Source organism: Falco cherrug, chromosome 1 (assembly GCF_023634085.1).
Source record: "Falco cherrug isolate bFalChe1 chromosome 1, bFalChe1.pri, whole genome shotgun sequence".
NCBI classification, from domain to species: Eukaryota; Metazoa; Chordata; class Aves; order Falconiformes; family Falconidae; genus Falco; species Falco cherrug.
The window spans coordinates 7,132,822-7,204,910 of record NC_073697.1 but is presented as its reverse complement, the minus strand read 5'-3'; the positions used below and the strand labels follow the sequence as shown (position 1 = coordinate 7,204,910).

The window sequence follows — 72,089 nt, the reverse complement described above, 5'->3', positions numbered from 1 at the left end:
GGGGTTGCTGTGCACATCTTTAAACTCCTGTTTGACATTAAGCATGGAACAGTGGATGAATGCAATGCAGAAAGTAATAATAAAAAACCCCATGATTTTTACCATTATTTTATTATAAATTATTTCAAGTGGTCACTGAATTAAATACAGACATGGCATAAGAGAAACAAATCCACTTGATCTGGAATTAGCACACATTAAAATGTATTTTTTTAAATACCTAGAACTTAAAAATCCTTCACTGAATTTTTACTATTGATATCCAGATCTAAAGCTCTATTCAGCTTCAGTGAGCTCAGAGTATCCTCCATGACTTCTAAATGCTGCTTCGTGTTAGGAGGTTCATCCTATACCCTTCTGGAGATACAGCTCCTTTCTCCACTTGAAGTCTGACTTGTCACTCAGATTTTGATGTGACTTAAACACTGATATCTCACTACTGAGAAATTAAAATACAGAAAATAGATCCAATTAACTGCATTGTTCCCTGATGTTGCCACTGGACTGTTATTCCATTTTTGTCTTCTGGTACTCAAAGATGTGACTGCCTGATCAGACCGCTGAGGAAACAAACACCCACTAACTGAACATGGATCTCAGGGAAGCTTCTACTTGTATTTCTTGACGTAAAACCTTCCTCAGTGTTTAGTTTTGCTGCATTTGCTGCTGAGTGATGATCAGTCTTCTGCGGCTGCTAAAGTGAGTCTTGTATATGAGGTTTGAAAACACCTTTGAAATCTTTTGAAACAGAGAGCAGCAAGTAGGTATGAACATATTTAGGCATTTGAAAAGAAATGTGACATGGAGTTTCACCACTAATTCCATGTATTCACAAGAATAAAATGGCTAAGTTGGTAACTATTTAAGACGACTATAGCAGAAACGATGACGAAAGAAAAAAAGTTCTTTACTGTCTTATTAGATTATAAATATAGCACTTCATGTTGGACTGAAGGAGGCATGTTCTTATAGAGATTAAGGAAATATATGTCCCACTGGAGATTGCAGAAAATCAGGCATTTCATTCTGGACCTCACAAGCTTTGTAAAATTACAGATTTAGTAAACAAACCATTTTACGTCTCTGCATGGAACTTAGAGGGGATTTTGTAAGTCAAACATTGAGGACCCTTGCTTTGACTGTGGTGGTAAAAGTAACATCTGCCTCAGACATTTTAACAACAGACTGTTCAGATCATTTTTTTCAGCTATGGTAGGAGACTTGACAGACATAAGCCATCCTACCCCTCGTTTCTACACTTATATCTCTCAGCTGAATTAAACCTTACATCAAAGCACTCATATCAAGGACATTCAGATTTAATTTTACCTTTCAGATGTTCAGTTCATCACAATAACTTTTGTGGTTTCCTAATTAAAACAATAGCACAGAAATAAAAGATTGCTGGGGTGCCAAGAAATCTTTTTTTTTTTTTTTTTTTTTTTTTTTCTCCAAATCTGACACAAAAGAGCTGGCTGAAATTTCTGCTGCAGTCACATATATTTACCATACAGACTCAGGACCCTGTGCGATGTGAGTCAGACTGCTACCCACAAGTAAGTTATCCCAGTGATGCTGATGCGTGTGCTGCCTCTTCTTGAGAATAATCCCCAAATCATCAAGTACAAAAGCATTAAGCCCTGGGATGGGGAGTAGACCTGAGATCATAGACCAATCTCTTCCTTATAAAAACACATTATTGTATGTCCAGATAACATTAGCTTGGGGTAAATGCAAATACAGAGAAAAAGAAAAGGAGCCAAGGATCTTCATTGCTGGTTCCAACAGTGAGGCTCCTTCCTCTTCCATTGCTCTGTTTCTTTGTTTCCTCTTGGGTATACAGCTCTGCCCAGTGTAAACCCACCATGAGTGGGTTACCTGTTAATTCCTTCAGGTTTGCTGATATCCTTGGTGCCAGGCAATTTTAGCGATTGTATGATTCTTGTGGTTCACAAAATGTTATAGGAACATCAGCTTCATTTCGTGCTTTTGGTTTAAAATTTTGTGTAGGTGCTTGGTTAAAGATTGTGAGTTTACGGATGCAAGAGTTTTGTGAAAGCTCTACTCTACAGATTTATTTCCCTGAGGAAAGTTAAAAGGCAAGTCTCAGACAAGGCACTCCAAAAACAAAGCCAAAGAAGGAAAAGATCGAAACAGCTTGAGAGGCATTGAAAAATTTGTTTTAGTATGGAAAGATAATAAACAATAGCTTTCAGGGTCTTATCATGATGTATTGTCTGTATTTCAACACACGGTCTTTGTAAAGCGGACAAAACTGGTTTTATTGAAACATCAATGACAACGAAAAAATGTGTTTCCCCAAATCATTTCTTCTCCTGGTCAGAATTTATTTTGCCTGGCAGGTGTAGCCCGCTTACTGCACAAAAGGTGGAAGGTTTGATGTGACTGTGGAATCTCAGGGAGACAACAGTCAGCTGAGCACTCAGTCCTCTTTGGTGAAAGTTTGTGGAAGTTTTCCTTGCAATCTGTTTCCTAATAGTTTCCCAGATTTTCTACCACATCAGGAACTCTATTGAGTGTTACGGTGGATCATGACCATTTCTCATATGGAAAGTAAGTACTCCATCACAAGAGAGATGAAGTAGTTTCTTTGGTGACTGTGAGGTCCCTTGATATTTCAACATTGAAGCCTGTGCTTACAAACTTTTAAAACTCAGTTTTGATCCAGAGATACACATGCCTCTGCAATGTGTCCATTTTGATTTATTAGAGAGACAAGCAAAGACTCTGAAAAGGTCTGTAATCTTTGATGTAGTTGATGAAATATTTATTTCAGTGCCCAGAGTTGTTAGTGATATTGTATCCAAGTTCCAGGGCATATATTTAGCGAAACATCAAGAATTTGGTCCAAGAAAGTGATTGATTATGGCCCTAAAGTAGTGCATAAAATCCACCATAGGAGATACTCAAACTGGGATCACAAAACCCCCTTCACAGCCAGCAAGAGATTGCCTGCAGATGCAGAAGATAAAAGGCCAATGAGGGTGATACTTTTTAAATATTATTCCCCTCTGGAGCGTAAGTTCCCTGTAGTGGATCTTGAAAGTGTTTTCTGATATTAAACTCCCCTTTATCAAAACTCTGTAGCATATACACTCTTCCTTCTTAAGAACTTAAACTAGGTGATGCTGTGAGGACAACCTAGCAAATGGCTAGTGCATTCACCCAGGAGGCAGGAATGCAGCCTGGTGTTGGATTGCTGCCCTCTGCTCCATGTGCTCCTAAGCTGGTGCTTGTCCCTGTGCTCCTGGGTTGTTGCTCCTCACAGAAGACCTTCACGGCTCTCTGCTTCGCCGACCCAGTAGCTGCCACCATGACAGCTGTACCTTCTGTGTCCTTTTCCTCTTCCTTTTCCCATCTCTTAGTCTAAATTGGAAGTACAGGCAACTGTGGTGTTTTATTGCCATTCCTCCACACGCTTTCCGCTGACATAATTAATGTCATTTGCATTCAGTCCCCTCCAGTTTCTTGGATAGATATCTTTTGCAGCCATCCATACTTAATACATTGGAATTGTTCCCCTCGTTTTCTCATCAGGCTTATGTCCAGCCCTCGTAACGAAAGGCCGGTGATCTGTGCGCCAATATTTTACCTCATTCAGGCTCCCTACTTCCTGCTAACTGCAGACTTCTCAAGAATAAGAAGAAGCTGAGTATAAGCCATCATTGCTCATCTCCACCTGTGAGCCTGTAAACCTGTTGGTTTCTATGTCAGAGAAATTTGAAAACTTGCTTGACAAACAATACGTAAGCTTTTTTACACCAAAATGATTGAAACAGATTATAATGGGTTTTCTTGCAGAATGTAGTTCCTATAATTAGCTGGCAAATCTTGAAATATTACCCTGTTGAGAAAACAGACGATAGTCTGATTGAACAGCTGAATAGTCTCAGGATCACTTATTCTGTACATGTATGAATCCTTCCTGTCTATTGTCATCTTTTTAACTTGAACCTACTATTGTCCTGCCATTTACACCCACTGTATTTCTTGAATGTGAGAAAAGTCTTTTTCCTATCCTCTCCATACCCCCCTCACCAAATTGATTTTACGTCCATTGCATTTATTCCTAACTGCTTCCATGCCTTCTGCATACATGTAAGCAAATGATTGTACATGAAAGATGTACAGTATGAAACAGCAAGCCTAGAAAAAAATTAGTAAAAATGTTCAAAGCTGGATTCTTACTTCACCATCTGGGTAAAACGGCTTGTCTACTGGGACGGTTGAGCAAGCCTGCCTCTTGTTCACTTCAAAATGCTTTTTTTGCTCATCAGTCAGACTCATCTTTTGACTCACAGTTCAGAGAGGAGCGAAATGCATTCACAGAGTTTGCTCATTCTCATGGTATCTGAGAATCCCCGACTGGAGAAAACTAGGCATTATTTCAGACGTCTCCCAGCTTATTCTATACAGCTGGTAAAAGCCACAAAATAATTCTTTTTAGTGACTTAAGAAGGTTTGATGGTGATCTGACAAGACCTCAATGATTTTCTTCTACTGTATTGCCAGTAACGAAGCTCCGAGCTGGCCCATTTTGTTGGTAGTCTTTCTTGAGAGCCCCTTCAAGGACGGCTTTCTGGGTGGATTCAGATACCTTTGTTCTTGCTGTACTGCTGCTTCCAAAGGTGCTGACTAAAATGATGAAAGATGAACCAGACAAAAGCCTGCTGAGGGTTTTATGCTGGCCATCCAGACAGGATTTCAGTTGATACCGCAGTTCCTCACATATGTTTTGAGTGCTGGGGGGACCACATGACTCATGCAGCAGAGAGGAGAGTTCAACCTGGCAAAGGGTAAGGAGCTGTCTCTGAAAAATGCTGATGTGGCCTTTTATACTACGTCCCATGCTCTTAATTTCATGCTTCCACACTTTTTTTATTTCTGGAGCTGGAGAGGAGTATCCAGTGACCTTGGGACAATATTTTCTTTATGCAAATTTCCTTCTGTATAGAATATTAATCTCTGCCATTGGCATTGACAGACAAGAGTTAAAGTTTTGTTTTAAATACAAAGCTCTGAGAGAGCATACGTAACGTTCTGCTGCGTTTGTAAGGTAATTGTACTTATTCTTAATAATATTTAACTTCAAAAGTTGCAATCTCCAGGCATGCTAGTCCCTTCATTGGTGTCTGCTTAGGAAGAACTGCACAGGAGCAGTTGGCTTTCTTCACAAAATACTGCAGTTACAGGTATTTTGGTGCAGGGTTGTTTTACTTTATTGGATTTCAGCTTGAAACTAGTGTTTGTTATTTTCTTAAAAGAAATGCAGCTATTTGTTGTCATAACCCAAATGATTGCCCTACAAACAGTAGCTGCCAGATGGTACTGGGTTTTAAAACTCTTATAAATTGAGATTTCCAATTATTTTGGCAAAAGCCCAGGAGAGTCTTATTTTTGTTATATGCTACTCTGTTTGCGGGAATTCGTATGGATGCAGTCCATCTCCAATAAAAAGTTATATTATGCCACAGGTATACAGCACGCACAACCAATAAAATAAGAATCAAAGCTTCACGGGTTTCAGCCGTTGTCCATTTTTCATAGCTTATGGTGTTGGCAGGGAATCCGTGTTCTAAACCAGCGTTGGGCAAGGCAGCCCATTCGCTCAAACAGGAAGAAGTGAGGAGTTTTAGCTAAGGAGCACAGAATATCCCTTCTCCTGTTCCCTGCTTCCCCCTTCTTTCCCTCCGGCCCCAGGGAGGTGCTGCATCGCTGTGCACGTCAGCAGGTGGTGGGAGTCAAACCAGCATGCTGGGTGGTGGGAGTCAAACCGGCATCCTCATCCGCAGCACCAGCCAGCCAGGGCCCGCGGAGGGATAAATCTCTGCACGAGAAGCGGTTGCTGACCACCAGCCCCGGAGTTTCCTGAAAGGCCGGGGCTGCGACTGCAGCTCGCCTCACCCTGGGAAAGGTCTGAACTCAGTTTCTGTGGAAAATCACAGCTATCTGAACGCTTCCGAGCTCCCCAGTTAAGATAGTGAAAATGGGCTCTCCACTCTCAGTCTGTTGTCTTGAGAGGAAGGGCGTTGTGACTGTGAATTTTTATTTTCTGTACTCATTTCACCACTCCTCCCTCTTCTCGGTTTCCACACTGAACACTGAAAGAGAAGCTGGCATTAGCTTTTGACAACTTTATAAAAATAAGTTGTCACGTATTATTTACAGAATGTTCAGTCAGAAACTAAATTATCTGGAATTCCAAAAAGGAGATTGACAGGGTACATAGATTTAGTATTTGACTAAGTGCATAAAATTGGAATTAGAATTGCCTGCGAGTTTAAAAGAACCTTCTAACATGTGCTTGACTGCCAGCTAATTCCTATTCTGTTTGCTTTTTCCAAATTTCTTGTTTTCTTAAAGTTTCCATTTATTGCTTCATTAACATGATTCCCTTCCAATGAAATAATTTTGCTCAAAAATGCCCCGGCAAAGGCTTTTCAGGTATTTGCAGTGTTTTCTTTTTTAACGTATTTCATATTGTTTAGCAAGCCACACGGGATGGAGGCATGGCTGCTTCCTCTGGGGAAATGTCACACCAGGAACTTAAGCGGGACTGATCTGTATCAGGAGAGGGAAAGCCTGGGCTGTAAAAGGAGCTGCGTTCTGGAAAAGCAGATTTCCACCACCTTTCGCCGGAGACCCCAGGCCCCCGCACCACAGAGGCACAGTCTGAGAGTCACGGGGAGCTGCAAGGGAATTCTCCTGTTGAAAAGGTTCTCTAAGAAGTGTCCCTTTACCTCGGCAGGGTGGAGCCTGGGAACCGATAAGAGCAGCAAGGGAAAAACAGCCTCCGGAGCCTGGGGAGGAAAAGGGAAAGGAGGGGCAGGATCGGTGACTTTCACCTTCAAAAAACAGCCTGATGAGATTGCATTGGACCGGGAAAAGCAGATATCCTTTCTCCTAGGCTTATCAGCGGGGCCGGTAAGGGACAGCAGATCTCTTCCCATCCTGGATGGAGGCCTTTGGTACACCCGTGCCCAGCACGTAAAGCTGTTGTGGACACAAACCCCGTCCTTCCCAGAGCCCCGCAGCAGCATCCTCGGCTGACCTGTGGTTCCTGACACTGCGGGTGCAGACACTGTCCCAGCCAGGGCACTGCAAGCTCAGCTTTTGTCTTCAGGTGAGGACGTTCAACAGGTTTTTCTGTACTCTTCCCAGCACACCTCCTGGGGTGGGTTAGATGGCTGAGGAATAAGAGCATGGCTTCAAAGCCTGAAACTAATTTTGTCAGAGCTTCTGGCTGTTATTCTTCTGGCTGTTATTGGGTGCATGGCCTCCCTCCTTCCATGCTGCCCCCCCTCCTCCCCCTCCCTCCAAAAACAAACAAAAACAAACAAACAAAAAAAACCAAACCGAAAAAAACCCCAAACCCCCCAAAAACTAACTGGCTTCCTAGGGCAATCATGAAACAAGGGAGAACAGCGGTTGAGCACTAGCAGGCTGAGGAAGGCAATATGAACTTCCACAGTCTAATGTGGTAGTCATTCTTCTTTCAGCAAAGAGCTGAGAGCATTTGGGGTGGGCCAGATTGCAGGTTTGGAGCGAAGGTGGCCATCAAACATGGAAAGTGCTTAATGCAGTAGGGGACCTGTTTGCTAAAAAGCACGAGACATACCATTTCTTTAAAAGGTCTGAGATTTACAGTGGAAAACAACTGAGATAGCAAACAGTTGAAACATATTTAAGCCAGTGTGTTCGCCTGAAGCACTGAAGCAGCATCATGTATACTAATTTAAACAGCTTGATTTTGATCAAAGTGCAGGACCATAAAGCAACTTAGCTCAGATAAAAGAGGTGTGGCTGCATATATGTTAAGATAAGAGAAAAGAAACCACTAATTTGTATGTTGATAAAAACAAGTATAACCCCAGTCTGGTCAAACCTAGGTGCATTTTAATGACGCTCACGTTGCCATTTCTCTCTTTCTTTTCACTTCTGTTGGAAATCCACACACAAGACCTTCATTCTCTAATCCAAATTTTGCCCTTATTCGTCAGCAATGCAATGTGATTGTTGCTCAGTCTGACAGGGACACAGAGCCAAATCTGACCTTAAATAGTTTTATAGAGGTCTTCTTGTAAAATATATGATTTACCAACAGCTGCAGTGATTCTACAACAAATATGTTAGTGTATCAGAGGGCTGGGACACAAGTTTGTTTAAAGAAATCCAATAAAGTTATCATGGGAAACTGAAGGAAGCTGGTCACCAGCTTTCCTGATAATATTTACGACAATCCATAGATAAGAGAACTGGAGAGGAGGCCCCTCTTTCTTCCATAGTTTATCACATGGTTAATGCAGAAAGACAAATTGTTGTAGGATAAATTCTGATGTCATACGCTAGCTTTGTCACTCAGACCATGTGCGCAAAACCATATATAATAGTGTGGAATCTGGGGCAAACACATGATGTTTAAGATAAAGATTCTGAAGGAAAGAAGGGGGAGGATGATAGATTTCTGTAAGGCACATAGTCTGAAGGCAGAAGGGGACCTGTGAGCAAAGAGCTCTGTGCTCTAAGACCTAAGAAGTATTTCAGTGTATTTCCTCTGGCTCTGCCATGGTTTAACCCCAGCTGGCAACTAAGCACCATACAGCTGCTCGCTCCCTCCCCCCACCCCCACCCCCCGCCTTGGGATGGGGAGAAGAGTTGGGAAAAAGTTAAAACTCCTGGGTTGAGATAAGAACAATTTAATAACTGAAACAAAACAGATTTAAATATAATAATACTAATAACAATGAAAATGAAAGGGAGAGAGATGGAGGGAGGAGTAAGACCCAAAAGGTAAAAACAAGTGATGCACAATGCAGTTGCTCACCACCCGCTGACTGATGCCCAGCCAGTCACCCAGCAGCGATCGGCAGCTCCCAGCCAACTCCCCCCAGTTTATATACCGAGCATGATGTTCTATGGTATGGAACATCCCTTTGGCCAGTTCGGGTTGGCTGTCCTGGCTGTGTCCCCTCCCAACTTCTTGTGCCCCTCCAGCCCTCTCGCTGGCAGGGCCTGAGAAACTGAGAGGTCCTTGACTTAGGTATGAACATTACCCAGCAACAATTAAAAACATCAGTGTGTTATCAACATTGTTCTCTTACTAAATCCAAAACACAGTACTGCACCAGCTACTGAGAACAAAAAATAACTCTAACCCATCTGAAACCAGGACAGGCTTAAATGTAGTTATCACCCATTGGTTTCAAGGTCTGAAGCAAAGAAAAAGCTGGCCTGATGTCTCCGGGCTTTGAAATGCTTCTCTTTACTGTGGTACACAAGTAGTATGGACACCTTCAGCAGACAAATGTTAACTTTAAGGAGAAGTAGTTCTGGTGCCAACAGCAAAATAAGGCTAATGTTAACAGTGGTGATGCTCTCCTCCCTTTCGCATGCCAAGTTGTATGCAGAAGCATCAGGCCACGTGCAGGTGAGCAGCGTGCACATCCCATCATACAGCACAGCACAGCTGGGAAGCCTAGAAAAAATTTTAATGAAATGACAGTAGTGTATAAGCTCCTTAAAACACTCCTGGCAGCAAATCCTTGCTTCCAGAGTAGAAGTGAGCCATGGACTGGTAAGTGGATGGCTCTAATTCCTTCTGAGCCATCCATGGAAAGATGACATAAACTGTGCACATATCTTACTTTTGACTAGGTAAGTAACCAAGCATGGGTAATACTTAACTTCAGTGACAATCTCAGAAGCTTCTAATTTAATGATAGCAAGGTTTAATTAGGGGATAGAAAGGCCTTGCTGAAACTTAATCTACCTATTATGCTTTTGTGTTTCAATAATGCTAATTTAAAGAAAGCTAACATGAGCAGTGCCCCATGGTGAAGGCAAAGGGTTTCAAACTGCAAGACCACGTTTTTTGGTTTCTCCAAGTTGTAGGCCCCATAGCATGCCTGGCTGGAGCATGCTGAGGAACTGTTCTGGTGGGTCTTCCCTTCCCATTCACAAAATGGACGAGGTTAAGTAAGTTGGCAGCAATATCCTTCTTTCACTGAGTTTGGAAGGGGTTTATGATTCCACAGTCCTTACAGGGGGTGTATATCAGAGACCAAGGCAGCCAGCAGCAGAGCAAAATCCCCCCCTTCCCCTCCCACCCCAAAACCTCAGGCATTTCAGCCATCACTAAGCTGGGTGGTCATCTTTAAGGAAAGAGTCTCTTGGGACTCCACCTGAGTTGCATACCTCTTATATTTTTGGGGGAACCTCGCTGGTTGTTTAGGTTTTCATCTGATGTCTCTAACTGGTGCAAATTCCAGACCTAAGAAGAATAGCGGTGGCCTTTCCACGGGGAACGACACTGTTTCATTTCTAAGAAATAAATAGCGAAAAAGTATGACACGAACCTTGCTGAGATTTCCTCTTTGTTAACCCCTGTCTGCTGTATTTTTCCACAAGTCTCGACATGGCTTTGATTTCAGGTCTTCAAAATATATTTTATATTCCTTCCCTGGCCTCCTTTGCAGGACTTGGTTTTGCAAAACAGAAAATATTTCCTGGATTTATATCTTTGTCAGTAGCTTGAAGTGGGGAAAGTCCTTTTTAAAGAAGCCAGTGCTCGTAGGAAGAGGAGCTCATTTCTGCTTCTCTCCCGCTGCAGGGTGGCTCTTCTTCCCACTTGTGGCCCAGAAAGTCTCACACTTTTGCCCACGTTAATTGTTTTCCGCATCGTTGTATTTCTTCGTTTAAACCTTCAACCCGTGTTGAAGATGTGGCTCATTAGCAGTGGCTGTCCACAACCCAGGACAGACGACCTGGTGCAGACGTGGTTAGTGGGGTCACGCACCTCAGGAACGAGGAAGACCTGCTCCTGAGGGAGAGCGAGCCTTCCTCCAGCGGCTGGAAACCTCCTGGCTGCAGAGCTGAGCAGCGCCCGCCCAGTCTAGCAGGAAATTTGCTTGACAGAGAAAACTGTGTCATAAAACCGGTTTTATTTCTCTCGGCTGTCTCAGCCTTTGCGTGGTGGAGCAGGGAATGTAGTGGGAAACCAGAAATCACCTAGGGCTGCTCCATACGAGCTATTCTTGGCTGTCAGAGATGTCCCTGAGGCTGCCCTTGGTCAGGCTGAGGCATAAAGTGGTTCTTGAGTCACCAGGGGTTTAAGCAACAGCAAAGTTTGTGCAGAGCCTGCCATTTCTCTCCTTGTTCCACACCGAAAGTAGCTGGAGTGGACCAGAAATAGCAGTGCCCCGTCGTTTTTCAGTGTCTTGCTATTAGATCTCCAAGCGAGCAATCTCTAAGTCAAAGATCCTAAATTTATTGCTCTAGCGCTCCTGTGTGACAAGACATTTTGGGGTAATTTTGTGGCTCCGTTTCAGTGGTGAAGAAAGCCTGAAGGAGACTATAGTAACCTGAAAACTACCCGCGGATGTGCTGCAGGGAGGAGAGGGGAAGGTTTTGTTTGGAAGAGGAAAAAAAAAAAAAAATGATGAAAGCAGACATGAGCCAAGACATAAAGACTCATTTTGCTCCCATGTGCTAGTGCTTGAGCAGACTATTGTTCTGGACTCAGAGATTGGTTCTTAATTATGTTGAGCAGTGAATGGTTTGAATTACGGCCACATAGTTTGGTGAGCACAAGCCTGTTAAGAATTTTTGGCTGGAGAGCAGCTGCAGGGCGGCTCTGAGATCGCAGAAGGTGGCTGCCGCTGGAGGTGCTTTCAAGAGTTAAGAGGCGTGCACGCTGCCACCTGAAGTCCCATGCTTGAATGCTTTATCTAGATCTGCCCTTGCCTTTATTCTGCTATTTCAATCTAAAATAAAACATCCTGTATTTATTGTATCATCACATTTAGACACTACCATTTTGGAATCTCCTGTGGACATCATCAGATCCAGATGTTTCCAAATGTCATCATCCATACACTGAAATGATTACAAATGGAGATATATTTCTGTGAGCTGTTGCTACTTGGTGCAGATTGCCAGTTTCCACTGGCTTGGAGGAGACTTTTATTTTTAATGGGGTAGGGATGGCCCCAAGTTCAGTAATACAGATTTTTAAATTACGCATATTATTGCATGAAGCACAAGTGGTTGCTGTCTCTGTTCGCTCATAAATTTGGACTGATTTCCTAAGGGGTTACTAATTTTAACACGTGTAGGATGATTTTAATGTTAGGATAACACAATCTGATTACCTATCTCTGTCTGTAAAAAGCGTAATGTAAATTCATTATGCACTCTGATCAAGGTATTAAAAATACAATTCGTTTCCAAGGAAGACCTACTTTTCCGTCGCATGATTCCGTTTGCCTAAATTGTCTGACAACTGCACTGGCATTTATATGTACTGTACACAGCTCTGGCTTGTGAATGAATACTACTGCCCTCTACTGCAATGAATAGCTAATTCCTGCTCAAGCTTGCATACTCTCCGTTCTAAATGTGCACAAAATACGGGGAAATGAGTTATACAGACGCCCAGATACATTAGAGAGACAACCAACAGATCAGAAGTGGCAAGGTTTTATGCTGGCTTCTTTGATATTGCTCTGGATGCCAGGACAAGATTAGAGTTTCTACAGTGGGGAAAAGAAAACATGCCATACGTTGTTGTTGTGCCCTGATTAGAAAAGTCAGGCTACGTTTCAGGTTTTTCCATCTCTTTCCTGATTTGGACACAACAATGGCAAGTCAGGGATTATAAATTCATCTTTTTGGCCATCCAAATGATGAGTATCACAGTGCTAATATGTAAGGTACTTGTGTCTCCTGAAAACGGCAACTCTACATTAAGTATTGTAGCTTTCAGGCATAATTAACAAAGTTAGTTACACGCTCAAGAGTGAGACCCTTGAACCAGAATCCTGGATCAAACACTACCTGTTGTGACTCTTGGGAACACAAAAGAGATGGTGGGAAAGCTCTGTCTTTTTTAAAGCTTTGTGCTATGTGCACATTGCACTTACTATGTGAAAGCACTTGGTTTTGCTAGGGAGTTATCATCCAGTAGCTTCACCTGGATGAATGTGTCTTGCTCTTTCTCTATTTAAAAAAAAAAAATAAAAAAAAATCAGGAAATTGAAGCAGGCTCTCTCTTAAATGATCATCTTATGACAATGTACTACAAAAATCACCTCACTATCTTTCTCTCCGTTTCCTGGTAGATGATCTCGATTGGGCGAATGTGAAGAAAATGCATTTCCTAAGAAGATGAGCAAAACCCCTCGAACTGGTAAGGAAACAGGAACTGTGACTTCCAGGTGCCAGAAAGTGCTTTGACAACTAATGCATACACAGAATAACTAACATTTGTTTTTTCTCTTTTTTGTATTTTAAAAGAAAATTGGGCTTTTTGTACAAAAGTGGGCCCTTATTCTTTTGGAGCACACAGGTCATCTTCTGCAAAAGGCATCTGCATCAGGCCCTGCAGGGGAAGTAACCAGGGAAATTACATGGCTGGGCTGAATTTAAGCATGATCAAGGGGATCAAAGCTCAGAAAAGGGGATGTACCCTGATGTAAATCCAGATCCCAAAGGTGTCTACTGAAGTCTATTTTCAGAAAGGAGGTGCTGGGAAAGTCAGATGCAGCAGCTACACAGGTGTTTTGTGAATTCAGTACTGGTCTTAGGTGCCAAATCCCATTTGGTTCCTTAAGTTCTTCCTGAATCTGGTAGTGTGCTAGAGAAGCTCATTGCACACAAAAATACAGCAGGAAGTTATGATGACAACCTAGCTGTTGGTTTGGTGCTGTCACTAGCCTGAGGTTACCTTAGCTATAACACAATCCCTAGAAGCCTCTGAAAAGTATTGATCGCTCATTATTTTCAGAACTTTGTCTTACTCCAATGCAGTATGAACTGCAGCATCCTGGAACAAGCCTGGCTGATCTGTACCCTCTGAAAGAGTCGAAAGCCTGTCAGAGACCGATGCATAAACCTGGTCCTGCTGGATGTACGAAGCTGAAAACGTCACTTTATTGCTTGGGTGTGCAAGTTAGAGAAAGTTGCATCCCTTCGCTGACAGGTAGGTTTAGCCCAAATCTAATGCCTGTGTTTGGTTGGGGGTTTTTTGTTCCTTTTTTTCTTTTTATTCGATTCTGTTCATGTGCCATTAGCTAGTGATTATGGTGTCTTAAAACAAATAGCTGCAGAAGATTAAAATACAATGCTGTATGCAGTAACTGAGTGTGTCTCTTTTCCTACTACTCCCAAGTGATTAACAGGCACATTCTTTCCAGCTTCCAGCCTCCTAAACCAGAATCATACTTAGGGTTAACAGACAGTTTGCTTTATACAGAATGTTCTCGCTACAAAACCAGATTAAACAAAAGACAGAAAAACCTCATGTGCTACCAGGCACGCTTGCCATTTACTGAGACATGAGGCCACTTGATGCACACATTAGAGGAGCAGACACAAGAGCACAGCAAAGGATTGAGACTATGTGAAGACTGCACGTGTCACACGACCCATCTTGCAAAAAAATACACTCAAAACCTTTCTGAATGAGGGATATATACCCTCTTTCATTAAGTCATTTCTGTCTTTACTCAGACTTGTCAGTAGGATTTTACTAGATCCCCAAACATATTGTAGTGATTTTTCATAGAATAAATATTTGGAGATAATAAATATGCTTCAAATGTACAGTGTATGAGTTATTTGTAAATGCATGTTGCTCAGTTCCCCAAGATTTCAAAAAGGCAGTAAGATACTAATACTGACAGTATTACTAATACTATTACTAATACTAATACTACTAATAGCTACCAAACAGGGAAAAGTATCCAAGAAAATAATTGGAGAAGAATTTGAGGGAGTAGGTTAGAGACCTGCCTATGCCTCGTGGAAAATTTCAGAAATATTTAACTGTATTTGGTGATGTTTCATGTCACACAAGACTCAAAAAATTCAAGAAGCAAGGTAATGTCTGAGACAAATAAGCCCTAAATACTGAAAAAGCCTTTAAATAAACAAATAGTGGATTCTATCTCAAATGATATTACATTTTCCTTCTGTAGAGTATCTACTAACTTCATACTAGATTAGTGATAATACAGTATCAGCAAAAAGAAGAAAAACCTGAATTGACTTACATGTAAAATAATGTAAAATTAAATAAAGAAAAATACACTGTATTTAAATTCAATCTAGGTTTACAGTGATGGAAAGAAAATCACCTGTACTGCTTATTATCTTTTGATAATGTATATTAGAATTTATTTTGGAATGTAAAGGTGTTTGAATTTTATTGTGTGAAATGAAGGTTTATTTACTAGTCTGGCTAATGTTGACAATTTCAATAACTCAACATTTGAAATTTTAAAAATGGCTGAATAATGAAAGTTAAAATAGATCCAAATAAGGTTAGTTAGTACATATAATTATTCTTTTTTTTCTTTTTCCTTTTTTTTTTTTTTTTTTAGTTAGCATATATTTTGTACAATCTCCAATGTATTTTCTCATTGACCTGGTGATGATCTGTGGCAAACTTGCACATCTTCAATAACTGGAGAACTCAGCAATATGAGGAGCTTCCAGATTCTAAAAGCAACTGATCCTATTAATTTAAATAAATTGGTTGTGGGGGTAATTGTTATCACAATTACACGTGCCGTAAGGATATTGTTTTCACAAATACTTACTGCCAGGTCAGTGAAACTACACTTAGTAAACTCTAGACACAGGGGACTCATCAAATTGTTCTTCATGAAAGGTCTTCATGTTGTTATTGGACAAGGCATAAATCTCTTGAGGAGGAAGCGTTGTTGATACTGAGAAAAGTACTTCATTCAGCATCATGTATGTAACATATGGTGCTGGGAGAAGTGTCTCTGTCAATATATTATTGAAGCGATACTATAAATAGTGCTGAAAATCATATGCAAAGATTCTTGAAATTAGGAGGATAAGAATCATCCTTTGCTGAATTACAGCTGAAGTAAAAACCACCAGAGGTCTTGTGTCTCCTGTACAATTGATCAAGTGATTGGCTAACTCTTAACTAGAGTCTTTTGGGGACGATTCCTCATGTGACAAAATGAGGAACAAATGTGATACCTTATGTCTGTGCTGGAGACTGGAGACAAAGTCGCTCTTGGGTAGCAGTGAAGAAAAAGGATAAAAAGTTAGCTGAATCTCTTTGTAAACTGCCAAGCTTAAAGACTCAGGCTACAACTTGAGATGGGTTTTCTGTTAACCCAGCACATGATTTATTTACTGTAAACAATTCTGAAGCATGGGAAATGGTTTCAAGAGAACTGAACATGAGTTTTCTGGACAAATTGAAAAACCTTTTTGTAATGAAAGACCTGTGGATTGAAATTGTTGAAGGAGATTTTATTTCCAATTTAGGTATCTGGCTTGACAGGATCAGTTGACCTTTTCCGCAGTCCATTCCAAAAACATGAACCACTAAGCATATATACATTAATCAAGGCTTATGTGCTTAGTGGCTCATAAGACTGTAAAAGAAACATTTTTTTTTCCTTTTTGGATCCTGAAGCACAGAAAGCAGGCAAAGTGTGGTTTTGTCTCACCAGCCAACAGCTTTCTGTGTCCGAGTAATAGTTATCGTGAATTGGGTATAGCAAAACTGGGTAGCATCATTCTGTCTGTACAGGTCCAGGTGTCTACAGAAATATGACATATTGATCCATCATATAGTTCTTGAAGAAAGCATTGAGAACAGAAATGAAAGCTGTAGAATGTGGCACATGATTGAGGAAATGAAAGTTCAAATATCCTTGATGCCCTGCTTTCTTTAAAAAATGTCATCTGATAAAAGGACATAAAGGATGTTCTAAAAAAGTCAAGTATCACTTTTTTACAATTACGCACCCAAGTTGTGTAACTGGAGGAATAATGAATTTAACCAGTGGGCTAAATGACTAAATCAAGGAAATGAACATGGACATTTTGAAAGTGATCCGCTCAGTGACAAGCAGATTAAGAATGAGACATCGCTTCCTGTGGCACTGAAACTTGCAGTAAAGGAGTTTTTCCACAAGATACTAGGATTGCAGTCAGAAAATGATACAGTTGATTGTTAATACTGTTTGTCAGAGAATGAAACATTCATTCTTAGTCTATGCTGATGAAAGTAAGATAAAGCAATTTGCAGTTTATTATGATGGTGGTGGTGCTTTGTGTTTTTTGGTTTGTTTTGTTTGGGTTTTTTTGTTTTTTCTGGTTTGTTTTTGTTTGTTTGATTTTTTTTTAGTAAAAAGAAAATATCTTAATCCAGCAAGACTTTTTTTTTTTTTTTTTTTAATAAGAACTACAGAGGTCTGATAGTCAATCTAAATATCTAAATATCCATTATAAGAAGGCAGACACAGTGGTTTCTGAAACAGTTGATTAAAAATTTTAACATCTCTTCTGTTGGTACGACAGTCTCCTTTCTACATAGCTGAAGTATATATAAACAGGAATGTGGCTGAATATATTTCAGTATGAATCGTTTACTGTCATTATTAGGTAAAGTAGAATTTTTATTCTTCCCCTCTTTTTTCCTCTCTATTTTAAGTGCTTTCCTCTCCAGTTATTTTGTACTATATCTTGCACATAAAAACATCAACAGAAAAACTCCCAGAGCCATGTACTTGTGCACAATCTGTTCAGTGGAATAATAATTCTGTTCCTTCAATTTTCTTATCCTGCACTGCTTCATTTCTTCAAGGAAGTTTGTTCCCTAGCTCTAAAGAGAGGTTGGGAATGTATAGATAAAGCAACTTTGATGCTTGGACCTTTCTGCTTTGTCTTTAAGTAACTACTCCCTTAGAATTTTGAAAAGATTGCAGCTCAGTCTTGTTCTTAGTTTGTTTTTCTGCCTGGAAGTTCCTGCTTCTAGGTCTCACTCAGCAAAGTTATCGCAAAGAGAGGGAAGCACATTTTCTCTCAGTGATGTGCTGCCAAAATTGCTGGAGGAAATTTCCTCAAAACTTGTTTTTGTGATTCATGTGATATTTCTAAGGTACTCTTTTCTTCCATTTCCAGAGTCAACTACACACAACCAGTGTTATATACTTTGCATTATCCTGCCTAATTATTAGCAAGTGCATGTTGGTTTCTTTCTGCCTGTGGCTTTTCTAGCTGGACATTCCATGGGAGCTTTTTAGTTGTTTGGTTTGTTGTTTTTTTTCCCCAGCATTGGTAGCAGCCATAGGTAATTGTCTGACTGCATCTCCTGGCAGCAACATCTTGAAAACTGCTGAGCATTGTGAGGCGGTCAGTTATGTGAGCATGAATTTCTTCTTGGAAGTGTGCTGCATAGTTACGGACTGAGTGGATTTTATTTTATTTTTTTTAATAAATAATTTTTATTTATTTAAAATTAATTAAAAATAAATTTAAAAATATTTTATTTTCTTCCTGAGGTGAACCGGTCTTTCCTGACCTTTGGAGAACTGCTCTAGTCTAGGAACCAGATTCTCCATGGCTGGTATGCGTGGTGGGATGGGAAATAGCAGCAAAGGGGGGTGAGGGAGAGGGTGCCATAGAAATACTTGGATTAACAAGGCTGAGACCTGAGCTTGTCTTTTTAATCCTCCTTGGCTAGTCTGTCTTCTTACTGATGTATGTACGAAGGCAATTTGGTGCAAGACCTGCAGCTTAGAGGAATTACGAACCGATTTGTGAAAGGCATGGACAGGCCAAAACTAAGTGACTGGCAGGTAATCCCGAGTTTTCTTCCCAGCAAGCTCCCGAGGCTCCGAGCTGAGGACAACACACCAAAATTTGTCGGTGATGTACTTATCTGTATGGTTCAGTATATGTGATACATTTACTGGAATTTAAAGGAACAGAACTCCCTTTGTGTGTCAAATACAAGGCGTTTAGGACCTCAGGTCTACTCTAGGACTACTCTAGGAAAAATGGACCACTCCAGGAAAAATGCCTTGTAAAGTGTACACTGGCAGATGAACGTGGCTCTGAAAAAGTACCCAAACTGAAATTAAATGGAAGAGCTTGAGCTCCTCTGGCAGTGGGATGGAGCACAACCCCATGTAAGTACTGCCGTTTTGGACCTCTGTAAGACAGGCGGGTACTAACTGAGGATCAGTTCTGACTTCAGCTCCTTTGGTGATGCCAGCTGTTGCACAAATGCTAAAGCCCCGTGTAAGTATGGGGCAAAAAAGTCATAGATTCAGGTTTGAATTAAGGCTGTAATGGGATTTTAGCTGAATATAAAGATGAAGTCAAGTATTTGTACAGGAAGCTGGCCATTTACCTTCCCATGTTTATCCCTCATTACTGCCTGGTTGTATGCAGCAGACGTTGAGTTGGCAAACCATAGTTTTTCAGAAATTTTAAGTGAACTTACTTTGGCACTAAAATACCATATTGCTTCATTTTGCACGCTTGAGTTGTACAATTCCTGGCGGTAAAAATTGCACTTTGGGGTTTTTGTATTCATTCTACTTAAGACGCAGAAATCATAAGTGGTTATGTCTCTCCTGGCAAACTATAAGCCGAATGCCTGAATTTCCCCTTTCTCATACACCAACAGAAGGTCTCCACTGACCTCCTATTAATAGGATTCCCTTGATGTAAAAGTGGTGTGAAGGTGGATTGAATCTCAAGTGTCTTTGCAAGTTGAACTGAGATTCATCAGACTTGCATCTAATGAAGTACAATAATTATGTATATGTTTGGCAACATTTGTCTCCTGGTTAATATTTTTATGTTCAGATATTTTATTACTTACAGATGTTTTCTTACTGCTTATTTAGCAGATTTCCATTTTTAAGCAATTTCATGTAATTTTGCAAATATTTAGTAAACATTACGATACTGGGATTTTTCAAATGGTCCAAAATGGACTAGCTCGCTTAAGTTAAAATCTTATTGCACTGTAAAGTCTACTATTTCTTGTTTTTAATTAAAATAACATTCTTCAATTTAATGCAATTATGTATTTTCTTGTAGATACATAACACAGAAACAGTGCTGGTAAGTTCTTCGCTTACATTACAGTTTACAAAGTTATTCCTAATACCTGAGGGTAAATATTTTAGCCTTGTGTTCAGAAAAATGAAATAGTAATCAGTAAATCTTATCCAAACATTTAGATTTGTCCGTTGTAATACCCTACAAAGTTTTACTAATGTCAGTGTATAAATGCAGGTTGCTAATTTATTAAGAACTGTGGCAGCCAGGTTCTTTAGGTGGTGCTTTCTGTCAAGAAACTTATATTCTGTCTATTTGAATGATTAAACTAGCACTAAACCCACATCTTTCTCTATCAAGCCTTTCAGGTTGACTGCATTTGGGATTCATTCCCAACCCTACCTTTTTTTTTTTTTCACTTGAACATTCAAATGTCAGATAGAAAGAAAATAATTCACAGCTGTCTTGGGGCTTGATTCACCCGCCTCTGACATCAATTTTATGCCAGCATAACTCCATCAAAAAACCATGATATTACTCTGGTGCTATACTGGTTTAATAGAGTAGCAAATCGGGCCTTAGAGGGGCTTCTTGGTTACTTCTAATTTTCTGATTAAAGCAGAGTTATTGAAACTCATAAAATCCATGTAACATTGTTGCTCCACTGTGGGCTATCTGCATCAGAAACCTCACATCATTCTAGGGCTTAAGGAAGGTCCCAGCTGGCCTCAGCTCAGTGAAGGTACCTTCAGTCAAATGCTTCAGCCGGATTTTTAATTTTTGAGTTGCATATTATTTTAACTATGTTCCATAGCCTTGCAAAGACAGCGGTTCCAAATATTCCATGGATTTCGGATTCTTAGGCAAAGGTACCATGTCCAAATTCATGCTTCTCTTCCTAACCTCATCCTTCCTCTCCATGCAGCCAACAATACAGCAGATTGCTACCTAAAATATTTTCAGGATCAACTCTTTGGGCAGGAGAATGCATTATTCACCATCTATGGCCTGTCACTGGTAGTGTGGTTGTGTTGCCATAGTCTAAGGGCTTCCCCAGAGGAGTACTGGCATTCATTGGAACAAATTGGAACATCTGGAAGAAAAGAAAAAGGATATTTTTTTTTTTAATGGCACTGCTGCTATTCAGATTCTGCCCCTGAAATAGAAAAAATAAAATAAAAATCTCCCAAACTCTACTACCCTAAGCAGAACTTCCCTCTGTTAATGCATCACCTGCAGGGGTAGTCAGTCGTGCGGCATGAGCAGCGCCAGCCAGCTGACATTCCCTCCCCAGCGTGGGGCTGCAGGAGGGCATCCTGCTCTTCCCAAGCCCGGCTGAGTGCACGTAGGGCACTGGCTTTATCATCTGGGGGAATCAATGTAGCATGCACATTGCCACCATTAAGTAGTTCAGGATCATGACTCAGAAACTCCATAATAAGTTACACTGTTCAAAAATCATGCAACTGTTAAGAATTTTTTTTTTTTTTGGGGGGGGGGGGAGGGGGAATTTAGTTTGCCCCTTTGCTGTGCTATTCTAGTCTTTGTTTTATTTTTTATTTTTTTCCTCTGCAGTCCCAAGAGTTAGAAATTTATTATTTATAAATAAATGAAAACTGAGTTTCCCACATCATATACAATTCTGAAAGCTGGACCTTAACACCACCGCCGAGATACTGGGAGACTCTAGGCTGGACCAGAAAAATTGGCAGCTCTCTGACATGTTCATCTGGATTGTTTATGTTTTCCCCACTGGGAGCAAGAGCTTTCTTTGAAGGCATTGCATCACTTCTCTCCGGGAGGAACATTTGGTGATGGGCAGCTTCTTGCAAAACTAGCCGGAGAGTTTTCAACAATACGTAGCAGGGCTAAGCTTTCCAACACCGCATCCAAACCTCCTGTACGGCAAGGAAAGAAAAGAATGGATGTAAACAGAAGTGGAAAAACAATGAGAAGAATGATTGCACAAACTCTTTTCATGTCTTGAAAAAGGTCCAGTCAGGTCTGGTCTGACTCACTGTTCTTGTTTGTAATCGTGTGCGTGGCATTTGACAGAAGGAAGGGGGCTGAGGGCTCAGTTCTGTATGCGGGCAATCTGAGAAATGCTAATGACTTCAATTTCTATAGATTAGTGTAGTGAGAATAGAAATTGTTCTGTAGCCTTTGCCTGCAGGGGCATAGAGGTTGTCCGCTTCAGGAAAGTCAACCCAAAGTAACTCCTGAAGTGTGCAGTGTTTTTAGGATCAATCTTCTTATGCATAACTAAAATGGGTTTTCATTTGATTCTGCTTTATTCAATACATTCAGTCCAAGGGATAATCAGAGAGGTCTTGTATTTCCTAAGAGTCTAAAACCTAGAAGTGCGGAGACCTAGGAGATACTGAAAAAAAAAACGGTTTATGGGGTAAAAGAAAAAGAAGAAAGGAAAAAAGCTTATTTAATTTCAGAATAGTTCCTGGTATGCTTAGAGCGCTGAATGAAGATTTATGTTGGTCCCACTTGATCCAAACGAGTTGCCTCTCCTTAATAACAAAGCTTTCTTTGAGAATGTTTAATGCATATTGCTGCTGCCAGATACAACCTCCTACTTTTTCTGAGTTTTGAAATAGACTGGGCAATTCCTAAGCTTTCTTTGGCATGTGAAGATAATTCATGTGTTGGACTACAAACTGACTGCTCACCCAAAAGTGCAGGAGGCCCGGATGATATAGATTAGAAATAAACAAAAGGAACTGGAAAATTCTGTAGACGTAACATTTTAATAACATTGCTTCTGCATTGTAGGATGGAAAATATCTTGTGAAAAGGAATAGCCTGTGGAGGATTCTCTGCCCTCGACTATAAAAAGGTTAGTTTTCTTGTCCCCTTACACGTGTAGGCAGAAGATAACATAGAAAATGCTAATCCTAGTTGTAGCCTGCTGGGAGGGAATGAAAAAAGTGATACTTTAGTAATAAATCTGGGTAGTATACTCAAAGAGCAGTGGCACAGCAATGGCAGCAAATGCACAGGAGAGAGTGTTCAAGCTGCACTCTATCACACAGAAGCATCTCCAGAAAAAAACACACTCTGTCAGTTTGTTCCAAAACTCAGCATTCCTGCTGGAGTGTCAGGGGCTGCAGTGCCCCAGAAATACCCTTTAAAATCCCCAGACATAATTGCTGACCCTTGAAAACGTCATGCCAGCACTGATGTGAATGGAGGAGATTCCAGCAATATGCCTGTTTCCATGGAGTACGCCAAAGAACAATGGAACAGAAGACAAAACTTGGATGAAGATACCCCCAGGAAAGGTTTGTTTTTGTTTGAAAACTAAGACAAAATGTACATAAATGAATAAACTGAAACGGCTGTAAATAGCCTATGAAAACATGCTATAATAAAATTGTTTAGAATTCTTCTTCATTATCCCACTTCACATTTGAGAGGATGACTGAAAAGGAAGATCCCATGTTTTTTTAAGAAATCCACAGGCATTACAGCAAATGAGCGTGTTTTCCAGTTCAAATATTTTGAGTATTTTTTAATGTTTGTGCAGGCTCAAGATTTCTGAGCCCATATAATAATCTGTAAAAAATCCCACCATTTCTTGCTTTGCTGAGACTCACCACATGGCATACAGTTGAAAACACTTTGCTGTGGCATGTTTATTACATTGCAGAGTAGGCAGTACCTCTAGCCATATGTGGTTCCTTACAGCAACTGGGATGGGAGCAGATAAAATATGTCCTGCTTTCCCAAAGCAAATTGCATGGCTCTGTGGCTACCTGAAAGGAAAGACCACTTCCAGTTTAGCCACACAAACGTAATCTGCGTGTATTCTTAAATTTATGAGTGGCTACATTACTGTGCAATTAGCTTGGATTACCCGAATGTTGGATAAGAAGGGGAAAAAAAGCTTTACTTCTCATTATTTTTTCCCTCTGAGCATATGTCTCCTTTACTCAGAGTTTCCTATACCTGATTCTTCAGTGTCTGTGACCACCAACAGAGTTTCCCCCACCCCTAGCAGTCTGGTTTAAATGCGTGTGCTGTATATTCTCGTGGTCCAGAGGGTTCTGGTAAAGACATTTATCTGTTGAATGACGTGCAGACTGCCAGATTCAACAGATGACAGCTTAAGCACAGCACTAGTGACCACCAATGGTGTGGGTTTTATTTCGGGTTCCTGCTCTTACTTTAAAAAAAATAAAATGTTGTTGTTATTGACTTTTTTCTCCCCACTTTTGCAAGCTGTTTCTTGTGAGCTCGTGAATCTTTCTGCTCTGTCCCATATTAAGGGCTGATCTTGATTCCACGTGCACTAATTTCGTGCTGCTCCTCCTCTTGCCTTCAGCAGTTGCTTGCGGTTTGTGCTCACATGAAATCAAAAGCAGGAGTTTGGGAGCAGATGTGAATAAACAGGCATGGGCACAAACACATGCCTTCTTGCTCCCTCCCTCTTGCTCACCTCCTGGCCATTTGCTAACCTCTGTTGCATTTAAGACACAGGGCTGTTCAGAAAACACACTGATCATGACTCCCTGGTTTTCTCATCCTTTCTACAGGTGGAGATTTGCGGAAGGGGAAGGCAGACGCAGCAGGGGGACGCAGAAGAGGTAGGCTGGAAGGGCAGCCCTGGGTCACCCAGCCCGGACCCTCGGTAGCAGCAGCAGCCACGTCACGTAGGTGCAGTTGGTGAGTGTAACAAGCTGATAACTGCTTGGCAGCATCGTTCTCAGAAGAGTGCTGTCCTGTCCTGATGAAGTTGAATGCAGTCCAAGTTAACCTCTTTAGGGGTGGCACACTGTTCACGTGGGATGGCTTTGGAGACCCAGGAAATTAAAAAGTCAGGCGGATGCAAATGCGCATAGCGCAAATGCATCCTGCCACAATACTGCGTATCACCACAACAGTTCTTAACAGGGATTTTCTTAGCAAACAACATATGCAAAGATAATAACCTCCCTGCTGATACTGGCAGATATCCTCCTCCTTTCTGATGGACTCGGTTTCATTCACATGCACAACAGGGGGGGAAAGGATTATTTTAGCATACTTATTTTCTTTCCTGGTTCACATCATTCACTGAGTATGTACAAATAAGAGGGATGCCAAAATTGTTTACAAGAAGATCAGAGATTACTTGAGCCAAAAGTGTCAGTCCAAGTGCCCTCAAACTTTAGGGATTTCCTGATGTGGCTATGACTCCAAAAGCTGTGACTCAGCCCCATCTCTGCACTGCAGTGAACGTCAAAATTAATATTAAGGACAAAAGCCCATCCTAAGTTGTACTACGAGTTCCTGCTGAGCGCAGACATGAGGAACCACCCCGACTCCGTCAGCATAAAACTTTCAAGACACAGGTAATGTACGTCACAAATTTGAGCTGAGAATTTCACTTTTAAGTGTTTTTCCTTTGAAAATCTTACTAAGCTTCTATCTCCTTCCCCTCCCAGACCCTTCACCACCCACAAGCCAGTCACTTTGGTGGTCTTCAGAGGTCATCTGTTAGTCTTAGTATCATTCTAAAAGCGTAAGTGCTAAGCCAAAAAAATAACTTTAAACAGGTACTTAATATCAAAGATACAATTAACGTAATTAGAATGTAATTAGAATATAATTAGAAAGAATATTGACATCTATGTGTTTACTTCCCACTAGACACCTGAATCTTGACTACATATATAATAACAAAGAGATGCCTCCATAGAGATATGGAAATCTGACGTCTGAGGGAGGGAGCTCTGCCATAAAGCAATCAACAGGAGGTAGGTACATCATCAGCTCTGACACACCGGCGTGATCTAGGGATGCTTCTGTAAAACACTCAAGCCAGTGTCATCATCCAACATGAAGCGATGGATCAGGGAATATTGCAAAGACATTTCTAGTACTTCATGTTTCCCTTTTTGGTTTTTGTTTGTTTGGCTTTTTTTTTTTTTTTTTTTTTTTCCCTCAGATTATATGTTATATGTTGATTGAAACCACTGAGTAGATAGATGAGTGGTAAGGAAGAATTTTCAAATCAATCGAAGTAAAAGAAAAGGTTTTGGTGATTTCTTATTATAGTTATCCTCAGTTGCATAATGTTGTATTTTTTTAAAGTATTCTTGAGACTAATACTTTCCTGCTCATGGAGCTGAGACCTTCACCTATGCCCTTATCATCTCTGGCTTCGATGATGGTCACATTTTCTTCTCTTATCTAACGCTCATTCAAATACAGCTGCCATAGATGATCTTCCTTCCTTGCCACTACAGTTAGGATTACCCCTCCACTGAATCATCATTTGCAGTGCTAAAGGAGCTTGCTTCTTGTCCTCAGCTTCAAAAGATGAACTCACCTTCACCTTTTCTTGATTTTTTTTTTTTGTCATCTCTCAACCTGTTGCTCTTTGCTCTCATAACATCTTTGCTATGGAGATATGTCTGTAACATTTTGAGGTGTGTTTTTGTCCAACATTGTAGAGTGAGCATGCTATTGGAAACACTGTCTTTCAACAACCTGAAAATCTGCTTTGTCCTTATTTGGGTCCATTCTCAAGACTTATGTCCTATGTCTCTAGGTATCTCCCTTTAAGAAGAGAAAATGATTTGTGATTGGGAATTCGTTTTTACACTTATTTTTAAAACATGAAATATGGTGTGATGATGGTCATGATATACATGTGTCTTAGATTGATTCCACAATATTATTACTGTTTATTGCTTCTGTCATCCTCGATTTCCCCTTCTGTTGCAGCTTTCACTTGTTGAAGCTTGTCTTAATTTCAGACCCAGATCCTACAACTTACACATCTGCTTACCTTTAGTCATCTGTGTATTCCCATTGATTCCTGTGAGAATACACACATACTTTAAATTAAGCACATGTGCAAGATTTTTGGAATTAAATCATGGGAAATAAAGTCTACGTGTTGTTATTTTTCTCAGCTTCAACAGCTAGCAGCTTCTGCAGGTGGTCAAACCTGAAGAGATTTAAAAAACATTGTAACTGAAGAAAAGATGACAGCCGGCATGAAATCGGTAAGATTTGAGGAAAGGTCTTGACAATATTAAGATGAAATTTTTTTATAGCAATCACAGTGGTGTGAGCTTTCATGGCAAGGCTTGTTCCAAGACAGTAGAGCTGGAAATGGCCCAACATTTTATTCTTTTTTTTTTCTCGAGGCAATATTCAGATCATATACAGTTTTTCTCCTTTACATAAATTGGTGTTGTCAAAAGTGTGGGGCAGGAAGGATAGGGGAAATAGCACTTTCTAATTTTTGATGGGAAAAGATCCCCAGCGTAACTGGTGCTGGGTTGTTTGGCAATTGGAAAGGACTTTGTTTCCTGAAAAACAAACACCAAAAGGACAGCAGAAGTTTCTGAGAAAAAATCAGGTGGAAAATATCTGTACTGTGAAGATTGACTAAATTATTATATATTGTGTTTCTTATTTCTGTGTATTTTCTTCATATTTAAAATGTTACAACAAGGGCTGAAAACAACTCATATTTCAGTCTGCATTAAGTAGCATTATAATTGCACTTCAATTAAAAAGAAAAAAAAAGAGAATTTGCAAGTTATGGTATTTTAAATTACATGCCACATGATATTTAAGTTTTTTTAATTAATTTTAACCATTAAAATCATTACCTTTATTTGAAGAAACTCCACCCCCACCCCCACCCCTCGCCTTGGCTAATACAGGCTAGCAGTGTCAGAGTAAAATATGAGAGAAAATGAAAACTGTGGGAAGATCATGAAATGATAATTTAATTTTTATTTCACATTTCATTCTTCCAGAAGTGCCAGTTTCAAAAACATGGTCCAAGATGTGTGATAGTTAAATAAAATGTTTCATTCCTGCATACCTTAAACACCGGTCTTCAAATATTGTCATTCCCAAAAGACAGAAATTCTGGGCTACCACCGTCTGCAGGCCTGTGTCCAATGTTTGCGTTATTTACTCAGCTTGGAAAACCCCTCTGAAGGAGCAGGATCACAGGCGACTCAGATGATAGGGCCAGATGGGAGGATGGGAGGCTGAGCCCTGCACTCGGCTCATCCATCCCTTGCAGCTTTCCCCAGGTGACTGCTTGTTTGCTCAGCAGCCGGGGAAAGAGCCCCTGCAGCTCCAGGTCCCTGTTGGGAATAGAACCCCAAAAGACAGAGAGAGAGAGAGAGAGAGGAAGAGAAAAGCAGTGGGAGCAAAGAATGTAACCTAGTGTTTCCCATCATTATCTCCCGACAAGAGCCCTTCAGTCTCAGTCTTCTGGCTGCACAGAAGTGTATGAAGTGATCTCAGCCTTGGAAATCAGTAAATTAGATAAGCTAATTAATTTCTCTGCTTGCTTAGAATTATTTTTGCTGATGTGTGATTTTCTGGTTTTATTCTTATAATCTGTTGGTAACTTAAATTCTTTTATGTTTTACAAAAAATGTTTCTTCCTTGTCTACCTTCGAGCTGTTAGTATAAAGTAACTGCGTGTATGAAAGGAGCACAGAAGCCCACAGGGGTGAATGCACTGGAGACCCAGAGCCACAGTTTTTTCAAATTTCTGCCTTCTGATCTCTGACATCTTGCAGGCAGGGCAACAGTGATTAGCATGATCTATTCCCTCTTCAGAGAATATGTATATTTGCCGTACAATAGCGCACATTTTTTTCATTATTCTATGAATATGACACTATCTGCAAACCATCCTTGTTGTCTCTGACATGTGCTAAATATTGACAGAGAAACAAAAAAATATGCACGCTGAAACAAGCTGACCTATAGTACAAGAAGAGTAAATAAGTTAATGTCCTTGGAGATCTCTTTTAGTATTACTAATTGTTTTTTAAACACCACAAGTCTCTTCTCAGTTGAAAGTGACATGTGCTTGGCCCAAACGGTAAATTTCTAAGAAGGTAGAGCAGGCTGGCTGTGTTGTTAGTAGCTCTGGTTTTACTGGAGCTGATGGGTTTTGGAGTGCTTCTACCCCACAGCACTCACCTATATCATGTACCCGGGGAGAGCAGTTACTTGACCACGTACAGAGGTATTAGGTAGTACCTGAGAGTATTCAGCTGGTTTGGACCATGTCTGGAGTCTACCTCTTCATAAAACTAATCCATATCAAGGCCCAAGACTCTTCCTCTGTTGCTTATCCAGAAACAGTCCGTGAGTCAAGAAGTTGAGAACAACCAAGAGTACGACAGTGCAGGTAAAAGGGCACGTGATACACACGGAGGCTGTATGGGAAATAGTCGTGGGAATTGTAAGGCTTGACAGAAAAAAACCCGCCTTGCCCCAAGTTAGGAGTGCTTGGGAGGCTTACTTAACCTTCACCCTAGCCATTTGCACACAATTTTATGTTATTATTTCAACATTGAACTGAAATTCCAATTTGCCATAGCAACCCAGGCTTCAAATGGGGCATACGTTGCTTTCCAAAATTACAGCACCTCCTTAAAAAGGAGTGCTCTGTGTATTCTGAACTCTTGCAAAATGTTAGTAACAAAACATGACTTTAATAAACAACACATTTTTTCCCAATTTTTAGAGTACATTTAATAAGGAGAGTGCATTTGTGAAAAAAATCATATATATTTATAAATTTATAGATAAATAAAATGAGCTATTTCAGCTTAATTCATTTTTGAGAAAATAGTAAGATAGGGGACATATGTCTGGCAATGGTAAGACCAAGGCCCTGTGGGACATTTGCATGTTGTGGGTGAGGGTTTCTGTGCCGCTGCACGGTTGTTTCACTGTAAGAAAAACAAAATAGTGACAGGTCATGCATTCATTCATGCATTTTACTCTTTCCACTTAATCAGTCCTTTTGCCAGAAAAATAATGGAGCATCCAGCAGATGACATAACTGTACATAAATAAATATTTATTCAAATCCCCTACTTGCAGTCACTTCCCACTAACAAAATACCAGAGTCAGCTGGCTTTCTGGAAAGCAGAATGTATCCAAAAGTTTTGCTAGGTTATGCAGAATTATGCTCGTTTAACTGAGCCTTTGAAAGTCTTATATGGTTGTAAATGTGTATGTGTACCTGTGTGTGTATTCATATTATGTGACACAAAACAGCGGACTTGCACATCCATTTAATTTTTTTCCTGTTATTCTCAGGTAGACATTACTAACAAGACTTATCCTAAGCATAAGTACACACAGGGGTTTCTATGGTGGACATCAATTTTATGTAACTGATGGGGCTTTTTTTAAGCAGAGTTTGAAGAGATTCAGCCATGTGTATGTTTCTTTGGCATGAGAAAAGAGCTATTAGAAAAAGGACCAGCCTTCTCACCCTCTGTGCAGATTATTTCTTGTGTTTAAAGTGACAATGAAAGTAAGGCAAATCACAGCTCTTTGTTACTATCTTCAAAAGCAATTCAAGAACCCGAGCCCTGTAGAGAGCAAGTACTACAAGGGGGGGAGATAATCCATGTCCCTCCAAACGCTTGTAGAGATGTTTGGGAATCTGTTTTCAATAGGAGATAAATGGGAGCCTCTTCTGCACCTAACTGAAGAAGAAGCCCCAGGCCTCTGAATTTTGGAATTGCTACATTACCATAAGCTTTCTTTCACAATGCAGGCCAGAGTAAGGATAGAGGAAACCTGGGGCACACTGGCTGCCAGATTTACTTCTGCGCATCTCTAGTATTCGAGCTAGTAGTCTAGACTCAGGAGAAACATAGCTTCAGAGCTCAAAAGGCCAGTGGTGGGACCTATTTTGGACCTGCTTCTTGATGTGATGCAAGTTGCACCAGAAGCCTTTACTGGCAATGGGAGATGCCTGGAAACGGGGCTCAGAAGAGCTAATTCCGATTCCTTAACTGGGCACAGTTAACCTATGGTGGACACACCAGCCCTGCTGGGTATCCACAGAGTCTCAGTCTGGCTGGTTCAACTCATTAACTTTCAGAGTTTCTGTTCATTGTAAACAGAGACCTGGGAATCTGGGCACAGCATTTTTGAAGATACTCTTGTCTTTTTCCGCTTTATTGCTAGTTTTCTCTTTCAGGATGTTACAATATAGCATTAGAACATGCTTCAGCCTCAAATATCAGCTTCACATTAGCAATTCACGCTATTAACTGAAAATTTCACAGGACAAAAGCACATCCTATGGACTGGCTTAATTCCAGTATCCTTATTCTAGATTCTTGTAAGTTAATGAAAACCACAGCAGGTTTGAATTTTGTTTTCCTTTTTAATCTAAAGATATTATTTGTTTTGGCTTAAAGAGAATTGTGAGAAATACCAATATACTTAAAGAGAACACATTTAAGTGCTTTTTGAGGACAGCAAATGAACCTTAGCAGTGAGTTCCTGCTGTATGTGAGCCTCTAAAATTGCAATGTACAAGTCCTTGACTGGGATGTAAGTATAGGAGTGTAAAATTAGTTACATGTCCAAATGTGTGTAATCCAAGATGATATCCAGTCAAAAATGTCTAATGCATAAGGAAAAAATTATTCTCAAAATTTAAAGAAATCAGTTTATACTCACATCCAAGATTTCTAGTGACATCACACACCATGAAACAATACAATCTAATAAAGCTTGTTCACTTCAACAGAAGTTTTAAAGTACATTCATAAAGACCCTCCCTCATCACTGCTGCCTGACTTCAGCCTTGAAATCCTAAATCTGACAGTCATTCACTTCTTTTCTACTTCTCTTTCTAGCACACAGAACAACATCTCTGCTTTCCTTCTTAATCTGCACCCACAGCGTGCATCAGCCAAACCAACGCTCTGAAATATTTTAGGTAGAGCATTCCCCACAGTCACTGGGAAATACCAGAAACTGATGCAAGTCCTGATGTAAGTTTTCAATAAAATCATGAAATTAGATCCTAGCTAGCTAGGAACAGTGCACATTTGATTTCAGAGTTCTATAATGACATGGCTACAGGCAGTATAATTTCATAGTTCTCAGAATATGTGAAACTCAGAAGCTACTCAAAAACATAAACTGCAACTCCTGGAGGTAAAGTGAAATATCTATTAGTTGTACCTATCAAAGTCTGTCTTCTCTAAAAGAATATACATTACAGAGAGATACTTCTGATACCTGACATATGGTCTTCTTTCAGTGCTGTGTAAGTATTAAAAGAAAAGTTCCATTCCCAACCTTATGCAAAGGCAGAGTCTTTTTTGGCCTTGGTCTTTACAGAGTAAATTCATTACTTTGAATCATGGTTTTATGAATGCTAAAAGTTAGGACTGAAGCCCATAATGCCTTGTTGCACTATTTGGAAAAATTTGCTTGTCTGTACTTCAAGCTCCTTGGGACAAAGTCTGTCTTTCCAGCAGTTTCAGACTGTGTATAAGACAATAGAAACAACGCTGGAATATAATAAATGCTTAACAATATTAACAGTGCCAGTGGAGTCAGTTCTGGTCCATGTAATTGCAAAGTGTGTCCAGATGCTGCAATGATGCATACCTTGTAAATGCATATAATGACAAACAGATAATAAAGGTTGAATTAAACAAGTCAATGGCTTTGGCCTTGTTGCTGGCTGGCAGTTAGGGAGCATATGTGAAATAAACCATCGCCACACTTAACACTGATTGGCACTCTACCATCTCCAAGGAGATCCAAGATGTTGACTCTCTCACTTCTAAGAATGTTCCCTCTGGGACAGGATTCAAAGCATTGACAGGTTGGTGCAGTAAAGCCTTAATGTGTAATGCCCAAACTTTTTATGATTTGCAATTAATTTCAACTTTGGGAGCCATCAGTTCAACCCTTTTTCCAAAACATAAAGAAGAAGTGCTCTTAAAACCATTTTCCTCACAAAATAATTGCAGAAGGATGGTCACAAAACTCAGACATAGCTTTATTAGGTACCTAAAAGGAGATATAGGCCTTCCTTCTAATTCATCATCAAAGTGTTTATTTATCTCATGCTGTCCCACGTCTCGGGCACTACACAGACTATCCTCTAAGCTCCGTAGTACACCCACCTTGTAAAAAGCTGTCTAACTCTATTCAATTATATAGAATAGTTTAATCTAAAACAACAGCGAGCAGTGTAACTGTAGGGTAGCCTGGGTAAAAACAATCTTGGCTGTTCCAAAAGATTTCCCATCTGTTTCCTAACTCTCCATAATTCAATTCTCCTCTGTAAGAACATTTGTCTGTTACTTAGCCTGAAACGATAGATCACAGGGTTTTCACAAAGGTGTATCGATACCTACCTAATGTTGAAGATGAACACGGGTGCTTCATGAAAATGGGATGCACTTGATAACATACTTTATTGATGTTTCTCTGGAGGTCAAAGGGTTCTGTGATGGAAGGTAACGACAAATCAGGGTATTTGCAGTAGTAACTTGGCAGTATTCCCCATTTTCCTGTTTTCTTTGAATTACAGTACATGCAGGTCTATTTGAAATGAAAAGTAAGGGCACTCCTGGTACAGGGATGTGCCTTTCTACTAGGACTGGGCATTGATGGGTAGGGGTCTTTTGCAATGAAAGGAGTTAGAAGACAGCTGAACGAAACCTGAGACAAAAAAGCAAGTTCTTTGTGCTAAATGATTAAGACAGGCACTTTGCCAAAGCACGTGTGCATGGAAGCATGCTACTTATTTGGGTGAAGAAATCCTCAAAGTTCCACTTCTTGCACAATGACAGATCAGCTCTGAGCCATCACTTATCCCCAGTGATGTGCCCAGGACCACTGCTGTCAAACGCACAGCAAAGCCTGCTGCCCACCAGGCCCATTTGAGGATCTGGACTCTGCTTTCTCCCGGAACTACATTTTTGAACACGTGTGACACAATAGACTGCATTATAATGAGCGCAGAGTTGAAAACTTGGCACCAGTGCCTGCTCTTTTTCCAAAGTCAAGTGTAAAGTCTTAGGGCCCTATTAATGAAAAATCAATCCCATGGCTGGATCACAGAAAAAGGAGGGCCTCAAATTATGAGCAGGATCTGTTATAAAAGCCATGTGTTCATGTAAAAATATGATGGAATATGGGCACAGAAAGTTGCATGTGGATTTCACTAGATGCACAGGGATTCTTGGTATGCACGTAAATTTATATGTTATACTTAGAGACACAATGCAAAGGGTCAGGAGGCTGTAAATATGTTTCCTTGCTGCATAAAGTAGGGTGATAAACAATGACATGTCAAAATCCCTGAAAATCAAGGTGGAGGCCAAACTACAGCTTGAAGTAGGACAGCCAAAACCAACTGTCCGTGCATGGATGGTAGAGCTGAAGAACTCAGCAAATCGTGAAAGATAAACCACATGACATCTAGCTAAGATTTGCTTTTCTTTGCCCTGCCTAATATTGCTGTTTCTAAAGAATTAAACCAATTACTCTTGTTTGATATACCAACCATGCTTCCTGAGCAATCTGGGCACCTGTTAGTAGCTTATACCTATCAGACTATTTGACGTAAGCTGTGGGAGTAGTTAACACCTGTTATTTTTACAAAGACAGTTTAGCAGTTCTAAAACATAAATGCATACTAGGAGCATGTTATTGTTCTCAGCAAAAATAGCTCTTTTGCCAATGGTCTCAGCAAGTTAACATACTTTTATTTCTTTGTACTGTTTTAATCAAAAAGTTCAGAAAAGGATAAGACAGAAGAATTTTCCATCAGAAAATATTGCTGTATTAATATCTTTAGCTTTAGCCAACTTACGCAAAGCAGACTACTCTCCTTTTTGTAATATATTAAATTTCCCATACATCTCTGCTCCTTCTCTCATGGACAACCTTGATTACAATGAAGTATTTTACCTTTTTTTTTTTTTTTATAGCAAGGCAGACTGGGTTCATGGTGCTCACTTTTTGCAAGATATACTTGCAGCCTAACCTGCTTCACTCCCTTTCTCTCACAGCTGCATGTGTGCAGTCTTTGCCTACTGTTAATCCCCAGTGTGATGGGCTTTGTGAAAAAAACAATGCAGAAGTCATGAGAGGACTCTCTGGGAAGGAGATTTGAGGCTACTTTTGTAAGGCTGCTTTCAGAAGAGTCTTTTCTCCTTAGCATATGCATCGTCCTACTGTCAGGAAAGGCATGGAGAGGAGTGAGGCCAGAGCATATGGTCATTTGGCGGTTCTGGATAAGAGCTTTGTTCTTCAGACTACTTGAATTTGCCATAATTTATGCCATCTGAAAGCTTCTAAATTATGTCTAAAGCAACTCCATCCTCTTTGGTATGGATTCTCATTAAAAAGCATGAAACATGAGCCATTGTGACTGAAAACTAGTCTTTCGCATTGTCCTGGTGAGTGAGTGGCTGCATGGTACTTAAATGCTGGCTGGAGTTAAACCACAACGCTCACCAACACGAAAACCTCACTCTATACATGATATATATTCTATACATGAAACAATGTGGCAGCAGCTTTGTTTTTTGCAGTGTAAGCATGGCATGGCAACCGGAGGAAGCGTTAAGCCACCTGATTCAAGCAAGGCCATCCAGGATCTACACAGGACGTTGTTGATGCTGCCTAGATTTTACATGTGACTACAAGGATGAATTTCACCTCCAGACGCAGAGCTTCACATCACATCATGACGGAAATGCAGCCTACCTGCACTGCCAGTCAAAGACTGCTGGTAAGGACCGCTTTAATGCTACAGAATTAGTTGTGTCAAAGTGCAACGGCCTTCACCAAGAGAAGATGGGAACTCAAGAATTTTTGCTTAGATTCTACTTTCATACTACTGGGGTCTCCAGGCAGAATGTGGGCAGGGGGGTCTTGGGACCTTAAAAACGGAGGGGAGTAGAAACAGTTGTCATATGCATTGGCTTCTATATACTTTGAGAGGTCATTAAGTGGTCTATTAATTGCTGGGAGTGAAAAACTAACGGTCTGTTTGTACAGTCAACAAAGAGGAGGAAAATAAACACCACCAAAGCTGTAAATATGTCATAAAAAGTTCAAAAATGTATGTTTCCAGGGGAAGAGAAGGTTTCATTACAATTATGACTTCATCTCTGGAAAAGAATTCAGTTGGAGCACAGGTGGTTGTCATAAAAACTGTGTATATTAGGAAAAATCACAGTGTTGTCTGTTGCGAAGTAGGAATAATTCTGTCCAGTACCTTCTAAGCATCCCAACTGGCAGGTTTTATTTAATAAACTGGGGTAATAAATACACTGCATAACCACATGGTGTATGTGTAATATTACTATACATGTATAAAATGCTGTAAACATAAGGGGTTTTTTTAGTATCCTCTATGAAAAATCCCCTCCATCCTCTGAAAAAGTTTATCATTGTAAAGACAAGATATATTACAATTAATGTGCACAGACTGACATAAAGTCTGATTCTGCAAGATGTTGCAGAGCTTTCTCTCTTACTGCTATCACTAGGACTACGAATTCCTTGAAATACTTGCTTAAAGCATTTTGCAGGAGGTGAGTGTTCCTTACATCCTTAACATGAGTCTGTATTTACATGGACAGATGGCTCAGACAACATTGCTAATGCTGTTTGGGATTGATGTGGGACAGCAGGATAGACGAGTTCCCTTTATATATCACCCAGCTAGAAAAAAACATAAACTCATTAAAAGGCTCTCTCTGTCCCATCTTGCATAGGAGATAAAAGTGAGGAGGAGATGACATTTGGGTTTTCTACTAAGTGCAGTTGCAGACTGGCTGGAAAATGACTGCTCTTGCATGTGCATTAAAGAATACATGTACAGCTATGTAATTTTTTCCCTTAGCTACTAGGTAGGTGTTAACAAAACAGCTGAACAATTTATGAAATTGATTTTGTCCATTTTTAGTTTTCCCATCCACAGGGTCTGCACATTCTGTTCTGTAAGCTGTAGATGTTTTAGCTGTGACTCTCAGTACAACATACACTTCTGTTCTGAAAACCAAATATTTTGTACTATCGTTGCCAAGAGGTCTTAAGTAGAAAACAAAACAAAACAAAAACATGAACTGTGATAAAAAAACAACAACAAGAAGAAGACAAATGAGCACTCTTCTCTTGCCATCTTGCAAAACAAAATCCTTCAGGCATGACTTATTAGTAAAACCAGCTATGGACAGTTAATAGGGTACATCTGGATCTAATGAACAAATGCACAGCCAAAATCAATTATTTTTTTTCACAGGGTTTAAGTGAAGTAACTCATCTGTACTTTAACAAAAGCCTTTATTTCCACATGAAGAGGTGGGCAGCCATTCAATCAGACATGATTGAAATTGTTTCAGTCAGTTAAATTGCCCAATATTTTCACGTTACCTTGAAAATAGAGGAGAGCACATGCATGCCATTTTGACATAAGAAAACGTATGTTTTTACCTATGTTTAATATATATAAATTTGTATACACATATTTATGAATCTATTATAAACAGAGAAGGTAATACACTTCCATTAACATGAAACATCACAATGAATTAGGCTCATAAATAGGAGAAATTGTAGGTGGAACAAAAAGGCTGGGTTATTCTTTACTCAGCTCTATAGCCTTCTTGGCAGAAAAGCTCATTTTGACAGCAGATGCTCCTGTCTACTATAACAGAATTTCTGTTCAAGTTTCTGAGTGGGTGATCACTGCTTTCAGCTGGCAGCAAGGATTTTTAGCAATGCCTCCCATCATTAATTGCCCAGATTTTGTTCCATGCACATCAGTAGAAATGGGAGGACACATGCTTAAAGAAAAAGCTCAGTAAGAATTTCTCTCTGGCATGTATACAATATACAATATTTCAGTACCTCTGAGCCATGCAAGAAGGCTCACCAAAGTCAATAGAACTACTGACATGTTTAAAGTAAACACGTGTGATGGTTGGTAGAACTGGAGTTTGTGAATTTAAATCTGTTTAACAGTGGCTTAACTCTTAATATCATAGAGCTACCAGGCTGATTTGCTTTTACTCTTTTTTTTTTTTTTTTTTTTGGAAACATACCACAATTCTTTTAAAGGAGTTTTTGAATTAGTCTAGCTTCACTGCTAAGCAGCACAACAGAATATCAGGCACTGTTGTAAATTTTTTCCAATTAATTTAGAATTTGCAGTTAAATTTAGGTGACAATTTAATATATGAATAATTCATGAGCCATCAAACAGCAAAATTTCAGTGGAAGGGGTTGGTTTTTTTTTAAAAAAAGTGTGTTTCAAACTATGCTAAACATTGACAGGATTCTTAGCAAGTGGCTGAAGGAAAGCTGAGTAATAGCAAATAAAGCATCTTTAGCTGATGGATTGTTTAAATCATCAAATAACAGCTGATGACTTCTTCATATTCAGGTAATCTTTACTGACACTGTTACAGTCTCATGCTCTTCTTAGTTTCTGAAAATCTCTTACAACAGGGGACCATTGATGTCTGAAGGAGGTGGACCTAGTCAGTAATTTTTTCTTGATCTGGAACTTAAACTGACATATTTTTTCCATGCAAGCAATTTAATTAGAACTTGCAACTCTACAGAAAAACAAATCTTCCCTAAGACATGTTTGTGCCGATAATTGGCATGTCTCCTCTTACACATGATTCACTTTCTATGAATTCTAGAACAAATAGGTTAAAAAAAAACCCTCATGAAGAGAAAAAATACTATCATCCTTTTAATTTAGCTTCCACAAGTCATAAGGCAATTAGATATGACAACAATGGAAACTGAAAAAAAATGACATAATAATGAGGCATTTATATCCAACATATACATAAAAAGCTAAATGGGCTAAATATTGTCTTAACCGCCTGTATTATTTCTAAATGTTGCCCAGAGTGGCACACAAGACCAAGAATTACTCATTGTCTAGTAAAGGGAATTCTGCATGCCTCCAGCTGGCCCTTCTTTGTGAGTAACTAAAAAGAATCATATTTGGGTACTATATCTTGTTTTGCCCATAATTTGTCTGATCTTGGCTAATGCCCAATGGCTATTTTTCATATGCAGTTTTTATGCTGTATTGGAAAGGCTTGCAGTCTAGCCTTCCACGCTACCAAACAGAAAACTGTAAAGGTACGAGCAGGGTCTAAGAGGAGCTACTACCATTCAAATGGTTGGAGAAGTCTTCCTTGTTCCCAAAATAATATTTGACACCATTTCCTGAAGTTATATTTTCCTTCCTTTATCATATATCTTAGATACTGAGATACCAAAAAAAAAAAAAATGGTGTATGAAATATCAGATTCATTTCCTATTTGAAGTCCGGAAACACTGCAATAGGTAGAATAGGTTAACTGCTTCCAGCCACTGCTTAGGGATCCAATGATCATAAGGTGCTCTCATGAAAGCTGATTTATAGTGAATGCACAAAATTATGTATCTTACAATTACAATGCTTTATAGTCGTGACTTTTTTTAACAACCAAGGACTCCTATTTGTTGGGGGTGGGGGGGTGTCCCCCCATTTTTTTTGAAAAAGCAGCATTGACATCATTTGCAGCTTTGACGGCTTCGAAGGACTAAATTAAGAATGGCAGGCATTTTAGTGGGGGCTCAGCTAATTGTATATCTGGAGATGTAATGAAGCTCTGAAATATTTCTTCCCCCTGGGAGGTGAGTGCTGGCTATTACAATAGCTTACTTCTTTCACACTTGACAGTTGAAGGGCTTTTTTAAATAATGGCAGGAAGTCCAGAGCTTTTCTCTGTACTCCTTTCCTTTCAGTATGCCGGATGCCCTGGCACCACAGAGCCTTTGAAACCTTCTCATGTTTCTTCAACACCTGATGGTGATTGTTCAACTGGAGATTTACAGCTGACCTGAAATTTAAAGCTTTCAAATAGCTGAAGTTACAGGAGCTTGAAACGGTGATGGATTCACCAGAGCGATAGTGTTATCATCATCTGATGGCTGCTGAACAGTGAAATGAGATGGTAATTTCTGCATTCCAGCCCTTAAATGTTCCTACCACCAAAAACACCAACACAACTCAAAGAAAAAGCTATTTAGAGTCCTTATCTTCCGGACACATTTGCATATGTTTGAGCTCTAACCACATCAGTAACATACCAGCTTTAATGGAATATCTCCTGTGATAGTTTATCGAATGTGTAAGAACTTGCAGGATGAAGGCCTCAGTTATCTCCAAGAAAAGAGACTTCCTGCCCCCTGCTCTTGGAGACCATCCCATCCTGTCAAGGCTGAGATGAACTGATGAGGCCAGATGGTGTGTGTGTGGGGAGGAAGCTACTCTTTCAAATGTCTGTGGCCTGGGCAAGTTTTCTTTACGGAATGGCAGAATCACAAAGTGGCTGAGGTGGACAGGCACCACTGGAGTTTGCCTAGTCCAACCCCCCTGCTCAAGCAGGATCAGCTATAGCAGGTTGCTTGGGACCCTGTCCAGTTGGGTTTTTAATATCTCCAAGGACGGAGACCATACTATCTCACTGGAAAACCTGTGCCACTGTTTGATCCCCCTCACAGTAAAAAAAGGTTTTTTTTCTTATGTTCAGAGGGAACCTCCTATGTTTCACTTTGTGCTGATTGCCTCTTGACCTGTCACTGGGCACCAGCAAGAAGAATTTGGGTCTATCTTCTTAACTCCATTAGATATTTATTGATGAGATTCCCTGAATCTCTTCTCCTCCAGGCTGATCAGTCTCAGCTCTCCCAGCCTCTCATGGGGAAGATGCTCCAGTCCCTTTCTCATCTCCGTGGCCCTGTGTGGGACTTGCTGCAGTATGTCCTTCTTTCTCCTGCACTGGGGAGCCCAGCAGTGGACCCTGCACTCCCATGTGTCTCAGTAGGACCGAGCAGAAGGTAACGTTCAACCTCCCCTTGACCTATTGGCAATGCTTTGCCTAATTCAGCCCAGGGAGTTGCTGGCCGCCTTTGCAGTGAGGGTGCATTGCTTTCAGTAAAGGTGATACAGGTCCATCAAAATCTGGGGTCCTTTCAGGGACTAACTGCTCAGGCATTACGAAGGTCCAAAACTGCACATAAAACTCTGTTGTCTTGTCTCCCCATGATCCACTGGTCCTAAGAAACCAGTAGTATATGACAGCCAAGGGGAAAAAAAAATGCAAGCTCTTGATAAGAACAACTTCACATCTAACATTCAGAAATGGAGGGTTTCATTGCTACTTGTTCCTTTAAAATCACAATGCAGCATTTGAAGTGACACTGCAAAATTGCTAAACAAGTGTTCCTGCAGTTATAAACAAAAGGGGACACAAGGTTGGAGATTATTTATACCTGTGCAAAGAAGAAGTTACTATAGATACATAAAAAGAAAGTTGTGAAGCTTTATTAACTAAGGCATAAAAGAATTGCATCAGGGATCAAGTTTCCTGATGTAGTAACAGTGAAAAAGGAAAAGTTATTCCAGAGATGAAACTAGTTCAACATCTGAACAATATTATCAAACTGTAAAATGCTCTCTTAGTAGGGATTCTTTCTCTCATTAGTCTTATTATTACCCTCATCAGCAAAGTCCCTATTCAGACCTGAACATGTACTGATAGTAATTTCTACATCTGTAAGAGCAGACATTATGTGGAAAAGGGAAGAATTAAAAGGAAAATCCTGTGTCAGGAAATGTCTTTTATTCTTTTTTAAATTAAAAATAATGGTTGTATTACATTGTCAAAAAAAAACCCCAAACCCAAATCTGAGCAAAGAATGGAGTAGAATTTATTTTGTGAAACACTAAGAAGTAATAAGCTAGGAATAAAAAGATTAAGAATGTCTTTGAGAATATTAAAATATGGTATGTCTTAAATTATCTTCTTGAAATCAGTAAAATATTCTTTAAATTAATTTAGTCTGAATTATTGTAGCAGAAAACCAGTATCTAAGAGTAACAGACTATCAACATCTTGCTCTTACTCTGGTATATACAGTTTGCTGTAGTAAATCAGGTACACACAGAGGCATACACAGGTACGTGTGTAGGTATACATTTAGCAGGTATTTATATTTTCATATTATTAATTTCTATTTAAATTTCTAACACAGATCAATATACAATTTCCAGGAACACTAGCAAGTCTAGCAAGAATGAACCTCTGCTTAGGAAAAAACCCTAAACATTATTGCCTAAAACTGGCTTGGCAACCTAATTTTTAGGCTGAAAAAAATATGCAGCAAATACGAGTCAGAAGAGCAGTTGCAGAGTTTTCTTTAAAACCAAAAGCAGTTATTTAGATATTAAGATGTTTAATTCTTCAAAATAATAACCTGTAATTTCATTGGTACCCTCTATTTGTACAATAATACTGTTCATGCGGGTGGATTGCAACCTACCTTCCCAACTTGCTATCTAGTCACATGCTTTAAGAAAGGCTTGCCACCCTTCCATCCCTGGTCGGTGCATTTGCAAGCAAGATGTACCATGAAAAATTACTGAAGCTACTATTTACCAGAAATAGTAAATACAGTAGAATGTTGTAGCAGAAGCCTATAAATAAAAGATGTTGGTGGTTTTTTTTTTCACTAAGACACCCTTCCCCCCCAACCTTGCAAAATTACTTGTAGTTCAAAACATGTTACAGTTTATCAAGTTACATTGAGAAGAATGTTTTTCCTGCTATTTTATAAGTCCATAATACAGAGTTTTATAAGACAATTTTAAACTAAAGCATCTTCAATAAAATATAAAATAATGTCTTAGGAGCAAATATATATATAAATAACAACTACTTCTGCAATGCCTGTGAACAGGTTTAACATATCAATGTATATGTAAGCGTAATACAGACCAGTCAATAAAACAGGGAGCCTCTAACTTTTTCATGCTCAAACAGTTTAAATGTTGCTTTTTAATAGCTCTTGACTCATGCTTTCTTCCTTCACTTCTGTTTAATGGGATAGGAGTTTGCACTATTAATAATTGCTCTTAGAAAAATAACAAAAACATATTTTTAGGTTTAAACCAACACAGATTCTTGGGTAGGACAGGTTTAGCCAAACACTTTATGTGACGAGTTCAACACAAAAGACGGTAGAATTGTTTTAAAGATAGGTTGTTTGAAAATTATTCCTGCTTATATCTTTAATGCAACACTTATTTCAGTCATAAAACTGCACCCTGAAGAAAATCCCTTGCAATTTTCCAAACAGAATCAAAGTACTACATTTTCAAGGGCATTCTTTAAAAAGTAGATAAGTTTCACAGTGGTGATTTTATATCAGCTGGTCTAAAACCAGAAGTGGTCCTTTTGGCATCAGGGAAGCAATGTTGAAATCTGAAACTGCAGTTTGCTTCTGCTTGCAGAAGTTGGTATAGGTCTTCTCTTTACTTTAACAGTGTCTGTATTATGTTACAGCAAATGAAGATGTAGCTTTTCATTTCACTAAATAGATGGCTCAGGAAAATATAGCCCCCAAAAGGATGATAACTATATCTTAGTTCAAACCACAGCATTAACTGTGCCAGTTCGTCAGGCAGACGTTGCAATGCAAGCCGAAACATTTATTAACATTTACATGTTAATATGCCTCAAAAGAGGCAGGCATCTGCCAGCACTCTCTGAGGAGCTCCCCACCTGTAAATATCTAACTACTGGATTGATGAGCACTGCTATGTCTAAGCCACTTGAATCTTAATGTCCAAAGATATTCCCAGCTCCAGGCAGCTGAACGGGCTCACCAGGCAATCTGAGCCCTGAAACCAGGACAGCTCTGGCTGGAGTTGCTTAATGAAGCACTGAGGTGAGACTCAGAAGGAGCTTCAGCTGCGAAACGGGATGTTTGTGGGTTTTCATGGGTTTTCCTTCTTTATTCTTCATGTTTCATAGAGTGCAATTGTGGTATCCTAAGCCTCAAAAGCAGAGAATGAGTAGCTTCCAAAAGAATTATGAAAATACCTGAACTGGAGTATGAATTTAGTTGAAGTTGAAATGATCTGTATACATGAATGATTTTCTGAAAAGTAGTCACTTTCCAGGATTCATGTAAACAAATTGAATTAGCATGGATGATTACAAGTAGGGCTGTGACAATGAATCACTTAAGAATCTACTGAAACAATAATTTGTGACTAATATTTCTAATTATTTTCTCAGCTATAGTCATGACAGTTCCAACCCTTTAAGTTGCTTAAAATTTATGACTTTAATAGTGCTACAGACTACATTTAAACATTCATTTTAATACCAATTATAGATATGCTAGTAAAAAAGGGCATTATATCATTGCACTGGTGAATTAAAAAGTAGATCTATATAAGAAAGTGTCATCCCTTAAAAAAAAATAATTAAAAATAAACCAAAGAAGAAATTACTGGTTTTTTCTGTTCTTCTGTTGAACCTCATATGGAAGGTAGTAAGTTACCAAAAAAGTGTATTGTAAGAGTCTAAAGAATTTTTTAAAAAAATCATATTAAAAGTATTCACCATTATTACTATTTGAACAGTTTAAAAGGAGTTCTACATAACTCTGCAGACCTCATCCCCATTGCATTCTATAGAAACTTCTTGATAATGGATATCTACTTTTATATATATTAATGCATATATTTATATGTGTATGTTTATATATGTGTGTGTGTATGTATGCATTGCCTTGAGGATTTATACTGGAACTTATTTGTTTTAAGAGATTAGAGAAAATACTCATGCGGTGGTTGTAAAACCTTATCATCGATTCACTCGCCATCTGTTCGCTACAACTGACTTCTAAGGAAAAAGAGAGGGTAATACAGAAAAGGACTATTGGAAAAAAAATAATAATTGCATTTCATTAACCATATGAGTAGTATTTATTTGTTTAGAGCTTTAAAGTGATCTAGAACACACAATATAAAAGATTATTTGAGTATAGAACCTATTATCAGTCACGAGCCACAAGACAAGAAGCTGGTTTTCTCATATTGCCCTCTGTAGACAACTGAGTTTCTCCATACCATTTACTCAAAAAGGTATATTTTCTTTTGGCATCCTGGCATGTTAGAAACTTCTATCAAGCACGTGAAACATCTTGTTTTTCCATTTAATCTCTCTCTCCGCTACGTGAAAAAAACACAGTAATAGCTGGAGACTTGTTCCTTGGAGAAGGAAGTTTTCTGTATTCATTTGAAACAAGCGATCTCATGACGCAAGAGGTCTGTATGATAAATAGTTTTTGGAATGAAAAGTTTAATGAATTCAGATATTATTAGAGTTGTTTGTTAGCCCCACATGAATATTAATGGCATGTGTTTGGTATTTTATGATACACTTCTTGAGAACTCGTAATAGAAAATGCTTCAATTCCCAGAAATAAGCAGTGCTTGCCATTCAGTAAGATTTTCTGTAAAAGCAATGCGATTTGAATAATTGTTTTTTGGCTCTCACTGTGAAGCTAGTGTGAAGACCTCAGCTAGATACTTAATGCATTCGGTACTCATTGTTTTGAAACTTTTGCTATCCTCAGTCAGCCTTCCAAATCTAAGGGCACCTTAAAAATGAGATGAAAAGCAATAAACATAAATAAATAGCTATGGGTTTTGGTCAATATCTAATAACTCTGCTTTTCTATAGAGATGGTAGCCATTGGATGTTGAGTTCAAAACAAACTGTAACGCTCTATTTCCTAATTAAACCCAAGATCACCAAATGGCCCTCTCAGTTATGCATTCCTTTTTGAACAGTTTGCTTTTCTTCACTCCCAGGTTGTTTTTCTCTTAAAACCAGAGTTATGTTTTTTTAGATCATATCTATTTTCTCAATAAGCCCAACATCACCAAATGTTCCTCTTTATTATGGGTTCTAAGAACACGTAAACTACAATAATAAATAAGAGGTTTTAAAATATGACAACCAAAAATGATAAACTGATAAGATAAGTTAGAACAAATCTGTGCCACTGACAACACAAATAAGGATGTAGGAGCTCAATTCAGCCAGGCATTGTAAAAGCATGAGAGAAGAAAGCTGTTATAGAGTCCCTCTGCCAGCAAATGGATCACTTTGATCCATTAATAATTATGAATATAGTTTTGAATAAATTATTGTAAGGAAATAAAAAAAGAAAAGCCACCAAAAAGAAAACCAACCCACCACCTAGAAGTATATTTTAAGCCAAAGATTTTAATTACTTAGGTTTTGGTAATTAGAGGCTAAGATTTTTACTTACTTTTTCATATTTGGATTTAATTATTTTCCTTAATTGCTTTCAATAAAGCTCTTAAACACCCTACTTAAATTTTTAGTAAGTTAGTTTCTATTGCTTTAATGTGACAAATGCAGCTGGGATTAATCAGAGTGAGCAGCGGTGTTAATGGCATTAAGTCAGGGTGTATTTATCTCCCAGGTTATGCAATCTGACACTGTGAGGATCTACAGGATACTCCTCACCTTGCTCGATGTTATGGAGTATTCAACAAACTCTGGTTAGGCAGCTCATCTTACTCACTTTCTGAAGTCCCTCTTACTCACCACTGACTGGTAAAGAAATAACAGAGAAGTTAGTCCAAACCCACCACATTCTTGCTTATTTCTAGGGTTTAATTCTGCCATTTCATGGCAGTACCTGAGGTGGTACTTAGCTAACAGAAAAAGAACTAATTCCAGAGTAGAGTATGAACCAGAATAAGCTAAATTGGCAAAACATAACCAGAAAGTATCAAGGTCCAGTTGACTCACATTGAACAGACCTTATTTCACGACGCCTGACTCATTTCGAAAAGTAATTCAGTCATGAGGAACCCTATTGAAATGCTTTGTCAGGAAACGTGTCTGCTTAAGATAGCTGCAATGGTGACTTTTGGTAACACGTGGGTACAACGTCAGTCAGTGCCTGGATAGCAGATAATTGGAATTATTCACTAAACCCATCACAGCAGACTGAATCTATGAGCATGCACATGCACCCACAGAAAGTTGGGAAATATTTCACCATCAGCAGTTTCAAAATAGACAATGTTTTTCCTGGTTTATAAGTGTCAAGGCCATGATGAGCTACTTTCTGTTCAAAATAAGCTCACTTGCTAAAACCCCTCAGGTACATCACTACTGCGATTCCTGTATTGATTGCTGTATTACATGCTCTAGAAGCTGCCCCCCAAAAATCAGAAAACAATAATCCTGTACAAAAGTCTCTCTAAGGAAAAGGATGTCAACATGTCAATATTCTTTTAGAGATGCACAAACCCCAGGCTTCAGGGATAAAAGACTGCATGAGTGAGTGAATGCTATGGATGTGGGGCACAAAGTTTTCAAGCAGATTGTATGGTGACAGACTGTCTCATCCAGTAGTGGCAATCCTGTATAGATAAAGTATGACTGAAAAGTTGCCAGTATATATCTGTAGAACTATGCTAAATTTAATCTTCTCTCCCACTACTTACATTCTACTTCTATGCCACTGCCTATAAAACAGTGGCAGCAGCACAGATAATTGTTTAACTACAGCAGCGTAAAGCATCAGCAACAAGAATTTCTTTCATGAACAAGAAAGTGTGAAGCTATCTGTATTGTTCATAAATCAAACAATTTTCTGTAAATACATGTACTAGAAACTCTTCTGCACACTGTGTGTGCATGGGGAGCTAGTGGTAAAAAGGGGGGGGGGGGGGGCTAGAGGGCAACACAGAACTGAAATGCCTTTATTGTCACTGCTTCAGAAAAAAAAATTGGAGATCTCTTCATCCTCAAATGGAATGCAATTTACGTTAGAAATCCAATGTCTTCTTGTTATGGACGAAGTTCTCAGTTTCCTAACAATATTCCTATTGGAAATTAAAAACTGAAAAAGGCCTTGTAAGTGTCAGCCTCCTCTTTGATGCAAAAAGAGAGAAAGCACATCCGTGGCCACGCATTCCTCCTCAGTATTTTGCCCATCCTGCTGGTGGGCTTCTCGGTGGTACTTTAGGAGAAGAATGAGTATCACCCTGGCCTCTGCCCTTGGACAAGACGCAGGAGGGCAGAGGTCCGGTGCCTCAGCGCAGAATGCTGGCCTGCTGGGTGGGAATACCTCAGCTGTATTTAACCTGGCCTGTGCTCTGTTTCCCACAGGCTTCGCTTGCGATGCCAGGAGTTGGTAATGTACATGGCAGGATGCTCTCTGCTGCCTTAGACTTCACGGGAGGGATGAACTGTAATTCAACAATGTTTAGTGGGAGGTAGACCCCACCTGTGGGGCTGTCTTGGCCACCGCTTTCTGTGGTGTGACAAGAGCAGAGAAAGTTTGGAAAGCTGTGAACTGCTCCTCCGAGACTCAAAAATACCTTTGTAAAAACCCTGGTTTTCTCTCACACTGCCTGCTGCTCAGACTAATAGAAGCTGCTCAAACAAATACACATATTTTTATAGACTGTGAAGTTAGACTTGTTCTGCAAGGAAGTGAAACAGGGAATATTAAAAAAATGGGAGAGTTTTGTGTGGCGAAGCTGCAGCTGATTATCCGTTCATTATCACATTTTCCAGCGGTTTGTCTCGATAGGTGTGAAAACGTCTGAACAGCACTGCAGTTCTTCCAGCTGTTGCTGACTGAAGCTTATGATAGACTACATAGAGAAAGTTTGGGAGAGTGATTTGCTATTTACACACTTACACTAGCAAATTTATGATCCATGCTCTGTAGCAAAGAGACCAAATGAAGGTTATTTTTATGGAATTCAACCAGGAATACAGAAGAAGGAAAGATAAAACTCATGCCTGTGAGATTTCGGCACTGAAAGTCTTACACATGTACACAGATGAAAGTGCTAATGGGTATTTAATTTTTTTAAAGATGCTGTAAATATACCTGTGGCATTTTATAATCATTACACAAAGATATATATTTCTGCAAAGAGTGATAGAAAGATGCTGGCAGATGTAAAAAGTGTAAGAAGTCCTTTACCATTTGAACTAACGAAAAAGTCCTAACTTTTTAGGTTTCTTTATAACACTACTTTCAGTAGTTGAAATTCAACAGATTCAATCACACCACTGAAAGCGCTGTGTGGTTTCTCTCATACAATTTTCAAACTGATTATTCCAACATAACTAAGCTTAAAAGGGCAGCATGTCTGAGCAGTTGAGTAGGTAACAAGTAACTATAATCTTTGGTTATAGCACTATAGCATTGTGCAGTCTGAGATGACAGAAGGAAATGACTTTGTAAAGCAGCTATTGATGCACAGTTAGATGAGCATTATTTTAAACACACACACAAAAGAATTTTTAAAAGTAATACGAGGAAGAAACTAATGCAGTCGCCTCCCCAAAACACTACTCCAAGAGGAGCTTTTGCAAATCAAAGTTCCTTGTCTCTCCTCTCACACACAAAATTCCACTGCTATAGTCCTTTTGGGAGGCCTTTTGCCACAGATTAACATTAGATGAATGCAGAATTATCCCTTGAATTTACAAACTAAGAGACAACAGGATTTGCTGACTGATTGAATTATCTTCACGCAGTCTAGCACTTCTGCATGTCAGGTACCATTGTAAACTAGGAAATAACATTTCTCAGAGTATCCCTTATGCAAGATACTGTGCTAAAGGAGCGAAAGAATTAACACAAACAACATGTGTTAGGAAGCAGTATAGTTTGTGCAGTGCACATTTTTCAGACTTCCAGTATTTTTTGTAAGCCTCATACTGCATTACTTAACGTGTTCCTGCTGAGACAGACAGGCTCTGGGATTTTTTCTCCTCCACCCCCTACCTGTCAAGATACTCTTTGTTGAGCTTTGTGTCATGTGGCATTAGGAAAGCTTTGTTCTTAGTTTAATTCTCTTTTCCCATGTCTGCTGCGGTGTGACATTTACAAACTAATGCACTTGCCCTTTATGTAGCCCCTAATATAAATCCCATGCCCAATAGGAATTATGGACCATTTTGCTTTGAGAAGGAGTTTCATTTGTGCTCAAGGAAATTCAGAAATAAACATGTACCACAAGACTTAGTGCCTTTTTCTACAGCAGCTTTAATGTATGCAACTTTTCACTCCTTCCTATTAGAATGTATATTCAGCATTGCATTTATGGTTTAACCGAGGGGTAAAGGATCTTTCTTCATGCTCTTAAAGACAGCTATAATAAAAGATTTTTTATTTTTTTTTATAAAATTGATAATATATTTCTGTATATCAAGACCAAAATCAGAGTCATCCAACCAATTGCTTGTCCCTTTCTTCAAACATATGTTAGTTCACTTAACAGCTACTCTCTTTCCCCATCCGAGTTCTTTTGTACTTCTCTGAACAACATGTCTAAAATATGCTACCGCTATTTTCTTTGTAGCAGTATTTTATTATTTTCTTTTAAAACAGGAGCCCACAAATAGTAGTAATTGACTAAAAATTTGTTTATACAAACTTTTAATTGACTGTTATGGACAGTCTACTTACTTGTATGACATCATGCTTGGGGTCCATTTGTGTTATTAGAAATTCAAAAATGAAAGGGTGAAGCATGTAAAGCACCATAATCAGAGATAAATCATTACCACTGTTCCCTTCTACATAATGCCATTCCCATAACCTGAAACAAAACAAAAAACCAAACCAAAACAAAAAAAGCATATTTTTTTTTGTTAAATATACAGAAATAGGATATAGAAGTGAATCATTCTATAAACAAATGAAAATGCTTCTTGGAAAATGAAACACTCTGGGTATACTTGAGACCTGATTGTTTGAAAGAAGCAGCAGCCTGTTTAACACGTGTTTTTTCCACAAAGCCATGGTGAGTCTCCTAGAACATGATATTAAAAAGCAGGGCAGCTATTAAAGACTGATAAATTGCTGTAAGTACATATTTTTTATTTGAGAGTTTGGCTTTATTCCTCCTTGTAAATGTCTCCTAGAAAAAAATCACTGCAGAACAAGAAGTAGTTTGTATCTGATTCTTATAACGTACAATGCAGAATGAAGACTTTGGTCTAATTTTTAAGTAGCCTCAACGGATACCTTCTTTTCATGTTTTTCACTGATTTTTGCTTAAAAAATCAAGTGGTTATTTTTTGCTTTTTTCTGCTGTTACAGTGCCAAACCCAACAGTAGGTGACTACCAAGATTTTTCTCCACTGTAGAAAAAGCTCAGCTCCAAAGAAGAAAACAGAGGTCTTCTAAAAATTGCCTGGGCAAATAAGTGGTTCAAATCACTAGAGCAACCCTGGCAGCATTTCTAGGTCATTTGTGAATAGCAATATTAATCAATCAATGCAGTGAAATTTTCATTCAAATTAAAGAGAGATTCCCCAAAGCCATCAGCAAGGCTTGGACATGCCAGCTCAGGATGCTCTCCTGCCACAACTGCACCAGCACTACCCCCATCCCGTCCCACGCTGCCGTGCTGCCAGCAGAAAATAGCTGCTACTTCCAGGGCTGTTACGACATTAAAATCCCTGCCTGTGATTGGTTGTGGCCACCTATAAGTAGAGTTAATCTGCTGTGGCACAAAGCTGAGCCCGCTCCTGCGACAGCCCCTTAGTATAAACAGTCCCTCCCGCCGCAGTACTGCCTGTCACACGGATCACGGCACCTGGGCCCTTTCACAAAAGGTGGATTTTGCACTGAAATGTGCAGCTCGTACGGAAACAGAGCTACTGTGGGAGAGGCACAGCGTTCAGTCTGAGGAGAAGGGCACAAGGAAAGGTTTAGGCACCTAAAAGTTAGACCGGCATCTGTTTCAGGTATCAGGCAGCGGCAGACAAGGCTGCTGTGAGGTGAGTGGTGTCTGCACTGGGTTACCGAGCTCTGCTCTCATCCACATGTCTTTGGGCAGAATGGTTGAGTGCACAGCAAATGCTCATATTTTTCTATGGATTGATTTTAAAAGCAACAGCATTTAGCACAATGCTATCCTTGGCAGTGGGCTTTCCCCAAGCTGAGTGCTTGCTTGGCATCCCCTGTACTGACGAGGGCTTAATGAAGCAGATGGGAACAGTACCTTTGGCTTTTCTGCATCCACCGTTTAGTTCCTGATGCCATGTCAGCCTGAGTCTCCTTGAGGTTGCGGCTGCTGCAGCCGTGCCTGGAGATGCAACTCTGCTGTCCTGAGATCAGGCTCCTGTGAGCAGAGTGGGAGGCCACCAAGTGGGTGTCCAGGATTGCTCAGTCTGGTTCATCATCAGCACCTCGTCTTCCCCGAGCCTCTCCACGCATCTGGTGTTTAATGGAGTTCTTGCTGCACATCGCAGACATTCACCATTACAGCGGGTCTAATACCGTATTCCCGTGCTTTGTCACAGACTCAGTCTGTTTGTGCATACTGGCGTTTTTAGCGGTACATTTTTCAATGAAGGTAAAAGCTTTTAACGATGAAACGGGAAGTACTAAACAGAGCGTTTACTGCAGTAAAGATCTGCTCAGCGTTTACCTCCCAATTCTGCCATCTTCACTAAACTGATTAATATTTTATTTTCCTGCTCTCCCCAGTTCTTTTTCCACTGAAGTCCTGATGACTGCAATGGGAACAGGAACAGGCATAGTGACAGGACACATTCCCCCCAAGAGAGTCACCTCAGTTTATGCTCGATGAAAATGAATGAGGGATACAGAAGCCTCAAAGGATGGTTCATTGTGCTTTTGGTGTGACACCAGGAGAAAGAGAAGACATAAGTCACAGTATGGATACTGTCATTATTTAGAACAGCATTGCAAGTGTGACTTCAATTGTGACCAGTTTAATTTCTTTCTATGAAGGCAAAACCCCAATAACAACTTCTTATAAGTAATGAATTATTATTCATTAAATATTTCCCCCATATAAACATGGGGGGAATGCTGCTGCTATGCTGAAATCATGCTTCAGGTAGTGGCCGTTTTCAGCTCTCCTGACATTGTCTCTATGCTCTCATTCATTCACATGTACATGCCATTTGGTATCAGTTTTCTGTTTGATGCCACAATAAAAGTCACCTAATTAGGTAACAACAACTTAATGTATTAACTAGATCCTTGTAAAACCACAAGAAATTTGTGGGACAGGTTTACTGCTGATGTTTTACTACCATTTGCTTTCATTTCCTTCAGATGTATTTTGACCCTTAGCAATATTAGAGGTGAAATTCTGATCCATTGTAGAAGTCAGTAGCAAACCTGACATGACCTTAAAAGCATTGGGATTTTGCATCTGGTTCTTCAAACAGCAATAAGAGGGCTTGATCGCATCAGAAAAACCCTACTAAACCAACCCTCCATCTACAGTAATATTTTATACACAGGACGTGTGGATACACTACTTTTTTTAAACACAGTTAGAAAGACGACAGCAAGCTAAGCCAAGCAGTCAGACTAGGGGAAGCGACAGAAGAGAGATTCTCTGTATAACTTCACTTCAGACCCCTCGTGTGCTTTGGTAGTCCTACTGGTTACTGGGTTATTTTTGGTTTTCCTCAGACCTCACTGAATCACAGGAACTCTGGCAGGTTAGCAAGCAGTTGTTCAGTATTTTACAGCGTGGACTTTAATGTGTGCTTGCGTCCCTCCATCCCCAATGCTATTTAAACACAGTTAAGAGAATGCTTTATTTCCTCAGAATTTATATCGTGGCACTTGTCATTGCTTCACAGCCTATTTATTCTCACAGGACCCATTATTCTCAATTTGCTCACAGAAGCTGGACACACAGAAGAAAGAATGTCAGAGGGGATAATTTAGGGCGTATGCTCTGAAATATTCAGTAATACCAAGACCCTGATTATTAGAGTTCAACACCACGTGACAAAAGAAGAACTCACAATGAAAAGGTTCAGTGATTTCAGATGAGAGTAGAGTCCCTAATGTGTACACCAACATTATATGTTGTGAAATAGCTGAGATCAGTTTAAATAATTAATATCACAGTAGAAGCCAGTTAGTCAAAGTAGGATAGAGCTCAGTGACTTCTGTGTTATTCTTAATTAATTTTACAACCTGTCCTCTGAGTGAAGCAGTGTAAATGTAAGCTTTGTGCAAACAGATCTATAGTACCAGGCACCTTGTTAATATGTCCTTATAGACAGTAATTCTTTAAGAAGAATAAAATGGGATTACAGAAAAACCTCAAGTGTTGTCTAACTCTTGTGACTCATTTTTTCCCTCTTGTGGAAAATGTTTTGACTTGTGAGTGCTTCTCTAACAATTAATATGGATTTCATTTAGTCATCCATGTCTAGATGTTCTGCCTGATCAAACAAGTTATTTGCTGGATATGTGACAGATGTCTGAGCATTGGCAGTTCCTCCTCAAGCAAACAGGGATATAGAGTTGGTAACAAAAACGTTCCATTTGCCTTGGGGGGCATCACAGAAGTCAGGTAGAAAGCTAAAGGGGAAGGACAGTTCTGACTAAGCAGTGTCCTGATGAAGTTCAAATGCCATTTCTGATGATGATTCCAGCCACCCAAAAAAAGATATTCTCAGGTTCTAATATAAGACCACAATTAAAAGATGGATTTGTGCAGCAGTATTACCTGTGTATCAATAGTTATCCATTGTATTTTACATATAATCATACATTTAACACTTAAATGCAAGGTTGGGGGGGGGGGTATTGTCTATAAACATTTCACTAAAGTTTTGGAATAAAATATCTACAGCAAGAACTTAAACAAAATTAACTTTACTACAGTATTTTCCTGAGTACTAAAGCCAAATGAATTAAAGAAAATAAATGTTGTAAGTAGCATGAAGTAAATCAGATTTTAATAGAATTTCTTTTACAGTTTATGAACAAGAAAGGATTTTTTATGTTTACCAGAAATACAAGGGGAACTAACAGCAAAATAAAGACCAAAAACCCCAGTCACTATACAAATCTAGTTTGATTGGCATTTAACACTCACACAGCTGGAGGGGCAGTTGTTTTTACACTTAGTATAGATTTTCAGGACATCTGAATTTTATTTAGTTGTACATTATGTAAGGGAGGAAAATTTAAAGCCATATAATGAATGTGATCTTTGTGTTAAATGAGTTTACTTAAGGGTAGATTCAGTGGGAACCTGAGTCCATTCCCACCAAAACTGTCAGCATATATCCCTTTGACATTAGTAGGAGCAGGAAAGTGACTTGGTAGGCCTAGCATCTTGTAGAATCCAAATATACACTTATGGCTTGGATCTTGTTTATCATAAACTCTTTTGTTTTCTTTTCAGTTACCAGTTATCCATTTTCTCAGGCTTGAAATTCTCAGCATGAATGACTACATCATAAGGCCCAAAAAGTTTGAAGATAGAGTAGCCTCCCTAAAATGTAATGTAGTACAGATGCTTGCAACATGTCACTCCTTCAATTCACCGATAAATATCTATTAAGTTTTCCCTGAACCTTGAAATCTAGTCTAGCCACTCATTTCAGGCATCTGGGTAAAATAAATCTTAAATTGAAAGTTGACCTCATCACCAAATGTCATTTATTTATATTGGATTTCATCCTTTTGAGTGGCCTCTCTGTACATATAAGAGGACGAACAATTAAGGTCTTTGGTTCAGAGAAAGGAAGGGCATTGGAGGTCACCAGCACTACGTATCAGATTTTAGCCAAGAAAACTTTTTAAGTATGTTATTAAATCACAAAAATTACAGATTAATGCTCCACTAAGAAGGCAAAAAAAATGCTGAGTTTGCTTCTGGACTGTTCTCTGATGCACTGTAAGTAAGGCTGGAGACGATTAATCTTGGGACTGAAATTCAAGGCAAAATACTTATGTGAAGGACCCTTAAGACACATTTCTCTATGTCTTTTTTTAACTTCTCCAGAAGTTCTTGTAATACTCAGAAAAGTCTTTTAAATCATATTTCTTGTCTTGTACAGCTGTAAGATTATTTTATTCCTCTTGGATTATATAGAGGAAAAGTGTCTTCAGCATTAAGAAGAATTTGACTACACAGCTATTATACAAAATAACCTTTCCCAACCTTTTTTCACTCAAAGAGCTCTCTAATCTTTTTGGGGAAAATAATGAAGATAAACTTACAGTGTACTACTTCTGTTCAGTGGATGAGATGGAAGATTGGGTTGATGAATCAATAATGCACTTAGTAATAACAATGGACATTTTTTCAAACTGTCACAGGTGCAGTTGCAAAAATTTTAGCTAAACCTTTGAAGCCATTGTGAACTGGCTCTCGACTAAGCCTGCAGGTACTCAACTCCCTGAGGAAATAAACGTGTGCTTACAGCATTTGGATTTTTGATTTCTGTTGACCACCTCTTTACAGACCGCCTTTGGAGGCTTATGGAGAACACTACTGTGGGAGGAATAGGTTAACTAATGTTGAGCCTGATGATGAGCATGGTTTTACAGTTCGCCAACATACCAAATTATAAAAATGAAATAAATTACATCACACCATTTAGAAGTCAAACTTCACAGAGAACAAGTAGCCATACTGCCTTAGGACAGAAGAAACTGCTCTGCCGCAAGACATACGTGGTGTATCTTCAGGACTGGAAGATGACCTTTCCACATCAATCAATTATGCAATTAAGACATATCCTAAGGTGGGGCTCATTAACAGAGCAAGGAATTGAACCCAGGTCTGATTCTTTGTTCTTTGATCACTTCCTTCCCTCAGACAACAGATAGAGAAAAGCTGGAGCATTTAGCTGAGTTCCGATCACATGAACATTTTCTTCAGCACCATACTCATGGTAAATTTGGCCTCATATAAACGAGTTAAATGAGCAAGTACTCATTTCTGGGCTGCCATAAGCTGTTTTCCTTCTGAGCCTCTTTCTTACATGTATGTCATTGATAAATGTACTGAGGTTGTGAGACTGCAGTAACTGGAGGCATACACTTAAATAGACAAGTTTGGATAAAGCTATCAAAATTATACCGATAACAACATTTTTTTTCTGAAGCTTATATCAGAAGGCCCTTCTGGTACTCAAATACTCTTGAACGCCAACCCATTAGTTTATTGCCCAGCTCTGTTAGGCCTTTTAGCCATTGTGGCTATCACTGCTCTCTGTGTATCATTAACTAGACCTTTGATGGCACAGTAGTTTACTTCCAAACTTGAAAAGACGTCTTAAACAACCTTACACCAGGTGGAAAAAAAGTCACTTCTCCCTGTCCAAAAGTCTAAGATCTCCAATAAAGAATTACAACTCACTGCTCATTCTTGTTAGACTGCTAAAAAAGGTTGGAAAAAAAAAAATCTTTCAGCCTTCATTAACTAGCCAGGTTACCAGCAGAAGTCCTAGCAGTTTCTCATACTGCACTTTCGCTAGTATGCCACAAGAACTCACCTTAAAATGATAAAAATATTTAGGAGAAAAATAAAGAAGAAACGTTCATTTTATATTGACACAAACTAAAATAACCCTCATAACTAATTCCTTGAAGAACACACTGTGAAGCACTGTTGTGCACATGGACTAGGCACAAAACTGCTGTCAGCACTAGACAATTGCCTGGACTTCATACACGATGACGTAGATGTACATGAAAGCCACTTGAAAACCAAGACGGAGTTTGAGAACTGTGCAGTTTGCCCCTATAAACATAGCTGACGAATAGCTAGAGCCGAGAACGTGCTTTTGGACTGAATCTGTTTTCAAGCTTTCAAAGAAAGAAAAAAATTAAAAAAAAAGTAAAGAGTTTTGGAAAATTATTGTAGCTGTTCTAGGGCCTGAAGCCAACTCATCTTTAAAATGCCCTAGAACCTTTTCAGACTCTTATGAGGTAACAGTCTTCAGAACTCTTCTGTGGCTCTCCGACAACACAAAATCAACTTTGTCAACAATGACAGGAACTACCAGGAAGGTATGCTAATCTTTAATTAGCACACAGCACATGCAGGTACAACGTGGAATCTACCTCGGTCCCAGAGCAGCCAGTTTTATGCACTTAGGAGAGCCCCAGGGTGTATCAAACCAAATAGGAACACAGAATTTAGCGGTTGCAGATTACCTGTCCACAAACATATAATAGCCAGAATTAGGTAGCAAGTTACGATGGTATTGTGTGCATTAAAGCCGCCACAGGCAAAACTTATTTCAATTTAAGCACTATTCAGATCTGACATGAGCAGGACAGAATGCTTTGTGGAAAACCAAAGGTGTGGAGTCCTGGCCCCACAAATGCACTGGGAAATTTGCCGTTGATTTAGTGAAGCCATTATCTCACCCCAGGTCTTGAAAACATTTAATAGAGATAGCACTGCCCAGTCTGTTCTCTGGGTCCAGTCAGTACAGTAAACATACACCAGCTTTAGCAAGAATAGTTCTTGCTGAATAGCTGTCCCTTTAGACGTACAGGAGGACAGTCTGAAACTCCACCAGAAAGTAACTACAAATAGCTGTCACGTCAACAGCTGATCTGGTGACAGGCATAAAGATCCATTGTTACCAGGCAGAAGAAGAACCATACTTTTAATGTTTTTACTATTGCACAGGAATTGTGAAGAGAACATTCATAACGATGATGTAGCTGCACAAATGCATCTTAAGGAATGAATGAGTGAAGAATGTTACTGTCTTTAACCTTTTTTCACACTGACTGGCATGCCTCATTCATGAGCACAGAGTTTTATAACAAAGTATTATACAATATAGGTGCCCCTTGGTAACTGCAAAAACTCATGATCTATTTGTTACTTCAGTTCTCTAGGATGAGCATAAATACACCAAACTCCTCAAATGCTCATAGTAGTCAGTCTTTGAGCAGCTGTTAAACAACACTTAATAAAAATAAAATACTAAGCCTACTCATCTGTCACAGCACTAGCAAACTAGCCGGGTGCACCAAGGCTTTTACCACCCCAGACCAGGTTAACTTCAATAAGTAGACCCCGCCCCTCGCCCCAGCACAGCCACCAACCCCCCACAAGGTTTCAACAGTCCATCTACTGTCCGTGCTGTTTCTTCATACCCTTCAGGCCACTCCACCCTGCTGCTTGCCTCTGCTGCATCCTTCTCCTTGTCTCTCCTACCTCCAGGGCACTCTCTCTCCTCCCTCTGCTTCTTCCAGGTCTCTCTTCATCCCATGCTCCTCTTCCATACAATCCCTAGAGCTATTTAACTACTTAGCAGGAACCAGCCACAGCTGCACCTTATCCACATCAGCCAACCCACCGCCCCTGAAGCCAACCCATAGCTGTATATTATCAATGTTAATCAACCTGCTTTCATTCCCCTACATCCATCCTCCAGTTCTCCATGCCCCTCTTCTCACTCTTGGGAAACTTCACAGTTAACTGGGAAATCGGATGTATGGCAAAAGAGCCACGCAAAAGTGCCATGCATAAGATAATGTAAGTGTACCTTACCTGCAGAGTCTCGTGCTCGATTTATGCACTGCCCCCCCCCCCCCCCCCCCGAGTATTATCAAAGCATCCACTAGAAAATCCTACTTTTTTCAGTCATCTAGCCTTGACTTAACTTGATTGACAGAATATGTTTTTCCAAAATATTCCTTGCCACATGCAGGATCAGTGGCTGCAGTATGTGTGGTGGGAGGTGGATGTATGAGGTAATTAAGAGTCAGGGAAATCCAGTTTCTCCTCTCTCATGCATGTGATAGGATCAGTGAAGAGAGCAGTGAGATGTTTCTTATTTCTCCCAATGGTTCAACCTTCTCCCTCTGTGTGTGGGTGTGCGCCAAGATATACGTGTGTGTGCAGGGCTCTGCTCCTCTAGAGGAACATTAATTTTTTTCTTGCTGCTCACTGTGCACATTCGGGAAGCTTTACATTTCTGAGCTGGTAGCTAAGAACTGAAGCATAGAGAAAGCAAATAACGTTAGGACTTGGGAGTGGAGCTGAGGAAACATAAACTTGATCTGCAGGGCTCCCAAGTACCTGGGCAGGGGGTGGCGAGCGAAAGAGAGAGAGAGAGAGATGTGAGAATTATTTGCTGAAATGAAAAGAGCAGTTCTTACCTAGAATTTATTCTTTAAAGTCATATAGTTTTGTAGGTCAAGATCTGTATCTTGAGGAAAGTGGGCGAGTTCTCACCTCTCATAAGCAATCTTTCAAAGTGCTTGACAATTCACTTTGCAAGATAAATGTGTGCCTCATCAGGTAGATCGCTAATCCTTACCTGGAGACATTTTGAGTCAGAGCTTCTCAAGACAAACCCTATCATCTTTTTTAAAGTGAATACACTCTACTAGTGAATCCTCTGCTGAAGAAAGGTATTAACCCAAATCTCAGAGTAGGCTCCGAAGGGTTTGTCCAACATTTACTCAAGACAACATATATGTTCTCTGGGAAAGAATGCTGACCGTAGAATGAGGCTCAGAGTATCGCCTGCCAGATGTATGGATTAGTCCTTCCCCTATTCACTCTGTTAAAGTGGAGAGAGTGTGCGTGTGTTTAAGTCTGCCTGTAACCAAACCTGGGAAAGGCAAGAGGTACCACAGACAAGTGCTTGATAATGAGATATGTTCTCACTAAGAACAATCTCATTGAGAGTGTACATTCGGAATATATTTTCCTAATCCACATTTCATTGCAAATGAGTCAACTAAGTGCTCAGAGTTAAAACCACAAGCTGGGAAAAAGAAACATTTCATGATTTTTATTTCTGCATGGCTTAAGCCTATTTTTTCATTTAATATTTTCCAATTTGGGCTGCGTTTTCATTTCCTAATTTTCAACAGGAAGCTGAAAGCAACTTCCCCCAACATTGTTCCTCTGACTGTCTAGCAAACAGGGGATTTGAATTGCTCCATCATGGTGATAAAGAACAAGTATAGGCTCTGATGTTACCACAGGCAACATTTTCAATACTTGCAAAGAAAATGGATCTGGATTTTAGTTGAAACATGGGTCAATCTGACAAAAGACAGGTAAGCTTTGTGGCTTTAATACGTAACTTTGGCCTAAATTTCAAACAAACCTGGGGCAACTCAAGCTTTGGATTTAAGTGGTTTCATATGTCTCCCAAGTGCAGGTCATTTTGCTTAAATTTCAGTTGAGAGCCTGAGTTTACTCAATCCTGAAAGTCAGAGTTAAATTTAGGGGTGTGAACCCATCTGGACTAAAACTGAAGGAAATATTGGCACAAACCAAAATGAAACTGCCAAAACTTGAAACAGCTCTGATATGCACATCTACTCAGAAAGAAAGAGTTTAATAAAAGTCAGTAGTTTGTCATAATCATAATCAATTTAGTCTGTTTCACTCTGAGTATGAGGGAAAGGAAGTAAATTTAAGTCACCTATGGCTTTATAGGCATTTCGACTAATTTAAGGAAAACAGAAGTTTAAATATTCAAATTTTTGCTAACATTTTCTACATGCTAATCAAACCTAAATTAGGTCAAGAAAAATTAAGAGGCATTTGGTGTAATGCTGCACTGGGAACAGAAAGAGGAAAGAAGAGAGGAGAGGCAAGGAAACAAGAAAAGAACTAAAAAAGGAAAGAAAAGCTTAACATGAAAAAAGGAAAGAAAAGCTTAACATTAAACAGAGTTCTAAATTCCTTAAAATACTAGTCATGAAGATCTGAACTGGAAGAAATTTGATGGGAATTATTAACTTTTCAGGAATTTTATGGCTTGCATAGGTTAATTTGTTCATTATTCGAAGGGTGAGCTCACCCCATGCTAAAACATCATGCCGAATTGGGTTATTAATCTCCAGAATTCTTTCAATTTCAAGTTTATTTTAAAGGGTTAGGGAGTGTTACTCACATTGTAAAAATGCATAAAATGATACTATTTATCAAATGTAGAGAATTTCCCAAGTGTTCTAAATAACTGCTTAAAATTAAAGCAGATTGCAGAAACTGAATAAACTGTTTGATAAAGCAGCATATATAACAAACAGCTCTAACTGAGCTTTTATACTGAAAAAAACCCTCCTCGCAAAAACGTCTGTGTTATAATGTGACCATTGTTTCTCTGGCTAATTACTGCTGTCTATGCCAGGGGGAAGCCTTGCTGTAAAGCAGCAGGACTGTACACCTCCCATATGCATGGACTTTTTAGAGATCATATAGGACCAAAAGCAAACTAGGAAAAAAACACAGAAATGAAAACAAGGATCTAATAGTTTATTTTTCTAGGAATTAAATCAGCAGAGTCCATAATACACTTTCTATATTTGTTGGAGTATGCCCTCATGCATGAGTTACTAATCAAGGATAAGAGTGTCAATGTGATAACCAGCCTTATGTGCATAGTCCCATTCAAAATAGCCTCTTTGGACCTTGGACCATTTCCAAACTGTTCAAAGAAAATATGTTTTAACTTACGCCATTTTTATTTCATACTTTAAAAGTATTGTTCCATTTCATAGTGGAGCTAGCCACCTAGCCAAAATCTTCCAGATAGCTTATGTGTGCTTTGGAAGGTAGAGGAGAAAGTGAGCAACACCTGAATGAAATACAAGGAAAAGATACATAGGGAGAAGTAGTAAATTCCCATTATTGGGAACAAATAGTTTAGAGATTCAAATGTGTTTATCGGAACATATAAACAGAAAGATCACACACTTCTTGTCCTAGAAGCAGCAGCATAGCTTTCAAATTTTACCTATATATTTCTAGTGTTTGCTCTCTATTGTAATTCTACGTTAATGCTGACAAAACAGCTGAAGTAACTCCTTAGAATGAGCATTTCCCTGAAGTCTTCATTGCAGTTTGAGAACAACTTTCAATGGAAAAATAGAGAGCAAGATTGAATCCTTTTACAATGTAAATCCCACACTAGTTAAATAAAAAAGCTTTAAAGCCTTTAAAATTAAAATGACAGAAAAGCTGATCATTCACATATAAACTTTTTTTTTTTACATTGCTTGTATTCATTAGATTATGTATGAAATACAATTTTGAGGAAAAAATACCCAGGAAGCTATAATATTAAAACCCTGTATATTTTAAAAGCTGACAATTTAAAGATACACAAATCATTAGCTTTACCAATTTGTTCTGATCGCTTCCTGCTGACGTCAACAGAAATGTTGACATAAACTTTGTCGGGGAAAGGATTAGAACATACATAAAAGTACAGAAGTTTAACAAAATTCCTGAAGATTTTGTTCTTTCAAATGAAGAAAGAACATATTCCTTTTAGAACTTAGCACATTTTTCTTGTGCATGCATTAAACGTATTTTATAGTTCATTATTAAATCACCTGGCTAGTTATTTTTTCTATGCAAACTCCCTCAGTAATAATCTTCATCATAAAACCTAAAATTTTGTTCTTATTTTGTGATCTGTACAGAAAATCTTACATTTGAAAAAATATTGAAAGTGAATAGCAAGTGAAAATGTCTTTTAAGACTTTCAAAACACTACATTTAATATGCTAAAACATTAAGCAACTAATACATTACATGACTTTATAACACATGTTGACGTTTCTATTCAACTGTGTTCATAGAATCATTTAGGTTGGAAAAGACCTTTAAGATCATTGAGTCCAGCCATTAACCCAGAACTGCCAAGTCCACCACTAATCCACATACATAATTATTATTTGTTGACAAGTGGATTAGTGCTCTAATGTTACAGTTGCTGATATCATTGTTTTGTGGTTTTATAATACCTCTAAAAATGTCCAGGGGAACTTGCGATACTCTTAAGTTACTTTTGGAGTTCACTGTCCTCAAACAGATCGATAGTTCAGTAGAAAGAGACCTGTCATCTTGTATCACTTTGTGCAAATCTTTCAGGTTTTTTGGAAGTTTTAAAATGCAGTGAGTACTGTTCTAGTTAAAACACAGGACATATGTGTTTGCTCTGATATCAGAGTTGTGCCTGAGGTCTAGTAACAAATATAAATCAATCTTTCTTGGACTTCATCAGGATCTGGCATTTCTGTGAGAGTTTTTCCTTGTCTTCTACACCCGTCTTGGGCAGATATGGACAGGAGAGAAGACAGACTTCTGAGACAATCAAATTCATCAACCTTCATTCTAATTTTGAAATCCCACTGGAAATAAACTTAGAAAAAATTACCCCAGTTTTTTCATTACATTCCCCTTGCTAAAAGCCTACTAAGAATTTCAGTGAAATGGTTTGAAAAGGCAGTGATAAAAGAAAATTGGCTATCTAGCTATCCTTATTTTATCCCAAGCACTGAGGGGAAGGAAAGATTTTTTGTTATGATCATTACAGCTGTGCAGAGTTGTCATGAACACAAATCCACTTATAGAAAGCTCACTTAAAGATTGATAGTATTTTATTGACTTGAAATGCCTAATCACCCTGCACAAGCAGACTTCTTCAAGGCTGAGATGTACTTGTTTATCCCACAATAAAGGATAGAATAAGCTATACAAGAAGATAAGGTCCATGCTTAAGGGATTAATATGTATGTAACTGGCAAACATCAAATGAATGTCCAGAATAGTTTGGTGAGGTGGAATTAACAGAAGAGTTAATTTGAAAAGTAATGGAAAGAGCTGTAGTCCAGTCCTTGGTGCAGAAAACACTTTCTGAAGCACAACAGAAAATAAAAAAGAGAATCAAAAGAATGATGAAGAGATGGAATATGTACTCATAGCAAAGTAACAAAGGAAAAATGAGATTATTATTGATGAAGTGAAGAACTGTGGAGAAGCTTGAGAGGGAAGAACAACACCAGAGAACCTGGCAAATTATGAGAAAGAAAGAAGAAAGTGAAATGGTCTGAGGGACCCACAAGGGGCCAGTTTTCATTTTCACTGGCCTGTACAGTGAAAGTCACAGTTGTCCATCTAAATAAAAACAGTCCCAAATGTGGCATTAATTCTGATAACAATGAATGAATGCTACAGTCAAAAGTGTAATTCTGTCTGGAATACCACTGGAATGAGGCAGCTGCTCCACTCTATCTGGTTGAAATGTCTCAGAGTGCTGTTACTTAAAACAATGCTAATGGTCTATTTGTAGTTAAAGTAACATATATACATATATATATATCTATCTTTTAAATCGACCCAAAATATGCTTAAAAAGTAAAAGTATGTTTTAAACTTCATTGCCTGATTGGCAACGGCACTGTTACAGCACATGGTGATGTTTTTGCCAGTTAAATTTGTCTCCAATGCCAACAGAAATTATTTGAAAAGGAAGGGTCTGATAGAGATCATATTGCAGTTTACAGTCTGTGACCACAAATCCTCTAGCATCTGATCTCCAGCTGGGTTTCAGTGGGGTGCTTTGGATCAATCTGTATGCAGAGAGCCACAGCAGCGATTATATCTCTGTTGTCTGTTGGTGAACTGATCAGGAAGCAAACTGGAGCACAGTGTATGTGCACAAAGGTGGTTATGAAAAGTCTTTACTGCAGCAGCCACCATATGCTTTCCTGCCTTGGGGTGGAGGGGTGAGAAGGCACCTCGCTGACTTTGTCTGCTGGAGGTTGGTCAAATGATATCATCACATGACAGTGTGAGATATGTCGTGAAGAACTGTTTCTTTGGATTCTTTGCACTGTGGGAAATAAACATGCAAAGAACCACGCTGAGGGCTAGCGCATGACACCACTTTCTCCTCTGGCATGGTCTAGAACACATCTAAAAGCTCTAATCCAAACAGTCTGACTGTGAAGCAAGCGTGGATTTCAGATCACACTCAAGGAATAGTATAAATCTATCCATTTACTTCAGGAGGCTTTCAAACATTGTTAATATCCCCCTAGCCATTTTGTAGATAAGCTACGGAGCTATGTTTTGCATGGAGAATACTATGAAGACTTGCTGTTCATGGAGGAAGGACCCAGGCTTGACAGTATCAAATCCTGTAGCAATTGGTGTCTACTGAAACACACACATGAATGAAGATATTGAATCTTTAATAAGTCTGATGCACTTAAAAAATAGATTTTTCTTCCTTTCTGTATATTATTTTCTGCATTTCTTCACTGTGGGTAGAAATGACCTCATCCCTGAAATTCCTGTTTTGTTTCTGTAGGGAAATACTAGATATTTTAGGCCCATTCCACCAGTATCTCAGCATATAAAACTGACAAAAAATCATGTATACTGTTTAAAGTTGATCAAAAGTGGGAAAGATACGCTTGACAATGTGCTGAAAACCCAAATCAACATACTTTCCCTTTGAGAAACATGCCACTGAGACCTTAGCCTACGTGGGATTTGTATGTTGAGGGTGAGCTCCATGTCTATTCCCTGCTACCAAATACTTGGGTGCCCACATGGATCTTTACTTTCTGAGGAGACCCTCTCAACAAAGCATAGAGCATCTGCTCAGCTGTCTATGACTAAAATTTATAGGAACAGAACACCTTTGAGAGCATTGTCTATCACATTTAACTACATTTGGCTAAATTTAGGTGATAGAGACAATGGAGACAAACAGGATGTTCCTACGAGACTCATTTCCCCATGAAGCAAGGCTGAAATGAGGAGCTCCTCCAACACGTGTTTGGTTTTGTGGAAGTTAACAAATATTCATGTGGCAGACTAAACAGAAAGAGCAATACTGTGTATGTCTTGTCAGGTTTTTGCATATTTCTCTTTGTTATTTTCAACAATTCTGTCCATTTTTCATATATAAGAATAATTTTACTTTTCTGTAGACCATCAGCTCAGATACATTATCAATTATGGACTTAATCCAAAATCCACTGATATACTTGGCAAAATCATACTGATTTGAATTGAATTTTGAGATCTTAATACTCCGCAAGCATGTAACTAATACTTGTGCCAGTTCCTTTGGCTGCTATTAATATATGTCTTTTCACCTTTGTTGGTAGATGATGCTGTTATGGGCACAAAAGTAATGGAAAATACAAGCCTTTCTCAAGAGACATAAATAAATTCCCCTATTTTTGTGTTTCGTCTTTTAAGGTGTTTCTTTAGATCAAGAACAATTTCATTTTCTCATATTACAATACCAAGAGAGGGACAATATATATGCCTAAATGGGCATAACTGATTTCTAGGCAAGGTGTCAAGTATTTGTAGTTGACACATATAAAATCAAGTAAAGAAAACAAAATAGTGGTAGATCTCAAATAAGCATTAACTATAAAGTTTAACATGTATTTCTAGGTAAATTAGTTTATTTCATTGTGTTCTGCCTCATGTTTTAATGTGACAATCATTCAGGGAATCCAATATTGCAATTTTTAATCACCATATTGTTGACTCAATTAGATGAAATTATGCTGAAAAATATTACTGACCTTTCATTTTTTGACAGAAAGGAAGATTTTTTTTTAACAGTTGCCTGGAACGGCAGTTGCTTGGAATGTAAATTGAAGAAATACAGAGTTTCCTCCAATTCTCCTGTCGAGCTTTCTGGGGGTGTCCCAGAGCAGCCACTATAGTCACACTTTGAACCATACTGTTTAATGATATGGGGGAATTTTGGACGATTTAACTGAGGTAGCTTATTTTTTATTTTTATTTTTTTCTACTTCTCATGTTGCTTTGGTATACCACATACAATATATATTTTCCTTATCCTCCAGCATTTGATGTTCTAGTTAAATTAAAAAGAAATCAATTCCCACTATGCCTAATTTTCAAAATGAAAGTGAAGAAAAGTGTCCCCCCTAACCCCCATTATGCTAATAGTGACTGTGGGGAATCACCACAGCAAAAGTTGTGAAGTTTTCATGGAAAACAACAAATCCCCTGCCAAGTATGTAGGATATGCAAAGAACCCTTGCAAGTGAGAAGAGCTTGGCAGAGGTACAACTAGTCTCCACTGAAGGGTTGCTTTCTGCTGCCTCACCAGGAGACAACCATTAGCTCAGGTAATGGGAAAGCAGGTAATGGAAAAGAACACACACAGGTAAGGGAAACGCAACATTCCAATTAGCTAAAAGTAGAGCTAATTGATTACTTTCAGCCTTGGAAAAAATTGTTCATCAGAAAATACAGTCTCATCTGTGCAAACGTATCGACCTGAAGTTGTGAGAAAGCTCAAGCTCTGTTTCCAACAAGCTTTTACTGGCAAGCTGCTGGTGAGCCTGGGTTTCTGTCCTGCTCCCGGGCAGCCCTGCCACATGGGCTGCCATTTAAAGGGGTCCTGCCTGCACTGAGTTTGTCTAGTCCCTCTTTGGGCCTGCTTCTACTTTTAGCATGTGTAATAGACATGCTAAATTATGGGAATTATGTTCTGCTTTTTTTTTTTTTTCATATGGTGCACAAAACCAGACAATTCCTGTTCTCTGTCTCTTCTTTTCCACAAGAGAATTTCATTGAGTGTTTTCTCAGTTGCCAGTTATGACAACTAATCATCAGAAACTGCTCAGCTTCTTAATAGCACTCATTACTGTATAGACTGCTATCGTGCATCCTTCTATTCAGCTCTTTCTCAGCTGAATTAGTTTCATGTTTCCTCTGAATTTCACCTGTTTTGTATAGAACCTATTTTCCCTATAAGACTTTTGCCTGTGAAAGATTTTTTTGGCCTTTGGTCATACTTGTCATCTTCTTTATGCCTTCTTAGCTTTGCTAGAGCATTTTTGACCTAGGACACCAGAGCCTAAATTTCAAGGCTTAAATTAAGTTTCAAGGCTTAAATTAATTTGGAAGCTTTCCTCACAATTTTTTTCTTGTGTTCATTTAAAAAAAAATTATTTACATTTTCCTTTCACAAAAAAAAAAAAAAAAAAAATGACGTCTTTTAGTGTCTGAGAAGTCTAGCAAATCAGCTTTCATAGATTGGCATCGTCCAAGCAAGCTCTAGATCTACGTCTGACATGCCAAACATTATGTTGTACTTATGTACTGCCAACAAATCTGTGCTCACATAGCAGTAACCTGCTGAAAACATATACAAGCATAGAAACATGTCATCTTGGTATGGCTGTTTGCCTCATGCTTGATGCTACCAGTGCTACAGACGCAGTTTCCATTTGTTTTTCGGGTGCAGCCAAACTGAGAAATGGCTCTCAGGATTTCTTTTAAAAATCAGGTTACAGAGAAAGAGTAGGCTCCTGCAGTGCTTTGAATCCTTAATTATACCTAGGGTATCCCATCTGAGAACAGTTCTTTCACACAGGTATAAACCTACACTCCAGATATGGTAGATGTTAAAATAATCCGATAAATATTAACTTAGATATGCCTTGAACTTTCTTGTATATATGTGCATGAAACTTTGCAAGGTCAAGCTCTTTCAGAAGAATACCAATCAAGCCACAGTGTCTGGTCAGAGAGAAATCAACATTTCACATGTTCTACTTTGCTTCTATTTTTTGCTCCTCTGTCTCTAGAGTCTGAATTGCTGTTAGTCCAAACTATGGAAGCTAAAAAAACCCTCTGCTTTTTCTTTTCATGCACAGAAATGACAAATTTCTTTACTTCAACTAACTGCTCACAGGTGTGCATTTCAATTTCTGAACATCACCTTCTCCAGAACTTACCAAAATTAAAAGCATTCTGCTTGAGGGAAGAGATCTTTCAGTCATTTGATACCATATCTATAAAATCTCAGTTTCTTCCACACAAATTTCACTTCAAGTACACACAATTACTATTTGCTACAAGTATCATGAAATGAAAGGGAATTCAATGGGAGCCATAGACAGCAACCTGCCTTCTCCCCTTTACTCCCTTTTCTTTCTGATCTCTGTTGAAATGGAAAAAATGGTGAAGCATAAAAGATATCGATGGTTGTACTCAAAAGGCACAAAACAAATTTATAGCAGAAATCAAAATCACTGAGATTAAAAACAGTTTGGAGATTTTTTTTTTCCTTTCCCTCCTCTGTAGCAGATGAACAAAATGTGCACAAAGGAGAGAATGTGAAGTACCCCCGGGCTCAGCCAGGTGTAGCAGTCAGTCTCTTGTTCTCCAAATAGAAGCGTAGCCATACTCCCTTCTATGGCTCCATTCTTGTATTTGCTGGTTACAGTGGGCGTACACATTTACCAACTATTTCTGCTACAATGACCAGAGAAACATTTAGAGATAAATTGTCTACCCTGGATAAATGAGCTCTTCAGTCCATCAGATGGATCTGTTTGTCTGGAGACTTAGGTAAATGGCATATGGCTAGCAGATTTTCTTCATAATTTGTAGTGCTATAATTCCATTTTAAGAAGCCGTGCAGGAAAATTCAGTTTACATCTACTTTATCAATACAACTGAAGAGTTTCAACTATGGCACTACATACTTTCTGGCTTCATCCATATCAGGAGTTGTTTAAGAAGGACCTTTCCAAGTTATTTCATTAATTCCTCTTTCTGAATGAGGAATGAATGTCTGAATGACAGCTGAAGAGAGACAAGCAGGTGAAAAGAAATCACTTTTCCCAATTTTAAACTGAAGGTTTTTACTGCTGTGACTCTTACAGAACCACTGATCTGACAGCTGCTGATAGTAAGTCTAGCAATAAGGCATACAAAAGTTCAAGTTGATTCTGATCTCAATCAGTTGACTTAATCCTGCCACATATCTAAAAAAAGGTAGAATATATGATATGTAGGTTGAAAAGGAGCAGTCTACTACCTAATAATCTGCAGTTTATAGCATTTTTTGGTTGGATTTGAATTTTGCAAATCCAGATCCAGGCGTAATTCAACCTGAGTTCTGTTTCATTTGAATCCAGATTTCAAGAACTGAATGTAGGATAAACAACTTCTGGTTTTTACTCATCCCTACTGAGTAGTAAAAAAAACCCACAAAACAAACAAACAAAACCACCACACCACAAAAAAAACCCAAAACAACAAACAAACCACAAAACAAACCAAAACCCCCAAATCCCCCTTTTCTTTGTCAGATTGCATGTTTCAAAATTCTTGACCTTGTTTGAATTGGTTCAGTTGCTTTTTAATGCAGCATATTCAAAAGAAAAAAAAAAAAAAAAAAAAAAAAGAGGAATATGAATCTCTCTGCCTTGGTAGAAATAAGTCTCAAAGTCAGAGGCCATTTGTATCACTGCACTCTACTGAACTGTATCTCATCAGGTTTAAATTCTTCTTTATTAATCTCTCCAGCTCAGCTTCACAATCTTATCTCTGCTTCTTTTATTCTAAAGTGGAAATAAAGGAAAACCATGGTGGGTGGGTGGGTGTGTGTGTGGGGGGGGGGAACGCAGCAACAAAGAATCCAAACCATTAATGAAATATGGCTGTGTCTGTCAAAGCTTTTGTCTGCTGTAAACGTCCGTAAGTTAAATTATACACATTCATTGATTCATGGTTCAAAAGCACAACAAATGAGAAAACTTGGGAAGCTTTGGAGAAAGAATAAGAAATAATCTGTGCTATGTTAACGGCACTAAAAAGCTATTATTTGATATCATAACTAAATCATGTTATAATTACCAGCAGTTAAAGCCTCAAATGACATTTTATCCTCCATGGACAAAAGTATTTTCATTTTATGTTGTTTCTTTATTTTTTATTAAACAATGATCAAAAGCTATATATCTGTCAACTTCAAACCGTATCTATGAATTACAGTAAGGGAAAAGAAGTCATCACCCCTGAGAGTTCTTCAATGAGAAAGAGCAGATCAGAGAAATAAAATGGAAATGGACTGTACACATACTTTCCCGGTTTCTGGCTTTAAATCTGCACAATAATTGAAATTATTGAATGCACAGAGAGTATTAAAACATTGCAGTTTACTTAGAAGTGTTTTTAACTTAGAACACAGGGAATACAAGACCTGCTACCTACATTTATCTGCAGATGCTGGTAATTCTTGAGATGTACAAGGAAAATGGATCCAGCATTTCACATATTATGTAATCGAGGTATCTGTATAAATCAGAAGGTTACTTCAAGCTGGCTATGGGACCCAAGCCAAGGTTATGTATCAAGAGATAACACACAAAGAGACTTTCAGGGAGGGTACATAAAAAAATGTTTTAAGCCTCTACGAACATGAAGAGCCGTGCAAGATCCTAGTTAGGTGTCATTGCTTTTAAATGAGCCTACCAATTCACCTTAGTATATTCTTTCTATGCAGTGAGAGAGAAAAGACATTACTTGGATTACTCCCCCAAAGTGCATACCAGCTTGGTATCACAGAAGGGAGGATATGTTGGTTTTGCTTTGCATAGATAAGTAACTCACTTTTTAAATAGGTACATTTTTTTTGTGGTTAAAAACTTTCTTTCCTAAGTCTTAATTTCATTCCAGCCAAGTTCTCCATGAAGAGTTTTCACTGGAGGCCAGACAGACCTAATGTAGGTTTGCAGCTACAAAGAGGACAAGAGCTGTCTCTTCACAAGTTGCCACATGTAGAAGACAAGGGGCAAACAGGTACAAGTTTTGGGAGCGGTTTTATCTTGATTTAAGAATTTATTTTTTTTTTTTACAGTAAGAACAATCATCCACTGGAACAACCTCTCCAGGGACATGGTAGAGTTCCCATCGCTGGAGGTTTTCAAGACACCTTTGGACAGGGTGCTAGATAATCTCATCTAGGCTCCCTTTCCCACAAAAGGCTGGACCAGACATTCTTTTGAGGTCGTTTCCAACCTGGGCTATTCTATGATTCTGTGATATGTGGTGTTCCATGGAAAGGCCTGATGGCACCCTAGACACTGATTTTAGGAGCTAGTGTGCTCCCAAGG

The 72,089-nt window shown here is 39.0% G+C and overlaps 2 long non-coding RNA genes across 3 annotated transcripts; both read left to right on the top strand.

Annotated features, from left to right (window-relative positions):
* Positions 1 to 21,394: 21,394 nt before the first annotated feature.
* Positions 21,395 to 25,782, top strand: LOC114016599 (uncharacterized). Of its 2 annotated transcripts, none has more exons than XR_003561130.2 (4): positions 21,395 to 21,868; positions 22,651 to 22,714; positions 24,414 to 24,543; positions 25,510 to 25,782. It is a non-coding gene; the product is annotated as an uncharacterized LOC114016599 (long non-coding RNA). The 2 variants fall into 2 exon arrangements; XR_008734024.1 differs by lacking the exon at positions 25,510 to 25,782 and adding an exon at positions 25,093 to 25,479.
* Positions 25,783 to 26,792: 1,010 nt separating this feature from the next.
* LOC129734452 (uncharacterized) lies at positions 26,793 to 41,575 on the top strand. Its single transcript, XR_008730050.1, has 3 exons — positions 26,793 to 26,873; positions 35,233 to 35,432; positions 39,465 to 41,575. It is a non-coding gene; the product is annotated as an uncharacterized LOC129734452 (long non-coding RNA).
* Positions 41,576 to 72,089: the final 30,514 nt, after the last annotated feature.